At 46.0% G+C, this 72089-nt stretch overlaps 2 protein-coding genes across 7 annotated transcripts; one reads left to right on the forward strand and one right to left on the reverse strand.

Moving 5' to 3' along the window:
* Positions 1 to 5298: 5298 nt before the first annotated feature.
* Positions 5299 to 54300, reverse strand: LOC140069355 (T-lymphocyte surface antigen Ly-9-like). 4 transcript variants are annotated; one of them, XM_072114956.1, is made up of 5 exons: positions 54267 to 54300; positions 51203 to 51294; positions 18940 to 19095; positions 8668 to 8844; positions 5299 to 7715 (listed from the first exon to the last, which is right to left on the reverse strand). In XM_072114956.1, the coding sequence occupies exons 3-5, from the start codon at positions 19046 to 19048 to the stop codon at positions 7615 to 7617; spliced, it is 387 nt and encodes a 128-aa protein (XP_071971057.1). In that variant the 5' UTR covers positions 19049 to 19095; positions 51203 to 51294; positions 54267 to 54300; the 3' UTR covers positions 5299 to 7614. The 4 variants fall into 4 exon arrangements, with proteins under 4 accessions (XP_071971057.1, XP_071971055.1, XP_071971054.1 ...); XM_072114954.1 differs by having other exon boundaries at positions 8521 to 8844; XM_072114953.1 differs by having other exon boundaries at positions 8509 to 8844.
* LOC140069354 (uncharacterized) lies at positions 11995 to 43637 on the forward strand. 3 transcript variants are annotated; one of them, XM_072114950.1, is made up of 7 exons: positions 13640 to 16629; positions 19330 to 19647; positions 19825 to 20091; positions 22829 to 22936; positions 26490 to 26617; positions 26687 to 26831; positions 43375 to 43637. In XM_072114950.1, coding segments are annotated over exons 1-7 (1281 nt in total). In that variant the 5' UTR covers positions 13640 to 16316; the 3' UTR covers positions 43377 to 43637. The 3 variants fall into 3 exon arrangements, with proteins under 3 accessions (XP_071971053.1, XP_071971052.1, XP_071971051.1); XM_072114952.1 differs by lacking the exons at positions 13640 to 16629; positions 19330 to 19647 and adding an exon at positions 11995 to 12201; XM_072114951.1 differs by lacking the exon at positions 22829 to 22936 and having other exon boundaries at positions 13638 to 16629.
* Positions 54301 to 72089: the final 17789 nt, after the last annotated feature.

The following is a 72089-nucleotide window of genomic DNA, read 5'->3' on the forward strand; positions in this document are numbered from 1 at the left end:
TTGCTGCTAGAAATGAGCTCTTCTGCACAGGGGCTCAGTGCTTTCTTCTCAGATAACGCCACCTTCGGGCTGGAGTGTTTTTGCGCCAGTTTTTGCGCCTAAATGCAAAAGTCGCACGTGATGAATATCATTAGGCGCAGCAAAACATCTGGAATTGAACGATAGATGAGGGAAAGGTGGTTATTTTAGCTGCGCGGCTAATTTGACGTTTAATCGCAAAAATGGCGCAAAAACGGTGCGCCTAAACAAAAAGGCGCAAAAACAACAGAAAAAACAAGTGATAAATGTGGCCCAATGAGTTTGGTTCTAGTGCTGTTTCTATGTAGTTATCTGGGTTCTGTACTATATAATATGTTTGGTTCCAGTGCTGTTTCTATGTACGCTAGTTATCTTGGTCGTGTATCTATATAATAAGCTTGGTTCCAGTGCTGTATCTAGGTCATTAGATTACTTCGCTAACTACTTCTATCATAGTAAGGATTGTTTTTTGTCTTTGCAACGTTCTCGGGTAGAACCTTGTAAATCAGAACACAAGCAAATCATTTGTTCCGCCTCCGTGTAATCGGATCCGCCAGCCAAGGCAGCGAGGGGGTTAACTCCTTCCTCTCCATTATCTCCTTTCCGTATCAGCAGCGGGGGGGGGGGGAATAATCTCAGACGAGGGGCCATAGAGGCGGCAGAAGCGTGAGCGATGGCAGTCATCCCTGACGGATTGCCCTGCGATATAATGGAGGCGACGGGCTCATTAGGTATTGATGCGGGCGCCACGCGTTTATTCCGCGGATATTAATTGAAGGCATTAGTTAATGCTTATTTATTAGGGCATTATCATGCGGGATCAGTACACCGGGGCCGCGCTAATTCCTCCACTAACCGTCATTTGTGTCACATCTCAAAGAGCCCTCGTTAAACGTACGCTGCCTGCAGAACGCTTTAATCTCCTGTCATTAGGAGACGCCAATTTGGTGGCGCCCTGGGACTGGGGGATGGGGGGGGGCTGTGAGACTGACACGAGCCCCCGGGCCCCCACCACCCGTTGCTTTTCATCATATTTACCTAGGACGACTCGGATGTTGCCGGTCTAAATATAGAAGGTGAGAAATTCGTAGTTACCGTGTTTTCTACCGTTTGACCTTTGACCTCTCAATCCCTTTAATTACCAGGAGAACATGCCGCGCAATTACCATCCATCCCGGGAGCCTTGTAATGTCTTCTTTAATCCTCACGCATCACTACACCCCCTCCAATACGGAGATCTGGGAGGATTTGGATAAATTTTGATGCAATTTCCATTATTTTTCCCAATTTTTAATTTAAAGCTAATTTAAATGAGAAATGTTTAAAGGGCTTCTCCCGAAATTAGGAAAAACATGGCTGCTTTATGTAAAAAAAAACAGCCTAGAGGTGGTGGTTGGTATTGCAGCTCAGCGCTGCTCACAAGGATGCAATACCGGACACAACCTATGGGAGGGGGTGGCGCTGTTATGGAAGGAAAAAGCCAAAGATGTAACTAGAAGGTCTTGGGTGCTGGTGGAAAATGGGTCTGCCCCACCCCCACTCTACATACAGTGCAGAAAGCTAAGAGCGCAGCAGTGTGAGGATACAATCCTGCAATGTAAATGCATTTTTTTCACAGTCCTGCTGCTACTGACAACATATATAAAGGTAGGGCCGGCACGGTGGCTGAGTGAGCAGCACTTCTGCCTTGCAGCGCTGGGGTCCTGGGTTCTATTCCCACCCAGGTCAACATCTGCAAAGAGTTTGTATGTTCTCTCTCCGTGTTTGCATGGGTTTCCTCCGGGTCTTCCGGTTTCCTCCCACACTCCAAAACATTTGACATGCTTTGTGCAGCGCTGCGTAATCTGTTTGCATTATATAAATAAAGAATTATTATTAAAGGTATCCACTCTAATAAAACTCTCAGGAAAACTGGAACTTCAAGGCTCAGCCAGTCCAAATGAAAGCAGTAATCCTGAGATGTGGATCAGCACCATGAATGTGACCCATATTTACATATTTCCCTGACTCACTGGGAAGAGGGGTGATGGACCCAGACAGCAGGGTCATGGGTCCTGTCAGAGGGATTATGGGTACTAAAAACGGGGTGATCGGTCCTGACAGCAGGATGAGGGGTCCTGACAGTGTGGTGTTGGGTCCTGACAATGTGGTGTTGGGTCCTTACAGGGGGATGACGTGTCATTGATGGAATCTGATAGCAGGATGATCGGTCCTTAAAGTAGGATGATTGGTTCTGGAAGTGGGGAGATGGGACCTGACAGCAGGGATGATGTGTCCTGACAGGGTGGCTATAGGTCCTGACTGCAGGATGATGGGTTGTGACAGGTGGCTATAGATCCTGTGGGTCCTTACTGTGGGATGATGTGTCCTGACAGGGTGGCTATAGGTCCTGACTGCAGGATGATGGGTTGTGACAGGTGGCTATAGATCCTGTGGGTCCTTACTGTGGGATGATGTGTCCTGACTGGGTGGCTATGGGTCCTGTGGGTCCTGACAGCAGATGATAGGTCCTGACAGCAGATGATGGGTCGTGACAGGGTGGCTATGGGTCCTGACTGCAGGATGATGGGTCGTGACAGGGTGGCTATGGGTCCTGACTGCAGGATGATGGGTCGTGACAGGGTGGCTATAGGTCCTGCAGGTCCTTACTGTGGGATGATGTGTCCTGACTGAGTGGCTATGGGCCCTGTGGGTCATCACAGCAGATGAGAGGTCCTGACAGCAGATGATGGGTCCTGACTGCAGGATGATGGGTCGTGACAGGGTGTCTATGGGTCCTGACTGCAGGATGATGGGTCGTGACAGGATGGCTATGGGTCCTGACTGCAGGATGATGGGTAGTGACAGGGTGGCTATGGGTCCTGACTGCAGGATGATGGGTCATGACAGGGTGGCTATGGGTCCTGACTGCAGGATGATGGGTCGTGACAGGGTGGCTATGGGTCCTGACTGCAGGATGATGGGTCGTGACAGGGTGGCTATGGGTCCTGTGGGTCCGGACAGCGGATGATGGGTCTTGAAAGCAGATGATGGGGTGACAGCCTCCATCCATCAGGTCCTTGTCCTGGTGACTGCTCCCTCCTGGCTCCATCCTTCCTGTGGATCCTGCCACTTTCCAGGATGGATGCGTTCTGGGCGGCTGGCAGCAGCGGGGGCGGTGGGGCGGAGGACGGATGTCTCCAGCACTTCCATTCCTGGCGTGTCACTGGATATTGAGAGGTTCCCTGATACATAACCCGGGGGAGGGGAGAGGCGGCTATTAGGAGCGGCTTGGTCACCCATGCATCTGGCAGACACGAGGCGGCATCCATTATATATGAATGGGAGATGAGCCGCAGCATCTACCGCAGGCGCCATTCACAGCAGATGAATGAAATGCGAGCGGTGCAGTAAAGACTGACACATACACATAAATAAATGCCCCCCTCATGTGTCTCAGCCCGAGAACTTACTGTATGGTTGTAGGATAGGTTCTTAAAGTAAACTTGTCACCATGTTTTACCCCACTAAACTACCAGCCCCCTCAGGTCAGGGATGAGATGTCCTAAAATTCCTTCTTTTATGTGGAATCTCAATCTGTTTACCTATAAAATATATAGGTAATTAAATATAAATATTCTCGCCCAAAGTCAGGCAAATATGACTCTTCTCACCTCATTTTCAAATGCGATTAAAGATAAGGATCAGAAATACAGGCAGCTAAAGACTGGAAGTGCAGGCTGCAGCTCAAGATTCAGTTCATTGCCTATTTTTAGTTGTGTTTATCTCTAGTTCTGTAGCTCAAAGACAAAGAAAGATGAGATTCTTATCTTTAAGATGACACCAGCAGCATGTTTAGGTGCTATAAAACAGAAGATATAGGCATCTGAACTGATTCTATTCCTCTAACCACTAAACTTGACTCATCTCACGTGGAAATGAGGTGAGAAGAGTCACATTTTGCCTGACTTTGAAGTAGAATTTTTTTTTATAGGTAAATGGGTGAGATTTCACATAAAAGAGGGAATTGAGACTGAATATTTTATACCCCATCTGAGGTGACCTAGTGGGGTAATACCCGGTTCCCTTTAAAGCCATCAAGACGCGTTAGTTTCCTCATCCTGAACGATATATCCTTGCAGACAGCGTCTAGGTATAAGGAAGGGATGTAATTCCATCCCATTACCAGGGAGCTCCGAGGAGCAATAACGCAGGAATTGAGATTTTAATGATATAAATCCCGGCACTCTTTTACTGTATGTGGGATTGAATATTTCCTGGCGGATAATAAATCCCCCACTAATCTATCTGCTGTTTTTAGACTCTGTTCACATTGATCATTTTCATGCTGCCACCTGCTGGAGCGTTTAGATATTGCAGCCTGTGATTTACAGAAATCTATTGAAGTACTTTGTCTCCCTCTGGTGGATATAAAGAGACCTGCATCCTTGTTACCAGCAGACCCTCTATATGTGAGTGAGGACCTTATAGATCAGGCAGTCCATGCTTTTTCTATACCAGGCGAGGGTTTATTATCAGGATCCCTGTTCTTTTACAGAAGAAAAAGTATAAATGACACCTTTTTTGATCTTTGGCTGATAAGGGGTTAATGACAACATCCTTGGCGGTACAATCCCTGGTAGTGAAAGACTTAAAGGGGTTGTCCATGATTAGATGATGAATGTTGTCTTTCACATGTGTCCGTGGATTGTGTCTGTACTGTAACATAGCTCCATTCACATTAATGATAATGAGCTGCAATACCATACAAAACCATGGACGAGTGTGGCGCTATTTCTGGAACATTGCCAACATGTTTCCCCATTAATATTGTATACTGGGGGCCCGGTGGTTATTCTCCTTGTGATCATACAGATTAGTGCAGATTAGAGGAGGTAGCGACAGTCGTGGATTATAATATAGGTGACTTGGGTGGCTGCCCAAGGTCCAGGACTTCTAGGGGGCCCAAGACCACCTGAGCTAATCACTAAGTTTGATTTTGCCCTATAATAAAGAGAAGGACCTCCAGACATGAAATCCTCAAGTCCTCAACACATAAGTATACAAGAGTACTTAGGACAGGCACCGCAAAGTCAATGGGGGAGATTTATCAGATGTGCCTGAGAGCAAAACTGTTCCAGTTACCCATGGAAACCAATCAGAGCTCAGCTTTCATTTTCCCACAGATGTTTATAAAATGAAAGCTAATCTCTGATTGGTTGTCATGGTCAACTAGAACAGTTTTGCTCTCAGACACTTCTGATAAATCTCCCCCATTGACTTTGTGCTGCCTGTCCTAACCCCTGCCTGGATTACCTTCATGTACAATCTCTGTCTGCCCTGACCTCAGCTTGCCTTCTGACCACTTCTCTGCTTGTGACCTTGGTTTCACACTTCAAGATGTCTTGACCTAAGCGGTAGCAACCTGGTGTCTTCCCTGAAATGAAGCCCAAATCCCTGTAATGGGGTTAAAGAGTGAATATCAGGGAGAGATCTTTTTTGCTCAGACGTCTTCTTGAGAGAAGCAATCCCCGAAGTGTAGAAGATGAAAGCGAGGAGCCTAACAGCTTCTTAAAGGTTCACAATGGGGGTCATTTACTAAGGGCCCGATTCGCGTTTTCGTCTGGTGGACGTCGGAGGAACTACCTTAGTGAATCGCCGGAAGACCCGAATCCACCGCAGAGAACGCGCCGCTGGATCGCGAATGGACCGGGTAAGTAAATCTGCCCCATTGTCTATGGTTGGGTAGATCCCTACACCAGAGTCACCAACATTATCATCCAAGCCATTCCTTAGAACAATCGAAAAAACCGCAACAGGAGCGCACGGCATCTTGTAGTCTCCCCTGGATAAGGTATGGGGTACAGTACGTTGGGTTAGTTCTTCCGATCCTCTAGGAGGGCAGGCAGGGTGTGTAGGCAGGTTCGTCAGCCCTCGCCCCTGAGTCTTTGCTGAGCCGGCTAACTATCCCGGCCTATGATGGATTCCAATGGAGTCCAGCGCGAGGCGTCCCATTTATCAAACAGTCATCGCTCCCCAGACGCAGGTTACAGCAGAGAAATGACTCTCATTGGACTCCCGGTGGACACAGAGGATGATGTATGGGCGCAGGAGGGCGGCGGGGGATGTGATGGGGGTCATTATCTGGGCTCAGGCCGGAGACCCTTCTATTATATAATAATCTGTAATCATGTGATGCATGGAGAACACTCGGAGGAGCTGTGAATCTTTACATCTTGTATGACGTTATTTTATGGCTTCCTGATCGGTCAGGATGGATCGTTTCCATGTGTTTAACCATCTCCGTGATTTCCAGCCGCGTCTCCATCTCACCTGCGCAATGTCATGTGGATAGGTGGCAGTTCCTGCAGGTTGGAGCGCCCCTTTAAGGACTCTTTCACACTAGAGTCAGTGATTTTCACGGATGCCTCACTGAGCCATTGGGGGTCATTTACTAAGGGCCCAATTCGCGTTTTCCCGACGTGTTACCCGAATATTTCCGATTTGCGCCGATTTTCCCTGAATTGCCCCGGGAGTTTGGCACACGCGATCGGATTTTGGCGCATCGGCGCCAGCATGCACGCGACGGAAATCGGGGGGCGTGTCCGAACGAAAACCCGACAGATTCGGAAAAATTTAAAAAACAAAAAGTGTCGCGGAGCTTGCACTTACCTTCACCAGGAATAGGCCGGTGTACTTGAGTGCATTTCAGCGGACTTCAGCGCGTTATGGTGGGTCACATAAGTTGGCATTATGTAGGTGATTGTACTGTATTGGAGGTAATATTACACTCTCTGGGTGGGCAACAAGAAGGGGGTTTGATACATATTCGAGTGTCACAGATAGAGACCATTATACAATGTGAGCCCCACTATGGCGCATTATATAGTACAGACAATATTAAAGGCCCAGATTGTGTTGTCCATAGCAACCAATCAGAGTTCAGCTTCCAGACTTTAAACTGCTCTGGAGAAATGAAAGCTGAGCTCTGATTGGACAATCAAGATAACGTTACTAAATTGTGATTGGTTGCTCTAACAGTCAAGCATCTTCTTCTGGATCATAAGGCCTATTATTTTTTTGATGAATGATCGAATGCAAATTTATTTAAATTAATAAGTTTCAGCTAAAATGTTGGCAGGAGGTGTCACAGGCTCTGCCATAGTACACCCTATAGCTGGGCCCCTGCAGTCAGGCGAAGATCTGCACAACCCCCGAGCTGTCCAGGAACAATCCTGGATTTTGTGGTCTGTCCGCAGCAGCAGGAGAAATCACAATTTTAACGCTTCATGTGTCTTGTGGGTGAGATAATGCTGAATACAATGGTGAAGCAGAAAGCCGTCAGCTCCACGCTCCACCATTCAGCCTGAGACCAGCAGACATGATGTGATGATGTCATCTCGCCTGCCGCCCTCAGAGCCGCACGTATTCGCAGCAGCAGGGAATAGCGGTGAACCACAACGTGTGCCTGCAGGTATCTCTGCCTAGGACGGGTTGTGCTAGTATATCATGTGACCCAACTAACTAATAAAGCGCGTGATCCATGCTGGTGCCTCACAGCCGATCCGTCATGAGATTTCTGTCCATTACGCGTCGAGCTATGGCGACTCTTCATTTTTATGACGTCATTGTTTTAAAGAAGATGGTAAAGGTCCCCAAACTCACGACCAGCAGGACGTTATACCATAACCACTGGACTCCCGGTGCATAGTTATTTTCTGTAAAAAAAAAAAAATAAAATAAATTTTAAAATTTATGTGATTTTTATTTTTACATTTTCAAATTTTGGAATCAAAATAAATAAAATAAGAAATATTCTCCTCCCCAATTCCCTATCCCTCCCCAATCAAGCTTGGCACACAATAAATAACCAGTCTGTCAATCACTGACTAGAGTGAAGACCCGCCTCCACCTATGATTGGCTGGGAATAGGAAGTCATAACAGAAATAACGGAATCGGGAAGCCTCTAAATGGAAGCTGTGGGAGACAAGGAATTTTTTTCTTTAATTTTTTTTTTAACCCTTTGTTATCAGACTGGTGGGGGTCACCTATTAGTTGTCCGAAGCAGCACTGGTGCACCCCATTCTATTTCACAGGCCCTGACATTCCCACCTTTATGATATCCTCTTAGTATTTTAATCCCAGAACAACCCTTAAAGGACATCTTCCACCAGGGTGAAGGATTGTACACCCAGCACACTGACATACTGGTGTGCACCACCGCTGACGGTATTCTTATTCCCTGGTTTTTACAAAAAACAAAGGCTTTTAAAATTATGCAAATTAGTCTCATGGGCTCCTGGTTCTATAGATATTAATGAGTGCCTTAGGCTCATTTGCATAATTTTTAAAGCTAAAAAAAAAGGTGCATCAAAAACTTAAAGAAGAGCAGATCCTGCCAGAGGGGACACACACCGGTATGTCAGTGTGCTTGGTTTACAATCCTTCATCCTGGTGGTAGAGGTCCTTTAATGGTTCACATTTTGTTGTCCTTCTGATTTGGTCCTCACCCTCCTCCTTACTGCAGACTTGTAGGGTGAAGCTCCTATACATGGCTGTCGCATTGGTGAATATCTGCGCCTCATACATCCCATTGTCCTGTTCATTCACATTACTCAGTTTTAGGGAAAAGCTGGGCTGATGGGAATCGAGCCGGTCCTGGAATCTACCATTGATGACCTTCACCCCGTCTTCTTTAGCAATGGCCACCGTGGCCTTCTTCCCTGTTCCTGTGTAAGACCAGAATATGCTGTAGATCTCAATATTTTTCGGGATGTTGACTTGGAACAAGATGGAACCACCGCATATTGTCGACAGCGTTTGTTTGGTAATGTCTGCGACGACGCCTGATGTAAGAGAAAAATGACAAGGAGAGAGGTGTCATCTGTCAGAGAAAAACTTCCAAAAATTTCCAAAATGTAATTTCCAATTGGTACTTTGATGGCAATACCATGGACATTAAGCAAAAATCACAGGGGCCTTTTCCGGCCACTCAGAAATAATGGTTTAAACATAGAACCACTGGTAGTGCAACGCCATACAACGCCAGATTCATCATTTTGCAATTTTTTTTAAAAATACTGCACAAAATACTGCAAAAAAGCAGTCATAGACCTATCACAAGGAGCTTGCCTAATGATAGATCTCCCCCACCAACTTCAATGTCCTCCTCCTACACATGGCTCCCCAAATGGAGGGAACGGACCCAATGTTCTGAACCTTTAACGTAAAATGTATTATTCCTGAGGCAAAGCAGGCTGTGATTGGCTGGACCCTGGAACTTTCCAGAGCTGAAAAAAAGTCTATAAATATAGGCTAAGTTCTGGGGTTATTATGAGGTTATTCTCTCTAATTTTTATGAGAGCTGACACTACTGATATTGTGCTGCTAATGCAGCAGAGCCAAATCAAGCTGCTACGGCTGCTACGGCAGTTCTCCTAATAAAGGAACTGTGACGTTTTCATCATCTCTGTTTTCTGGATAACCTTCTACCATCCCAGGCCTCCAACATACCATCTGCTGAGACCTGTCACCTACACAGAGAGTGCCTCAGGGGGAACCTTAATGTCAAATGGCCTCCCCATCGTCTTGCTTGAACTTGCGAGCCCCCAGTCAGGGCTCATGTACGATGTTGATTGGGTTGGACAAAATTCAGGTTAGTTGAAATATGTCTAAATACCAGAATAAATTTCGCTTAGAGAACCCAGACTTTGGCACAACCTGAACCCGAATACAAACTAGTAAAGGCTGAAACCAAAAAGCCAACCTCTGCGTCATTCTGCAATGCAGAGACTCACAAGGAGGGCAGCGGTGAGGGCTTGGGGGAGAAAGATCTGATGAGTGATGATGATGTCCTAGACCTAACATGGCCCAAAGGCAATGATGGTTTGGAGGAAGAGGCAGTGGTCATAAAGCCCTAGGTAGCCAATAGAAGGGTGCAAAGGCGCATCGGGCAGCCCGTAGCCACGATGTGGACTGCTACCACCCACTGTGCCCAGGGATAAGTACACAAAGGCCAGCCTAGAGAATCTCCTTGGAGGGGCTTTTTTTTTCTAGCAATTTTCACGAGACAAAACTTGTAAAATGCATGCTGTGCACCAGTCCCTGAAATGGGCAACAATATCAGCACTACATGTATGACCAGCCCCAGGAAACAAAACATTAGCTGCAGTGGATGACACCCCAAAAAAACATGGAAACATATTAGGCCACCTGCAAAGGGAAGATGTTCCACCATCACCACCACCAATCCTTCCCACTGCATCCCAAGGAAGGGATCAACTTTCTATGCCCCCAAACAATGGAGAAAAAGTGTTGTGCCCATCTCACCAACGAGCCCAGACATGGACAGTCTTTGAAAACAGGACAGGTTTAAAAATGTTATAACAGTGGCTGTCATTATGTCACAATATGTCATTCCCAGCTACCACTACTTTTCTGGACAGGCTTCACCCCACTATCAACAGGTTGTGGAGAAAATAAGGTGTGCACTATGCAATGCCATTAGTTGCACGGTACACATCACAACTGATACATGGATGGTGTTGGAACTGCAAACTATACTGAGACTGCACATTTAAGATATTGCTGGATAATGCTGGAATTGCAAACACTACTGAGGCTGTGCTTTTAAGATATTTTTGGATGATGCTGGAACTGCAAACTATACTGAGACTGTGCCTGTAAGATATTGCTGGGTGATGCTGGAACTGCAAACAGTACTGAGACTGTGCCTGTAAGATATTGCTGGGTGATGCTGGAACTGCAAACAGTACTGAGACTGTGCCTGTAAGATATTGCTGGGTGATGCTGGAACTGCAAACAGTACTGAGACTGTGCCTGTAAGATATTGCTGGATAATGCTGGAATTGCAAACACTACTGAGGCTGTGCTTTTAAGATATTTTTGGATGATGCTGGAACTGCAAACTATACTGAGACTGTGCCTGTAAGATATTGCTGGATGATGCTGGAACTGCAAACTGTACTGAGACTGTGCCTGTAAGATATTTCTGGGTGATGCTGGAACTGCAAACTGTACTGAGACTGTGCCTGTAAGATATTGCTGGGTGATGCTGGAACTGCAAACAGTACTGAGACTGTGCCTGTAAGATATTGCTGGATGATGCTGGAACTGCAAACTGTACTGAGACTGTGGCTGTAAGATATTGCTGGATAATGCTGGAATTGCAAACAGTACTGAGGCTGTGCTTTTAAGATATTTTTGGATGATGCTGGAACTGCAAACAGTACTGAGACTGTGCCTGTAAGATATTGCTGGATGATGCTGGAACTGCAAACTGTACTGAGACTGTGCCTGTAAGATATTGCTGGATGATGCAGGAACTGCAAACTGTACTGAGACTGTGCCTGTAAGATATTGCTGGATGATGCTGGAAATGCTGATGTCCTCAAAGGGGCAATTATTTCCCTGAAAAGGGAAATCATTGGTTTTTAAGAAGTCCCTGTCTGTCTGACTGATCCAGTGATGAGCAGCATGTGATGAGTCACATGTCCCGTCTGGCCAACCACAACCATGACCACAGAGGACATGCCTGTTTTTGCTAAGCAGGTGCAAGCTGGTTGATTGGCTGCTCAGTAGACAACTAACCGGCTTGCCACGTTTTCCCTGAACATGAATAGAGATGGGTACAGACGCAAATTTGACAGGTCAGACTTACTCATCACTCGTCTTAAAGGAAGGACCTGAGGGACGAAGTAATGAGTCCTACATAAATGTGATTTATTGACCAAAAGTAGAAGTATGATATCAACACTGGTTGGTAAAATGACCATAAATGACCCAAGGTCCACCTCAGGCTCTGACCCCCATTCACTTCTATGTTTCTCCTGTCATGAAGTGCCTTCTCTTCTGAGGAACCTCTACTCTGGTACCACCAGGCCAGATGCACCTACACAGAGGGTGGAGAAGATGTGGTTTTCACCACAGAAACAGGAAGTACATGATACTGTAAGTTGTCTTATGGTGAGGAGCAGCAGTAGAGTCCATGTCTATGTATTTCCCGGAGCCTCCTGACTGACTTATTGGAGGAAGCCTTCATCTACATTGTGTGGTGAGAAGCTTCAACACGGGAACAATATGTGATTTTCCTGAATCCGACTTCAAAGAGTCGTCACAATTGGTTCTCCACATGTTATTTCCTATTAGTCCTGATGAGGAAAACACAAGCACAGATTTTGCCGGTAGGTGACGCGGACCATGCCAGAGCAGAGACCCTCAAAGAGGAAACCAGGCCTCGTGAGGGACCTGAGGGACCTGGGTTACGGAAAATACCCAATACAGTTTCTGTGTAAAAAATTTTTTACCATTGACCAGGAACCAATGGGCATTCATCTTTCATATAGGTTGTGTTGTGATTGGTTGAAATGACAAAAAAAAAAAAGGCCTGAAAGTTTTAATGGTGTTTGTGGAGAATCTAGAGAAGTTGTGGGCAGAGGGTTAGAGGAAATCGTGTCATGTCCCCGGAGGTTACGAGGAGGCGTCACGCATGAACTGATGAGATACAAATCTGCATCGTATGTAGTTTCATGTTCATCTTCACTTGTTATAAACACCTTGCACACAGGATGTTACCAGAGTTAAAGGGGTTTTTCTGAGTCGGGGGCCATTTTTAGACTTATCTCAGAATATGTTGCCTATTTTAGACTGGTGAAGGACCAACCCAAAGAGCTCACACTGATCAGTAGACGTTCTGTCATATACAGTGGCCATATCAAGGTACTGCACATATTTCACTAAAAGGGATTGTCCAGGATTAGATAAACATGGCCACTGTTATTTGGAATATAGCACCACCTCTGTTCACAGGTCACGTCTGGTCCTGCAGATCAGCTCCAGTAAAGTACATACCTTCTCTCAAGTGTAAATGTTCTTTATGTTGTCATGTCCCTTTTGAGGGAACCTGTCAGCAGGTTTTACCCCACTAGACTATTAGACCCCTCAGGTCAGGTATGAAATGTCCTTTGTAGACTTCCCTATTTTATGTGAAATCTCACATAGATGGGAGTACAGGTCCATCAACTGGGTGCAGACCCGGCTCGCCCTATGCTCTTCTATGGGACCCCCAGGTGTGCCAAAAGTGGTGGACCCCCATCAATACTATAGATACTACATCACATGTCCAAGACAAGAACACCCCTTTAAAAGGGATATCCAGCCTTATGTAAATAACCTCTATTGGTTACATATCTATCTATCTATCTATCTATATATATATCATTGCAATTCCTTGCCGGAGCTCTGCTTGCTCTCAAATTTTAATCTTTAAAATGACACCAGCAGCATGTTTCTAGGTACTACAGAATTGGTAATAGGGGCTTCTGAATGACGCTACTTTTGCAACCACTTGACTCATTTCATGTAAATGGGATGAGAAGAGTCATATTTACCTGACTTTAGGGGGGAATTTACTACATTGTTGTATGAAAGTGATACATTACTAAAAACAGATTCTACATGACATGTCCAAGATAAGAACACCCCTTTAAAAGGGATATCCAGCCATATGTAAATAACCTCTATTGGTTACATATACGTATATATAGCATTTCAATTCCTTGCCAGAGCTCTGCTTGCTGCCAGGCTATAGAACCTGTAGACCTGAAAGATGAGATTCTTATCTTTAATATGACACCAGTATCATGTTTCTAGGTACTATAACCAGAGCTCTGCTTGCTGTCAGCCTATAGAGCCTGTAGACCTAAAAGATGAGATTCTTATCTTTAATATGACACCAGTATCATGTTTCTAGGTACTATAGCCAGAGCTCTGCTTGCTGTCAGCCTATAGAGCCTGTAGACCTGAAAGATGAGATTCTTATCTTTAATATGACACCAGTATCATGTTTCTAGATGCTATAGAGCTGGTGATCCTGGGTCTTCTGAATGACACTACTCCTGCAACCACTAAACTTGACTCATTTTGTGTAAGAAGAGTCATATTTACCTGACTTTAGGTGGAATTTACTAGTTTGTAAGATTTTCATACAATAAACAAGACAATATGATTCCCGTACCTATCCCATCCTAGTGTATAGGCAGCACCTACCCCATAGAGGTATCAGGAAGAGTCGGAGCAGCTCCATCCTCCGGCTTCTCTGCACAATCCTCTGGAAGACCGAAGCCTCCGGGAAAGAAATATTCCGACTTCTTCGTGTAATAAAAAGCAGGAAAGCGCCAGGACTTCCTGCATGGCCGGGGGCCAGAGGCCGCTCTCCAGGGTCACCTCTCACCAGCCCACTGAATGCGTCCAGTCATGTGATCGATACAAATCTCTCATCGATAAGAGGAACGTTGTGACCTGCGATGGACCTTCTACAGAACCTCAGCACATATGTGGGAAGAAGGTTCCAGAATCGGTAGAATCTCAGAGAGTAATGTGATCACCAACTCTGTGATCATTAATATGTATCCTGCAAATCCTAATCTTATGTATAGAAACAATTTTTATAATTCAGGATTGTAGCTGGACTTAGATCACCAGGAGGCGAGTCCAAAATGCATTGCTTATAGTTCTCTGCATTGAATTGCTCCACAGCTCAAACCTTTTGAGTGACCAAGAGCTTTCTACAGCTTTTACTCATAGCAGAGGTGAGCGGCTGTGAGTGCAGAGAGAACAGCAGTGTGAGGACACCACCAGAAGGGCGGATAAGACTGCAATGACTGCCTATAGCCCCTACGAGTCCGGAATCACTCCCTGGAATCACTCCAGGAATATCAATGCATATTGCATAGGGAAAGTAGTGCCTAACACTGTCTAAAGGGAGAACACAACAGTGTGAGAAATCACCCCCCAATGAACCAAGTCCAGCTACATTCCTGGAATCTAAATTTATATTTCACACAGAAAGGTATGATTACAGAGATTTCCAATGGCCAATACCCAGCACTGTGTACAAAGAGAACACAGCGCAGTAGTGAGAGGTGACATTCCAGTGTACCATATACAGCTACAATCCTGGAATATTAACTCATATTGCATATGGAAAGGTGTAATTACAGACACCAGGGACAATGCCTAACACTGTCTACAGAGTTAACATAGCAGTGTGAGAAAACGCCTCCAGTAAACCAGGCCCAGGTACAATTCTGAAATATCAATGTATATTTCATATGGAAAGTCGTGATTACAAGGATCTCCTGGGATAATACCTAATACTGTCTCATAATCACCACTGCTGAAAGTTTCCCTTCCCCGGGACACTGTCTATAGAGATAACACAGCTGTGTGAGAAAACACTTCCAGTGCACCAGGTCCAGCTACAATCCTGGAATATAAATTTATATTTCACACAGAAAGGTAGAATTGCAGAAATTTCCAAGGGACAATACCCAGCACTTTGTACAAGGAGAACACAGCGCAGCAGTAAGAGGTGACATCTCAGTGTACCAAATCCAGCTACAATCCTGGAATATTAACTCATATTGCATATGGAAAGGTGTAATTACAGACACCAGGAACAATGCCTAACACTGTCTACAGAGATAACATAGCAGTGTGAGAAAACGCCTCCAGTAAACCAGGTCCAGGTACAATTCTGAAATATCAATGTATATTTCATATGGAAAGTCGTGATTACAAGGATCTCCTGGGATAATACCTAATACTGTCTCATAATCACCACTGCTGAAAGTTTCCCTTCCCCGGGACACTGTCTATAGAGATAACACAGCTGTGTGAGAAAACACTTCCAGTGCACCAGGTCCAGCTACAATCCTGGAATATAAATTTATATTTCACACAGAAAGGTAGAATTACAGAGATTTCCAAGGGACAATACCCGGCACTGTCTACAAAGAGAACACAGCGCAGCAGTGAGAGGTGACATTCCAGTGTACCAAATCCAGCTACAATCCTGGAATATTAACTCATATTGCATATGGAAAGGTGTAATTACAGACACCAGGGACAATACCTAACACTGTCTACAGAGATAACATAGCAGTGTGAGAAAACACCTCCAGTGCACCAGGTCCAGCTACAATTCTGAAATATCAATTCATATTTCATATGGATTACAGAGATCTCCTGGGATAATACCTAATACTGTCTCATAATCACTGCTGAAAGTTTCCCTTTCCCTTCCCCGGGACACTGTCTATAGAGATAACACCGCTGTGTGAGAAAACGCTTCCAGTGCACCAGGTCCAGCTACAATCCTGGAATATAAATGTATATTTCACACAGAAAGTTATGATTACAGGGATCTCCTGGGGATCACCAGCTGCAACCCCTGAAGTATACACAGGTGAAACTCCTGGACTTCAGAGTGCCCCCTAGGGGTAATATTTTCTATATTATGGGAATTATTAAGCTCTGCTCCCTGGAAGCCTCACATCTAGATTATGTGACTGGTAAGAACAGACCTACAAATCGCTGCTGGAGACACTATCTACCAGAAAGACAGATGGTGACATCCTCACGCCCTCTTTTTTTTTTGTATATCCCCTTTACGTGGTATTTGATGCATATTTTTAGTTGTTTTTTTCCGTTCCTGTACTTTCTGCTGATCTCTTTGAGACATAACCTCTATAGACGTGCGAGGAGGAGCTGCCGCAGAGACATGTCTGCACCCTGGCCCCTGCTCTTCTTCGTGGCATTTGGCCATTTCGGTGAGTGTTTTTACATTTTTATTTATTTAAATTTTTTTTTTACAGTGTTTTTGGATCTTAGTGAATGTCGTCAACCTTGTTACGGTGATCATCTGTGTATATATATTTTTTTTTTGCTTTTTTTGGCACAATTATTCCGATCTTGTTTTTTGCCGGACATGTTGTACTTTGTATCTATGTCACTTAGGATTGTGTGAATTCTACTATTTAGAAGAATGTCCTGAGAATTGTCAAAATTCTATCTGTAGAAACATAAAAAAAACCTAAAGAAAATCTACTACATTACTACATTACTCATAGATCCAGGCACCGGGACTGTGGTATGTTCTCCTGCCTTCTAAAATCAACTTTGATAATTATGCTAATGAGCATGAAGTGCTCCTGGGGGTGTTTACTGAGCCCCTCTGTTTTCTAATCTCAGTTTATGATCTAGGAACTTCTACTCTTCATGTGGCAATTCAACGGATTAGTGGCCTTGGTGGTCGCCTGAACAATGGACATGTTGTCATCAGTACTTGTCTGGGGGAGGAGCCCTAAAAATGGCCCCCCTTAGCGTCCTATGGGATTTTTTTGCTTTTTCTTTAACTCCTCCTCCATCTTTAGGATGTTACCAAGCCAATTTCAGATGAAGTGTTTGTCTAGGGGGTGGCACATAGACAGAAAGACCCCCAAAACCTTGCATACACTAAACATGTCTACAAACTGTCTCCAACTTCTCTATAGACTCCACCCAAAGACCCCCCGTAAATCCTTTCAATATGTAGAGAAAGATAATGGGGGTCATTTACTAAGGGCCCGAATCGCGTTTTTACGGCGGGTTACCCAAATTTTTTCCCGGGTTTTTGGGGCACGCAATCGGATTTTGGCGCATCGGCACCGGCATGCACTCAACGGAAATCAGGGGGCGTGGCCAAACGAAAACTCGACAGATTCGCAAAAAACGCCGCATTTAAAAAAAAAAAGTGTTGCTGGACACGCGCTTACCTGCACCCAGCAATGGATCATGAACTCCGGCGGACCTTGGCGAACTTCAGCGCAGCAGCGACATCTAGTGGACGGCGGAGGAACTACCTTAGTGAATCACCGGAAGACCCGAATCCACCACAGAGAACGCGCCGCTGGATTGCGAATGGACCGGGTAAGTAAATCTGCCCCAATATTACATAACTGCTTCTCCTGGTACTTCTGGATCCTTTCTGTACTGAGGATGTCTAGGCCATATGTAATGTCCTGGTGTTGGGCACTAAATCTGGTCCATAAAGTTCTTTCCCAAGCGGTCTACTGGGACTGATCACCCCATTAGATTTCATAACTTGGGTAATTCAGCTAATGAGGCCCAGGATCCCTGTAATTACATATTTCTTCCCCCCGGCTAGGATGCATGGCACCACGCTAACACCTAGTGGTGATAATAGAGCATTATTTGTGCAATACTATTTGTAGTAAAGGGTTAAATGTTATTTAAACTATATTTATACAATTGTAACATTGTAACATTTCAGAGGCTAAGCAGGCAGCTGATTGGCTGGAAGTTCTATATCAAAGAAATTATAAAATGAGGTTTTGTCTGGAGCTCCGTGTCATTGTCTTATGACATATGTCTTTGATTGTCCTGCTGCTGTTGATGCAGCAGAGCCATCCTGGCTTATCAGAGATACTTATCAGTGTCATTGTCTTATGACTTATGTTTCTGATTGTCGTGCTGCTGATGCAGCAGAGCCAACCTGGCTCATTGGAGATTTTTGTCAGTGAAGCTGATCACTGGCCCACACTGAAGTTCCTTCAAAGCCACAAATGTTACCGCTACAGCCAGCCAATCTACAGCCCTGCTCATAGCCAGCCTGTTACCGGCTGCTGTTGGGTGTCTGCTAACAATGGAACTGTGAGTACAAAGATGTCTGTTCTACTCTGTGCGTCCCTGGCCTGCCGCTACCACCATGGGCCTCCCTAACATCTGTCGGGGACTAGTCACCTATACCAGAGTGCCCCATGGAAAACCTTCATAGCTACGTGACCTCCCTCTCTTCTTGATTCTCCTCCTATCCGAGGACCAGGAGTTCCAAGACACCTGTGAACCAATGGCCAAATAACCAACCGCTCCAAATCCTAGTCTCCTATGGCTCCTGCATGTTGATGTTCCTGATGGATATTTTACATGTGACCTAACATACAGGACTCCAACATATATGGGGTAACCCCTATAGATGTCATATCCTTATCATATTACCCTTACACCTGGAATAATTTCTTTCCTGTGGGGTGAAGGTTGATCTGGACAAGTTGTTAAGAATGTGTCTTATTTTGGGTTACCTGGAGAAAGATGGAAACCAGCGTCCTCCTGGTCTGCTCCTTGGTGTGACATGGCACTGCTTGGCCCCACTGTCCTCCCCTCTTCGTTCTCACATCTTCTACCTTCCATATATTGCTGAAATCTCAAGTACTGGTGGATAGCGGACAAGTCAAGACCTAGAGGAGAAGGAAGAAACATGGAATGCACTGTATCACTCCAAGTGGTGGAGTCTACATTAGTATGGCCTCAAGACATAAGTTTGCTTGGGTCCTCAAAATGTCAAGTCCACCCCAGATTGGCTGAATGGGCCTCCCTACCATTTTCATGGTAACATGTGACCTCTGCAGCCAATCACAGTCCCAGGAGCAGATGCCAATAATTTTTTTTTCTACATTTTTCCATGTACATAGGTGAATGCAAACTCTGTGATGTCATCAGACTGAACGGAGCCCTCGGAAAACCTTGGGTTCTTTATCGATTACCAAAGGAAGAAAAATATGAGAGGGTCCACCTCAAATACACCGAGGACAACACAAGAAAGAGATTGCTGGAGTACAATCTTCTCACCCACACACGGCATGATAATTCTGACGGTAGATATCACTTCAACGAGTTGGACTCCTCGGTGGTGATCCAAAGGTTACAGAAGGACGATGAGAGGGACTTGGAGCTTACAGCCGAAAATGGAAATGGAGAACATCTTTGTAGGATCCAGCTCCGAGCCTATGGTGAGATTTCTGACCTTCAGGTCAAACTTTATTGCACCTATTTGTTGGTCAAGGTTACCAAAAAAAATTTGACTTATCTGCACCAAATCTTGCTAAGCTCCAACCCAAGTCGTAAAAATTCCCACTAAGATATTTGTTTCTCCACATTAATCTTTTGTTATATCTTCACCGGAACAGAGGAGATCTCAAATCTGACGGTCAGTGTCACCGAGGACGCCCAGAACAACACCTGCAGGGTCACCATGAGGTGCCTGGTGCAGACCGGGGAGAACGTGACCTTCAGCTGGATGAAAGATGGCGAGGACCTGAGTCACCACAGCAGCACATTGCAGATCAGCATCTCCAGCTACAACGCCAACAGCACCTATAGGTGCACAGCTAGGAATCCTATCAGCCAGGAATCAAGCGAGCATACGCTCTTCTCCGCCTGCAGCCAACCCCAAGGTAAGACCTTCACAGCAGCACAGAGTGTTTAAAGGCAATCGGTCAGCACTGCAGTTATGATCATGCTGTACTAGGTATTGAAATGTAGACTGGGGGCCTTGTCCTCACACTGCTGTGCCCTTAGCTCTGTGCATCTATACCCCTCTGTTCTTATGACTTGTTCTATTCCATGAGAAGCCTGCTACTGCTTTCACTTACAGCTCAATGCACAGAGCACAGCAGTGTGAGGACACGTTCCCATAAAATTATGATTTCTTTAGTTATATTCACATATATATATATATATATATATATATATATATATATATATATATATATTCAAATATAATCCAACATCAAAATAACTCAACATCTCCCAACCATTGGTGGATTAAGCCTGCCATGGGCCCTGGGGTGTATGAATATTAGGGCCCCTACAAGTCTGGAATCATCTCCTTCATCTGGTACTAGAATCAGCTTCTTGAGGAATGGAGGATGTGTCCCTTCTGCTGCTTTTTAATCTGCGGTTTCAGGACTTTTCAGGGAACCTTCAATGGTCCTGAAATGGCCCTTGTGTACATGTGTATTGAGAGCAGGAACAGATGTACAAAGATTTTATGGCTGAAGGTCCTTCTCAGTATAACCTTATTTTGGGTGGTTTGGGTGGCCTAGAAGGCTTAGGCCCCAGGCTACCTCAAAAAACACTCCCAACATCTTCATGAAAGAGAAACTGAAACCTAATATCTCTAGGTTTTACTGCATCACCCTTCTACAGGGTGTGGTCCTCTCATCATTATGAGATGATGGGGCAAATTTACTTACCTCGCCCATTCGCGATCCAGCGGCGCGTTCTCTGCTCTGGATTCGGGTCCGGCCGGGATTTAAGAAGGTAGTTCCTCCGCCGTCCACCAGGTGGCGCTGCTGCGCTGAAAGTCATCTCATCGCGCCGGAATGCACCACCTCGGACCAGGTGAAGGTAAGCGCTCCCCAAGCGACACTTTTTCGGTTTTTAAATGCGGCGGTTTTTCCGAATACGTCGGGTTTTCGTTCGGCCACGCCCCCCGATTTCTGTCGCGCGCATGCGGCGCCGATGCGCCACAATCCGATCGCGTGCGCCACAATCCCGGGGCAATTCAGGTACAATCGGCGCAAATCGGAAATATTCGGGTAACACGTCGGGAAAACGCGAACCGGGCCCTTAGTAAATGACCCCCGATATGTTCTTGCTCAAACCCAACCCTTGCCTCAAAGCATTTGTCTACCAAAAGTCTGCCGGTCCATCAGGGTTAAAGTCCAACCTCTGCTCCCAAAAATGACCCTGTAAGTAACCCTCAAGCTGGAATACCAACACGTAGCTACACATTTTCTTTTCCAAACCCATAAAAGGTTTGAGTCTGAACATTAAAGGCCATTGATGGCTTGAACATGAGATTTTGCTGATCGGTATAACACTTGTGTCACAGCCCTGACCATGACATCTTCAGAAGGACCTAATTCTAGGATAGACAACATCACAACATCTCAGCATCATGCCAATATTTCAGTGTTGTGTATTCTGGTCCGCACCCTCTCCCTGGTCATCTACACTTTCACTTTCCTGCCATATTGTGCTCTTCGTAGTCCACCTCTTACCCCTTCACCACCCGGGTGGCACTCGTCTTCATACTCATGACATGCTAGCAGTCCTTCACAAAGTCTTGTCCTCTCGCCTGGTGATCATATCTGTGTAGGTTTTTTCTGCTTACTATTTCTGGGAATATATGGAAACATTCACCTACATATCTACGGGCAGGACCTCCTCTGAGGCACGTTCTTCACGTTGTCTTCCTGATTTTTGGTTGCACACTTGGGATTTCTTGCTGAGATCTGGGATCTGAACCATCTTTTGTCAGACAAGTCCACTTGAGACTTGAAAACAAAGGGCAACTACTCCGAAACGTCTCCCGCGTTGATCATCTCCATTTCCATGTTGGGTCGGAAGCTCCCATTCACTTCCGATCCTCAACAGTACAAAGGTCCTTAGAGGTTCTATGTCCTTAATTTGTATCATTTGTATTTTTAAACTCCCCTTCCAAGTTCTTAAAGTCATCATATATCATAAGAGCTAAATATAAGAAACTTATTTTCCCATTTTTATTGTATATTTCATGACCTTTTATCATATTCTTGGGGAAGGTCACACTTATCCATGTGTTAATCTCTACTTAAAGAGACAGTAACCTTTGGGAGATGAGTGACATTGAGGTATAAATAGGACAGTGGGGCAGATTTACTTACCCGGTCCATTCGCGATCCAGCGGTGCGTTCTCTGGTGGATTCGGGTCTTCCGGTGATTCACTAAGGTAGTTCCTCCGCCGTCCACCAGGTGGCGCTGCTGCACTGAAGTTCCCCGAAGCCCTCTGGAATGCCCTGAAATTCACCGGCCTATACCTGGTGAAGGTAAGTGCAAGTTTCGCAACACATTTTTTATTAAAATGCGGCGGTTTTTCCAAATCCGTCGGGTTTTCGTTCGGCCACGCCCCCCGATTTCCGTTGCGTGCATGCCGACACCGATGCGCCACAATCCGATTGCGTGCGCCAAAATCCCGGGACAATACAGGGAAAATCGGCGCAAATCGGAAATATTCGGTTAACACGCCTGGAAAACGCGAATCGGGCCCTTAGTAAATGACCCCCAATATGTCACCAGATAGATGTTCTATGATGTATGTACAGGATTTTTTGGCTTATTGTACTGTTTTTTTTAATTTTTTCGTAGATAAAAGTCTTCTCGATGTCATTCTTGTTGCGGTACTTCCACCCATCTTACTCATTGTCGTAATCATTATGGTGCTAATTGTGCTAAAGAGAAAACATTGCCCTAAGGGTAAGGGGGAAACTTCTTTACATTTCTTCTACGGATCACTTGATCGAGGGGTGGGTAAATGGTACAGTCCATTCAGTGACAAAATTAGGGATCGGGAGAGAACATCTTCAGGATTCCTCATTCAAACAGACCACCGGTCCATCGTTACAATATAATAACAAGGCTTTCCTAGCGGATACAGTTATACCCATCTCAGGTGGGGCAATAAAAGAGCCAAAAGGGCAGTTTCATACCTTCACTTCCTGGTTCTTAAGAGTCAGAACCTTAGAGAATGGTCACATGACTACTAACGGTGGTGCTGATTGGCTTTGAAGGAGGAAATGGGGAGGGGCAGATATTATATCCGTTTGTATAGTGTTTTGATCATAAATTTAGCTGGGGCTCCTCTTATATTTAGGTCTTTTTATAGTTTAGTCTATGTTCAGAAATAATATTATTAGTAAAATTGGTAAATTTGGCCCATAAATCAGCTCCACAATGGGGGGGTGACCATACACATCATTACATCATGTGTCCTTTAAGCTTCTATGTACATCACTTGTAACATACCTCCCAACCGTCCCGCTTTCAGCGTGACAGTCCCATTTTATGGGCTCTGTCACGCTGCCACGGAAAGGGGAGAGAATGTCCCGGGCCCCGCCCACTTTTTCCGCTTTGTCCCGCCTCCTCCAGCCCCCGTAGTTTAGAGCTGCAGAGCAGCCAAGGCATGGGGGCTGGTAGGAGGCGGGACCAGCCCCTGCTCCCTCCTCACATGATGTCTGCACCAATCATGTGAGGAGCGAGCTCCGCCCCCGGCTGGCCACGCCCCCTCCGCGCATCCAGGGGAGAAGATGGAATGACAGAAGGTAAGAGACTGAGGGGACAGGGGGGGCACAGGGAGAGGAGCCAGGAGGAGGATGGAGGCTACAGAAAGGACAGGGGGGCTGGGGCACAGGAGGAGGACAGGGGGGTGCTGAAGGCTACAGGGGGGGCTGAAGGCTACTGGAGGAGGAAAGGGGGGCTGGGGCACAGTAAGAGGACAGGGGGGTGCTGGAGGCTACGGGGGGGGGGGAGGGGGGGTTGGAGGCTACAGGAGGAGGAAAGGGGGACCTGGGGCACAGGAAGAGGACAGGGGGGTGCTGGAGGCTACAGGGGGGGGCTGGAGGCTACTGGAGGAGGACAGGGGGTGCTGGAAGCTACAGGAGGACGCGGGGGGGGGGGGGGCTGGAGGCTACAGGAGGACAGGGGGGGCTGGAGGCTACAGGAGCAGGACAGGGGGGGGGCTGGAGGCTACAGGAGCAGGACAGGGGGGGGCTGGAGGCTACAGGAGCAGGACAGGGGGGGCTGGAGGCTACAGGAGGACAGGAGGAGGGTGCTGGTGGGCAGGAGGAGGCTCGTGGGGGACAGGAGGAGGCTGCTGGGGAACAAGAGGAGGCTGCTGCGGTACAGGAGGAGGCTGCTGGGGGACAGGAGGAGGAGGCTGGGGACAGGGGGCTACAGGAGGAGGCTGGAGGACAGGGGGCTACAGGAGGAGGCTGGAGGACAGGGGGCTACAGGAGGAGGCTGGAGGACAGGAGGCTACCGGAGGACAGGGGGGGCTGGAGGCTACAGGAGGACAGGGAGGGCTGGGGCACAGGAGCAGGACAGGGGGGGGCTGGAAGCTACAGGAGGAGGCTGTTGGTGGGCAGGAGGAGGCTGCTGGTGGGCAGGAGGAGGCTGCTGGTGGGCAGGAGGAGGCTGCTGGGGACAGGAGGAGGATGCTGGAGGACAGGAGGAGGCTGGGGACAGGAGGAGGATGCTGGAGGACAGGTGGAGGCTGAGGACAGGAGAATGCTTGAGTAGGCTGGGGGACAGAAGGAGGCTAAAGGGCAGGAGGAGGAGGCTGAGGGACAGGTGGAGGCTGCTGCGGGACAGGAGGAGGAGGCTGGGGGACAGGAGGAGGATGCCGGAGGACAGGAGGAGGATGCCGGAGGACAGGAGGAGGATGCCGGAGGACAGGAGGAGGATGCCGGAGGACAGGAGGAGGATGCCGGAGGACAGGAGGAGGATGCTGGAGGACAGGTGGAGGCTGAGGACAGGAGAATGCTTGAGTAGGCTGGGGGACAGAAGGAGGCTAAAGGGCAGGAGGAGGAGGCTGAGGGACAGGTGGAGGCTGCTGCGGGACAGGAGGAGGAGGCTGGGGGACAGGAGGAGGAGGCTGGGGGACAGGAGGAGGATGCCGGAGGACAGGAGGAGGATGCCGGAGGACAGGAGGAGGATGCCGGAGGACAGGAGGAGGATGCTGGAGGACAGGTGGAGGCTGAGGACAGGAGAATGCTTGAGTAGGCTGGGGGACAGAAGGAGCCTAAAGGGCAGGAGGAGGAGGCTGAGGGACAGGTGGAGGCTGCTGCGGGACAGGAGGAGGAGGCTGGGGGACAGGAGGAGGAGGCTGGGGGACAGGAGGAGGAGGCTAGGGGACAGGAGGAGGAGGCTAAAGGACAGGAGGGGCTGGAGGCTACAGGAGGACAGGGGGGGGCTGGAGGCTACAGGAGGACAGGGAGGGCTGGGGCACAGGAGCAGGACAGGGGGGGCTGGAAGCTACAGGAGGACAAAAGGAGGCTGCTGGTGGGCAGGAGGAGGCTGCAGGGGGACAAGAGGAGGCTGCTGGTGGGCAGGAGGAGGCTGCAGGGGGACAAGAGGAGGCTGCTGGTGGGCAGGAGGAGGCTGCAGGGGGACAGGAGGAGGCTGCAGGGGGACAGGAGGAGGCTGCAGGGGGACAGGAGGAGGCTGCTGGAGGACAGGAGGAGGAGGCTGGGGACAGGAGGAGGATGCTGGAGGACAGGTGGAGGCTGAGGACAGGAGGATGCTTGAGTAGGCTGGCGGACAGAAGGAGGCTAAAGGGCAGGAGGAGGAGGCTGGGGGACAGGTGGAGGCTGCTGCGGGACAGGAGGAGGAGGCTGGGGGACAGGAGGAGGAGGCTGGGGGACAGAAGGATGCTTGAGGGGGAGGTCAGAGGACAGGAGGATTCTAGAGGGGACTGTGGGACTGGAGGACAGGTGGAGGATGCTGAAGGAGGAGGCTGGAGGACAGGAGGCTACAGGAGGAGGCTGGAGGACAGGGGGCTTGAGGGGGAGGACAGGAGGATGCTTGAGGGGGAGGTCGGAGGACAGGAGGATTCTAGAGGGGACTTTGGGACTGTAGGACAGGTGGAGGATGCTGAAGGAGGAGGCTGGAGGACAGGAGGCTACAGGAGGAGGCTGGAGGACAGGAGGCTACAGGAGGAGGCTGGAGGCCAGGAGGCTACAGGACGAGGCTGGAGGACTGGAGGCTACAGGAGGAGGCTGGAGGACAGGAGGCTACAGGATTGCTTTATGGGATATTATACGGGTCCATGGGGTTGGGGGGGTGGCCAAAGAAACGGGCACTTTACTATGTGGGGACCGTCAAGGTTGATATTATACTATGCTTGTGGGTGGGTGGGACAATGGGCGTGGTTTAGAAAAAGGGGGAGGGGCTTTTGTCCCTCTTTCTCTTGTCCAAAAGTTGGGAGGTATGCTTGTAATGTGCCTTTGCTTTTTTTTTCTATTCTTGATAGATATGTGCTCAAAAGGAGACAACAATTCCCCAAATAACCCCCCAAGTAGACCCCCACCCCGCCAACCAGTATCGGAGCAGAGACAAGACAACATCCATACTGTATATTCTGAAGTCAAGAAACCCAAGGTATACACTACAGGGAAAGGTATTTACTTTATTACAGATTTATTATATTATATTATGTTTTTTATACAGGCCAGCACCAGGGGACAGCCCCCCGGGGCGGAGAGAAGCGGACAGCAGAGAATTCCAGCTTCCACATTTTCTTCGGTGTATGAGCTGGCCGGTCCCTGCAGAGATCATCCCTATGTACAGGACCTGAATGAGGAGACCCGTGTGTGTAAGTGCAACATCCCCCACCGCGGCTCAGCCTTTTCTTGGGGCCTGGAGGCAGCCGGGGTGTCTGGCGGTTGCGGGCTAGGCGCGCTAGTGTCACGGTGCTTGGTATGGGGACCGGAGGGCTGTCCTACAGCCTGGCAGGTCTCCAACAGGTGGTGTGTGCAAGAAATTATATAGATGGAGAGGCTGTGGTACTGGTTCTTCCTGGGGCAACTCCTGAGTCCCTGGGTGATGGATGGGGAAGCCCGTGGGGGTAACAGCCGTATCCAGGGATCAGAAGGAGGCAACGTTGTGCAAATCAACTTACAGTTCTTTATTCAACAGCAGGCAATGGTCAAATGATAACAGCAGGTTTAGCAAGCTGGAAGAGTCATGGAGAGCCGGTCCACAGGAACTTTACATGCAGCCTGGGAGTAGTTTCAGGCTGGGCTGGTACAGATGGTACAGAACTGAGTCCGGGTGGTGGATCTCAGCTCTGGGGCTTAAGTCTCCTGACTAGCCCTTGGTGCTAGGCAGTGGCCTGAGGCTCCTGTGGTTCCTGTTATTAGGACAATGGCTGATGCAACACTGAAATATACTGCTTGCTGTGCTCCAAGATGGAGTCTCTCACTTTCCTCACTGCTCTCTGCAGACTAAGGCTACATTCACACGACCGTATGGGGGGCGTATATACGGCCGACGTATATACGGCCGATATACGTCCCCCATAGACGGCAATGGGTGCACGGCGCCCTACGGGAGCGGACTGGTGGAATGAATGACTACCCCCTTCTTAGCATCTATATCTCAAACCGGCACTTTACAAAACAGCATTCAATCAACCCGTAGTAAACCCAAATAACGTCGACATTGAGGCTCATGTTGGGTGGTGGAAAACCGGTCACAGCATTTATTAACAATTATTGTTTAACAATCTCAAACATTATTGGAAAACATTAGGCACTTTTGGTGAAAGAAATCTCCATCCAACGGTAAAACGGCTCGGGACTGCACGATGCCCATCTGGACTCCCAGATGGCAAGTCGGCCAGACGAGCAAAGTACACATCTCAAATCTCCATTTTCCGCCTGCTGTGACTGCAGAACTAAAGAAACACAAATATACAAAACAGTAAAATTTAAAACAACCAATAAATTAGGGAGGGAGGGACTGCTTCCTTGAGTGCCGCAATCAAGAGAGGAAGAGGGAGGAGACTTGCTCCCCTTATATACAGGAAACAAGAGGGGAGGAGGAAAGTGCTCTGCAGCAAACCTCCTCCCCTTAAAGTGCACTTATAACTATTAACCCTTACGCCTCCACAACTTCCTCCACCAGTCCAGGTGAACCCTACATAACCTGTCGGGCGTACATCGCAGTACGGTGCAACACACGTACGGCACCGTACCGCTCCGTACCCGGAAAAAATAGGACATGTCCTATCTTTTCCTGTAATACGGCTGCGCTCACCTCCTCTCCCCGCGCGCTGCTGTTGCCCGCTATGGTACGGTACGGTACGGCGGGCAACGGCAGTGTGAATGTAGTCTAAGACCATGAGGTCTGGTTCTCTCAGAAGACGAAGACTTAAGACCTAAGACTATGTGCTCCTGCCCAGTTAACTCTTGCCTTACCAGGCAGTGGCTACAGCTGCAATCACTAAGTTTACCTAGCAGAAGCTTCTGGATGAGTTGCGCAGGTTCACCAGATAGAACCTGACAAGGAGAGAGCACTATCCGCAACAACCACCTTGCCTATGCATTGGCAGGGGTGTTGCATGAGTAAATCACTTGCGGCATGATATGGTGGTGGGAGCGATGACTTCCCAATATGTGATGTCCCCTTGATGGAATATGAGCCTGTTTTGATCAGATGGGGTCCGTGAGGGGCCCACTGTCCGCGTCCCCAATACTAACTCCTTGCATCCTATAAAAGCCTTGGCACCTGCTGCTAACTAAAGCTTGTGATTAGCACCTCCCTTATTTCATCGGAGGGTGCTGATCAGCTTCCATGACAGCTAGGAGCCCCTAAGGTGTTACCATTCGTCAGACTCTGTTACATTCTACAAGAGGCAGACTGTAATAGAGAAGTGGTATAGGCACAATGTAGCAGTATGACAGTATATGGTATAACAGATCAGACCCCCTTAGGTTAAAGTACCCTAGGGGCCTGAAATAATAATTTGGAAAATAAATGAAATAAAAGGAAGTTAGAAAGCTCTGCAGCCCAAAATATTAAATCTATCAAAATACAAGAAGCATTATGCCCCACTGTGAACACGTTAACGAAAAATAATTTACGAACTGACACCTTTACACCATTTCGCCTCCCATAAGAATTTTGAAAGTGTTCAAAAGGTCTTACATGTGTCAAAATGAAATCAACGAAAACTTCCCCTCACCCCCGGCTTCCCGCAAAGTGCAAGCTGTAAAAGCAAAACTCTGATCATAGCCGCGTATAGTCCGAGAGGGGGGGGGGGGGGAGTCCTGGGAAGACCCCCATTAATAATGTGTAACTACGGCTGAGAAGGTGTCAGGTCCCTCCACATTACTGACCTACAGATACAGCGGGAACATATTCCCCTGCACAGTCCTAAACCCACAGAGCGGCTTCAAAGCCTCAAGTCAGGAAATAAGACATCACCCACATCCTCCAAAACATGTTATTACCACAATACAACCTGCGTAACACAGCGCGGGGGAGACTGGTGCGAGGACCACGACCTGAGCCACTGTCTCCTGCCGGGGGGAGAGGTCACTGGGCACAGAACAAGAAGAATATTTGCTTTGAATGTGAGTCAACTACATAAGACACAAGTATCACTAATATATGCTGAGCTCTACTACTGTGACATCACTGTGTGTATTATCCCTGTACTGTGACATCACTGTGTGTATTATCCCTGTACTGTGACATCACTGTGTGTATTATCCCTGTACTGTGACATCACTGTGTGTATTATCCCTGTACTGTGACATCACTGTGTGTATTATCTCTGTACTGTGACATCACTGTGTGTATTATCCCTGTATTGTGACATCACTGTGTGTATTATCCCTGTACTGTGACATCACTGTGTGTATTATCCCTGTACTGTGACATCACTGTGTGTATTATCCCTGTACTGTGACATCACTGTGTGTATTATCCCTGTACTGTGACATCACTGTGTGTATTATCCCTGTACTGTGACATCACTGTGTGTATTATCCCTGTACTGTGACATCACTGTGTGTATTATCCCTGTACTGTGACATCACTGTGTGTATTATCTCTGTACTGTGACATCACTGTGTGTATTATCCCTGTATTGTGACATCACTGTGTGTATTATCCCTGTACTGTGACATCACTGTGTGTATTATCTCTGTACTGTGACATCACTGTGTGTATTATCCCTGTTCTGTGACATCACTGTGTGTATTATCCCTGTACTGTGACATCGCTGTGTGTATTATCCCTGTACTGTGACATCGCTGTGTGTATTATCCCTGTACTGTGACATCACTGTGTGTATTATCCCTGTACTGTGACATCACTGTGTGTATTATCCCTGTACTGTGACATCGCTGTGTGTATTATCCCTGTACTGTGACATCACTGTGTGTATTATCCCTGTACTGTGACATGACTGTGTATATTATCCCTGTACTGTGACATCACTGTGTGTATTATCCCTGGACTGTGACATCACTGTGTGTATTATCCCTGTACTGTGACATCACTGTGTATTATCTCTGTACTGTGACATCACTGTGTGTATTATCCCTGCACTCTGACATCACTGTGTGTATTATCCCTGTACTGTGACATCACTGTGTGTATTATCCCTATACTGTGACATCACTGTGTGTATTATCTCTGTACTGTGACATCACTGTGTGTATTATCCCTGTACTGTGACATGACTGTGTATATTATCCCTGTACTGTGACATCACTGTGTGTATTATCCCTGTACTGTGACATCACTGTGTGTATTATCTCTGTACTGTGACATCACTGTGTGTATTATCCCTGTACTGTGACATGACTGTGTGTATTATCTCTGTACTGTGACATCACTGTGTGTATTATCCCTGTACTGTGACATCACTGTGTGTATTATCCCTGTACTGTGACATCACTGTGTGTATTATCCCTGTACTGTGACATCACTGTGTGTATTATCCCTGTACTGTGACATCACTGTGTGTATTATCCCTGTACTGTGACATCACTGTGTGTATTATCCCTGTACTGTGACATGTACTGTTAAAGCGAGAAAGATAAAGCGTTTAAGGTGCTAAAACGTGAAGGTAGCGATGAGGCATTACAGGATTATAGAGAGAAAAATAAATCCTGTAAAAAGCAGATAAAGGCCGCAAAAATAGAGACTGAGAGTAATATTGCTAGGGAGAGGAAAAATAATCCCAAATTATTTTTCAAGTATATAAATGATAAGAAACTAAAAACAGAGAGTGTGGGTCCCCTTAGAAATAACATGGGGGTCATGGTGGAAGGAGATGAGGAAAGGGCCAGTCTACTGAATGTCGCCTTCTCAACTGTCTTTACCCAGGAAAATCCCCTGGTGGAAGACACAATGAGAAATAATGTAAATTCTTTTTATAATGTCAACAGTTTAACCCAGGAAGAGGTACGGCGCCGCCTCGCAACCACTAAGATAGATAAATCACCGGGGCCAGATGGCATACACCCCCGGGTTCTGCATGAACTATGTACCGTGATAGACAGACTGTTATTTTTAATATTTGAAGATTCACTGAGGACTGGTTATGTTCCACAGGACTGGCGCATAGCAAATGTGGTACCAATATACAAAAAAGGATCAAATAGCGATCCTGGAAACTACAGACCCGTGAGTCTAACTGCTGTGGTTGGGAAAATATTTGAGGGGTTTATTAGAGATGCTATCCTGGAGTATCTCACTGTGCACAACCTTATAACCCAGCGTCAGCATGGGTTTATGAGAGATCGGTCCTGTCAGACTAATCTGATTGGTTTCTACGAGGAGGCAAGTTCAAGACTGGATCTGGGGGACGCTGTGGATGTTGTATATCTGGACTTCTCAAAGGCATTTGACACCGTGCCACATAAAAGGTTGGTATATAAAATGAGACTGCTGGGAATAGGAGAAAATCTGTGTATTTGGGTAAGTAATTGGCTTAGTGATAGAAAACAGAGGGTGGTCATTAATGGCACATTCTCAGATTGGGTTGATGTTACCAGTGGAGTGCCACAGGGGTCAGTATTGGGGCCACTTCTTTTTAATATTTTTATTAATGACCTTGTAGTGGGTTTACACAGTCAAGTTTCAATATTTGCAGATGATACTAAGCTGTGTAAAGTAATAAATACTGAGGTCGATAGTTTAGCATTACAGAGGGATTTGTGGAAGCTTGAGGGATGGGCAGAGAAATGGTTGATGAGGTTTAATGTAGATAAATGTAAAGTTATGCACTTGGGCCATGGAAACAAAAAGTATAATTATGTTCTAAACGGTCAATTACTTAGTAAAACTGAAGCTGAAAAGGACTTGGGCGTATTGGTGGATGGTAAACTTAATTTTAGTGACCAGAGCCAGGCGGCTGCTGCTAAAGCAAATAAAATTATGGGATGTATCAAGAGAGGAATAGATTCTCATGATAAAGACATAGTTCTGCCCTTATACAAATCCCTGGTCAGACCACACATGGAATATTGTGTACAGTTTTGGGCACCAGTGTATAAAAAGGATATAATAGAGCTGGAACGGGTGCAGAGGAGAGCAACCAGGATTATTAGGGGAATGGGGGGATTACACTGACAGATTACAAAATTTGGGATTATTCCGTTTAGAAAAAAGACGACTGAGGGGAGACTTCATTACAATGTACAAATACCTGAACGGACAGTACAAGGATCTCTCCAAAGATCTTTTTATACCTAGGCCTGTGACCAGGACAAGGGGGCATCCTCTACGCCTAGAGGAGAGGCGATTCTACCATCAACATAGACAGGGGGCATCCTCTACACCTAGAGGAGAGGAGGTTCTACCATCACCATAGACAGGGGGCATCCTCTACACCTAGAGGAGAGGAGGTTCTACCATCACCATAGACAGGGGGCATCCTCTACACCTAGAGGAGAGGAGGTTCTACCATCACCATAGACAGGGAACATCCTCTACACCTAGAGGAGAAGAGATTCTAGCATCACCATAGACAGGGGCATCCTCTACACCTAGAGGAGAGGTGGTTCTACCATCACCATAGACAGGGGACATCCTCTACACCTAGAGGAGAGGAGGTTCTACCATCACCATAGACAGGGGGCATCCTCTACACCTAGAGGAGAGGAGGTTCTACCATCACCATAGACAGGGGACATCCTCTACACCTAGAGGAGAGGAGGTTCTACCATCACCATAGACAGGGGGCATCCCCTACACCTAGAGGAGAGGAGGTTCTACCATCACCATAGACAGCGGGCATCCTCTACACCTAGAGGAGAGGGGGTTCTACCATCACCATAGACAGGGGGTATCCTCTACACCTAGAGGAGAGGAGGTTCTACCATCACCATAGACAGGGGGCATCCTCTACACCTAGAGGAGAGGTGGTTCTATCATCACCATAGACAGGGGGTATCCTCTACACCTAGAGGAGAGGAGATTCTACCATCACCATAGACAGGGGGCATCCTCTACACCTAGAGGACAGGAGGTTCTACCATCACCATAGACAGGGGGCATCCTCTACACCTAGAGGAGAGGAGGTTCTACCATCACCATAGACAGGAGGCATCCTCTACACCTAGAGGAGAGGAAGTTCTACAATCACCATAGACAGGAGGCATCCTCTACACCTAGAGGACAGGAGGTTCTACCATCACCATAGACAGGGGGCATCCTCTACACCTAGAGGAGAGGAGGTTCTACCATCACCATAGACAGGAGGCATCCTCTACACCTAGAGGAGAGGAAGTTCTACAATCACCATAGACAGGGGGCATCCTCTACAACTAGAGGAGAGGAGTTTCTACCATCACCATAGACAGGGGACATCCTCTACACCAAGAGGAGAGGAGGTTCTACCATCACCATAGACAGGGGACATCCTCTACACCTAGAGGAGAGGAGGTTCTACCATCACCATAGACAGAGGCATCCTCTACACCTAGAGGAGAGGAGGTTCTACCATCACCATAGACAGAGGCATCCTCTACACCTAGAGGAGAGGAGGTCCTACCATCACCATAGACAGGAGGCATCCTCTACACCTAGAGGAGAGGAGGTTCTACCATCACCATAGACAGGGGGCATCCTCTACACCTAGAGGAGAGGAGGTTCTACCATCACCATAGACAGGGGGCATCATCTACACCTAGAAGAGAGGGGGTTCTACCATCACCATAGACAGGGGGCATCCTCTACACCTAGAGGAGAGGAGGTTCTACCATCACCATAGACAGGGGGCATCCTCTACACCTAGAGGAGAGGAGGTTCTACCATCACCATAGACAGGGAACATCCTCTACACCTAGAGGAGAAGAGATTCTAGCATCACCATAGACAGGGGCATCCTCTACACCTAGAGGAGAGGTGGTTCTACCATCACCATAGACAGGGGACATCCTCTACACCTAGAGGAGAGGAGGTTCTACCATCACCATAGACAGGGGGCATCCTCTACACCTAGAGGAGAGGAGGTTCTACCATCACCATAGACAGGGAACATCCTCTACACCTAGAGGAGAAGAGATTCTAGCATCACCATAGACAGGGGCATCCTCTACACCTAGAGGAGAGGTGGTTCTACCATCACCATAGACAGGGGACATCCTCTACACCTAGAGGAGAGGAGGTTCTACCATCACCATAGACAGGGGGCATCCTCTACACCTAGAGGAGAGGAGGTTCTACCATCACCATAGACAGGGGACATCCTCTACACCTAGAGGAGAGGAGGTTCTACCATCACCATAGACAGGGGGCATCCCCTACACCTAGAGGAGAGGAGGTTCTACCATCACCATAGACAGCGGGCATCCTCTACACCTAGAGGAGAGGGGGTTCTACCATCACCATAGACAGGGGGTATCCTCTACACCTAGAGGAGAGGAGGTTCTACCATCACCATAGACAGGGGGCATCCTCTACACCTAGAGGAGAGGAGGTTCTACCATCACCATAGACAGGAGGCATCCTCTACACCTAGAGGAGAGGAGGTCCTACCATCACCATAGACAGGAGGCATCCTCTACACCTAGAGGAGAGGAGGTTCTACCATCACCATAGACAGGGGGCATCCTCTACACCTAGAGGAGAGGAGGTTCTACCATCACCATAGACAGGGGGCATCCTCTACACCTAGAAGAGAGGGGGTTCTACCATCACCATAGACAGGGGGCATCCTCTACACCTAGAGGAGAGGAGGTTCTACCATCACCATAGACAGGGAGCATCCTCTACACCTAGAGGAGAGGAGGTTCTACCATCACCATAGACATGGGGCATCCTCTACACCTAGAGGAGAGGAGGTTCTACCATCACCATAGACAGGAGGCATCCTCTACACCTAGAGGAGAGGAGGTTCTACCATCACCATAGACCAGGGGCATCCTCTACACCTAGAGGAGAGGTGGTTCTACCATCACCATAGACAGGGGGCATCCTCTACACCTAGAGGAGAGAAGGTTCTACCATCACCATAGACAGGGGGCATCCTCTACACCTAGAGGAGAGAAGGTTCTACCATCACCATAGACAGGGGGCATCCTCTACACCTAGAGGAGAGAAGGTTCTACCATTACCATAGACAGGGGACATCCTCTACACCTAGAGGAGGGGTGGTTCTACCATCACCATAGACAGGGGGCATCCTCTACACCTAGAGGAGAGGAGGTTCTACCATCACCATAGACAGGGGGCATCCTCTACACCTAGAGGAGAGGAGGTTCTACCATCACCATAGACAGGGGGCATCCTCTACACCTAGAGGAGAGGAGGTTCTACCATCACCATAGACAGGGGGCATCCTCTACACCTAGAGGAGAGGAGGTTCTACCATCACCATAGACAGGAGGCATCCTCTACACCTAGAGGAGAGGAGGTTCTACCATCACCATAGACCAGGGGCATCCTCTACACCTAGAGGAGAGGTGGTTCTACCATCACCATAGACAGGGGGCATCCTCTACACCTAGAGGAGAGAAGGTTCTACCATCACCATAGACAGGGGGCATCCTCTACACCTAGAGGAGAGAAGGTTCTACCATCACCATAGACAGGGGGCATCCTCTACACCTAGAGGAGAGAAGGTTCTACCATTACCATAGACAGGGGACATCCTCTACACCTAGAGGAGGGGTGGTTCTACCATCACCATAGACAGGGGGCATCCTCTACACCTAGAGGAGAGGAGGTTCTACCATCACCATAGACAGGGGGCATCCTCTACACCTAGAGGAGAGGAGGTTCTACCATCACCATAGACAGGGGGCATCCTCTACACCTAGAGGAGAGGAGGTTCTACCATCACCATAGACAGGGGGCATCCTCTACACCTAGAGGAGAGGAGGTTCTACCATCACCATAGACAGGGGGCATCCTCTACACCTAGAAGAGAGGGGGTTCTACTATCACCATAGACAGGGAGCATCCTCTACACCTAGAGGAGAGGAGGTTCTACCATCACCATAGACAGGGAGCATCCTCTACACCTAGAGGAGAGGAGGTTCTACCATCACCATAGACCAGGGGCATCCTCTACACCTAGAGGAGAGGGGGTTCTACCATCACCATAGACAGGGGGCATCCTCTATGCCTAGAGGAGAGGTGGTTCTACCATCACCATAGACAGGGGGCATCCCCTACACCTAGAGGAGAGGAGGTTCTACCATCACCATAGACAGGGGGCATCCTCTACACCTAGAGGAGAGGAGGTTCTACCATCACCATAGACAGGGAGCATCCTCTACACCTAGAGGAGAGGAGGTTCTACCATCACCATAGACAGGGAGCATCCTCTACACCTAGAGGAGAGGAGGTTCTACCATCACCATAGACCAGGGGCATCCTCTACACCTAGAGGAGAGGTGGTTCTACCATCACCATAGACAGGGGGCATCCTCTACACCTAGAGGAGAGAAGGTTCTACCATCACCATAGACAGGGGGCATCCTCTACACCTAGAGGAGTGAAGGTTCTACCATCACCATAGACAGGGGGCATCCTCTACACCTAGAGGAGAGAAGGTTCTACCATTACCATAGACAGGGGACATCCTCTACACCTAGAGGAGAGGAGGTTCTACCATCACCATAGACAGGGGGCATCCTCTACACCTAGAGGAGAGGAGGTTCTACCACCACCATAGACAGGGGGCATCCTCTACACCTAGAAGAGAGGGGGTTCTACTATCACCATAGACAGGGAGCATCCTCTACACCTAGAGGAGAGGAGGTTCTACCATCGCCATAGACAGGGAGCATCCTCTACACCTAGAGGAGAGGAGGTTCTACCATCACCATAGACAGGGGGCATCCTCTACACCTAGAGGAGAGGAGATTCTACCATCACCATAGACAGGGGCATCCTCTACACCTAGAGGAGAGGAGGTTCTACCATCACCATAGACAGGGGGCATCCTCTACACCTAGAGGAGAGGAGGTTCTACCATCACCATAGACCAGGGGCATCCTCTACACCTAGAGGAGAGGTGGTTCTACCATCACCATAGACAGGGGGCATCCTCTACACCTAGAGGAGAGAAGGTTCTACCATCACCATAGACAGGGGGCATCCTCTACACCTAGAGGAGTGAAGGTTCTACCATCACCATAGACAGGGGGCATCCTCTACACCTAGAGGAGAGAAGGTTCTACCATTACCATAGACAGGGGACATCCTCTACACCTAGAGGAGAGGAGGTTCTACCATCACCATAGACAGGGGGCATCCTCTACACCTAGAGGAGAGGAGGTTCTACCATCACCATAGACAGGGGGCATCCTCTACACCTAGAAGAGAGGGGGTTCTACTATCACCATAGACAGGGAGCATCCTCTACACCTAGAGGAGAGGAGGTTCTACCATCACCATAGACAGGGGGCATCCTCTACACCTAGAGGAGAGGAGGTTCTACCATCGCCATAGACAGGGAGCATCCTCTACACCTAGAGGAGAGGAGGTTCTACCATCACCATAGACAGGGGGCATCCTCTACACCTAGAGGAGAGGAGATTCTACCATCACCATAGACAGGGGCATCCTCTACACCTAGAGGAGAGGAGGTTCTACCATCACCATAGACAGGGGGCATCCTCTACACCTAGATGAGAGGAGGTTCTACCATCGCCATAGACAGGGAGCATCCTCTACACCTAGAGGAGAGGAGGTTCTACCATCACCATAGACAGGGGGCATCCTCTACACCTAGAGGAGAGGAGATTCTACCATCACCATAGACAGGGGCATCCTCTACACCTAGAGGAGAGGAGGTTCTACCATCACCATAGACAGGGGGCATCCTCTACACCTAGAGGAGAGGAGGTTCTACCATCACCATAGACAAAGGTTCTTTACTGTACGAGCAGTGAGACTATGGAACTCTCTGCCGCAGGAGGTTGTTATGGCGGACTCTATGTACATGCTCAAGAGAGGCCTGGATAACTTTCTGGAGAGAAAAAATATCACGGGTTATTGGGATAAAACATTTATTTAATTATTGAAGGTTGGACTTGATGGACTTGCGTCTCCTTCAAGCCTTATATACTATGATACTATGATACTATGACTGTGTATATTATCCCTGTATTGTGACATCACTGTGTGTATTATCCCTGTACTGTGACATCACTGTGTGTATTATCCCTGTACTGTGACATCACTGTGTGTATTATCCCTGTACTGTGATATGACTGTGTATATTATCCCTGTACTGTGACATCACTGTGTATATTATCCCTGTACTGTGACATCACTGTGTGTATTATCCCTGTCCTGTGACATCACTGTGTATATTATCCATGTACTGTGACATCACTGTGTGTATTATCTCTGTACTGTGACATCACTGTGTACATTATCCCTGTACTGTGACATCACTGTGTGTATTATCCCTGTACTGTGACATCACTGTGTGTATTATCCCTGTACTGTGACATCACTGTGTATATTATCCCTGTACTGTGACATCACTGTGTGTAATATTTCTGTACTGTGACATCACTGTGTATATTTTCCCTGTACTGTGACATCTCTGTGTATATTATCCCTGTACTGTGAAATCACTGTGTGTATTATCTCTGTACTGTGACATCACTGTGTGTATATCCTTGTACTGTGACATCACTATGTGTATTATCCCTGTACTGTGATATTACTGTGTATATTATCCCTGTATTGTGACATCACTGTGTGTATTATCCCTGTACTGTGATATGACTGTGTATATTATCCCTGTACTGTGACATCACTGTGTATATTATCCCTGTACTGTGACATCACTGTGTGTATTATCTCTGTACTGTGACATCACTGTGTATATTATCCCTGTTCTGTGACATCACTGTGTGTATTATCCCTGTACTGTGACATCACTGTGTATATTATCCCTGTACTGTGACATCACTGTGTGTATTATCTCTGTACTGTGACATCACTGTGTATATTATCCCTGTACTGTGACATCACTGTGTGTATTATCCCTGTACTGTGACATCACTGTGTATATTATCCCTGTACTGTGACATCACTGTGTGTATTATCTCTGTACTGTGACATCACTGTGTATATTATCCCTGTACTGTGACATCACTGTGTGTATTATCTCTGTACTGTGACATCACTGTGTGTATTATCCCTGTACTGTGACATCACTGTGTGTATTATCCCTGTACTGTGACATCACTGTGTGTATTATCCCTGTACTGTGACATCACTGTGTGTATTATCCCTGTACTGTGACATCACTGTGTGTATTATCCCTGTACTGTGACATCACTGTGTGTATTATCCCTGTACTGTGACATGACTGTGTATATTATCCCTGTACTGTGACATAACTGGGTGTATTATCCCTGTACTGTGACATGACTGTGTATATTATCCCTGTACTGTGACATCACTGTGTGTATTATCCCTGTACTGTGACATCACTGTGTGTATTATCCCTGTACTGTGACATCACTGTGTATATTATCCCTGTACTGTGACATCACTGGGTGTATTATCCCTGTACTGTGACATCACTGTGTGTATTATCCCTGTACTGTGACATCACTGTGTCTATTATCCCTGTACTGTAACATCACTGTGTGTATTATCTCTGTACTGTGACATCACTGTGTGTATTATCCCTGTACTGTGACATCACTGTGTGTATTATCCCTGTACTGTGACATCACTGTGTGTATTATCTCTGTACTGTGACATCACTGTGTGTATTATCCTGTACTGTGACATCACTGTGTGTATTATCCGTGTACTTTGACATCACTGTGTGTATTATCCTGTACTGTGACATCACTGTGTGTATTATCTCTGTACTGTGACATCACTGTGTGTATTATCCCTGTACTGTGACATCACTGTGTGTATTATCCTGTACTGTGACATCACTGTGTACATTATCCCTGTACTGTGACATCACTGTGTACATTATCCCTGTACTGTAACATCACTGTGTGTATTATCCTGTACTGTGACATCACTGTGTACATTATCCCTGTACTGTGACATCACTGTGTACATTATCCCTGTACTGTGACATCACTGTGTACATTATCCCTGTACTGTAACATCACTGTGTGTATTATCCTGTACTGTGACATCACTGTGTACATTATCCCTGTACTGTGACATCACTGTGTGTATTATCCCTGTACTGTGACATCACTGTGTGTATTATCCCTGTACTGTGACATCACTGTGTATATTATCCCTGTACTGTGACATCACTGTGTGTAATATTTCTGTACTGTGACATCACTGTGTATATTTTCCCTGTACTGTGACATCTCTGTGTATATTATCCCTGTACTGTGACATCACTGTGTGTATTATCCCTGTACTGTGACATCACTGTGTGTATTATCCTGTACTGTGACATCACTGTGTACATTATTCCTGTACTGTGACATCCCTGTGTGTATTATCCCTGTACTGTGACATCACTGTGTGTATTATCTCTGTACTGTGACATCACTGTGTGTATTATCCCTGTACTGTGACATCACTGTGTGTATTATCCCTGTACTGTGACATCACTGTGTGTATTATCCCTATACTGTGACATCACTGTGTGTATTATCCCTGTACTGTGACATCACTGTGTGTATTATCTCTGTACTGTGACATCACTGTGTATTGTCCCTGTACTGTGACATCACTGTGTGTATTATCCCTGTACTGTGACATCACTTTGTGTAATATCTCTGTACTGTGACATCACTGTGTGTATTATCCCTGTACTGTGACATCACTGTGTGTATTATCTCTGTACTGTGACATCACTGTGTGTATTATCCCTATACTGGGACATCACTGTGTGTATTATCCCTGTACTGTGATATCATTGTGTGTATTATCTCTGTACTGTGACATCACTGTGTGTATTATCTATGTACTGTGACATCTCTGTGTGTATTATCCCTGTACTGTGACATCACTGTGTGTATTATCCCTGTACTGTGACATCACTGTGTGCATTATCCCTGTACTTTGACATCACTGTGTATATTATCCATGTACTGTGACATCACTGTGTGTATTATCTCTGTACTGTGGCATCTCTGTGTGTATTATCCCTGTACTGTGACATCACTGTGTGTATTATCCCTGTACTGTGACATCACTGTGTGTATTATCCCTGTACTGTGACATCACTGTGTGTATTATCCTGTACTGTGACATCACTGTGTGTATTATCCCTGTACTGTGACATCACTGTATGTATTATCTCTGTACTGTGACATCGCTGTGTGTATTATCCTGTACTGTGACATCACTGTGTGTATTATCTCTGTACTGTGACATCACTGTGTGTATTATCCTGTACTGTGACATCACTGTGTGTATTATCCCTGCACTGTGACATCACTGTGTGTATTATCTCTGTACTGTGACATCGCTGTGTGTATTATCCTGTACTGTGACATCACTGTGTGTATTATCTCTGTACTGTGACATCACTGTGTGTATTATCCTGTACTGTGACATCACTGTGTGTATTATCCCTGCACTGTGACATTACTGTGTGTATTATCTCTGTGCTGTGACATTACTGTGTGTATTATCTCTGTACTGTGACATTGCTGTGTGTATTATCCTGTACTGTGACATCACTGTGTGTATTATCCCTCTACTGTGACATCACTGTGTATATTATCCCTGTACTGTGCCATCACTGTGTGCATTATCCCTTTACTGTGACATCACTGTGTGTATTATGCCTGTACTGTGACATCACTTTGTGTATTATCCCTGTACTGTGACATCACTGTGTGTATTATCCCTGTACTGTGACATCTCTGTGTGTATTATCCCTGTACTGTGACATCACTGTGTATTATCCCTGTACTGTGACATCACTGTGTATATTATCCCTGTACTGTGACATCACTGTGTATTATCCCTGTACTGTGACATCACTGTGTGTATTATCCCTGTACTGTGACATCACTGTGTGTATTATCCCTGGACTGTGACATCACTGTGTGTATTATCCTGTACTGTGACATCACTGTGTGTATTACACCTGTACTGTGACATCACTGTGTGTATTACCCATGTACTGTGACATCACTATGTATTATCCCTGTACTGTGACATCGCTGTGTGTATTATCCTTGTACTGTGACATCACTGTGTGTGTTATCCCTGTACTGTGACATCACTGTGTGTATTATTCCTGTACTGTGACATCACTGTGTGTATTATCCCCTGTACTGTGACATCACTGTGTGTATTATCCTCTGTACTGTGACATCACTGTGTGTATTATCCCCTGTACTGTGACATCACTGTGTGTATTATCCCTGTACTGTGACATCACTGTGTATTATCCCTGTACTGTGACATCACTGTGTGTATTATCTCTGCACTGTGACATCACTGTGTGTATTATCTCTGTACTGTGACATCACTGTGTGTATTATCCCTGTACTGTGACATCACTGTGTGTATTATCCCTGTACTGTGACATCACTGTGTGTATTATCCCTGTACTGTGACATCACTGTGTGTATTATGCCTGTACTGTGACATCACTGTGTGTATTATCCCTGTACTGTGACATCACTGTGTGTATTATCTCTGTACTGTGACATCACTGTGTGTAGTATCCCTGTACTGTGACATCACTGTGTGTATTATCTCTGTACTGTGACATCACTGTGTGTATTATCTCTGTACTGAGACATCACTGTGTGTATTATCCCTGTACTGTGACATCACTGTGTGTATCATCCCTGTACTGTGACATCACTGTGTGTATTATCCTTGTACTGTGACATCACTGTGTGTATTATCCCTGTACTGTGACATCACTGTGTGTATTATCCTTGTAAGCATTTGCTTTTATTTTCTAGAAGAATATTCCTAAAGAGAACCCGACATCAAATGATCCAACACTTTCCTTATAAAGTTTAAAACAGAGATTAAAGGACTCTACAAACACCACCACTAAAAATCTACAAATATGGACGTGATGTTTCATGTGGTGGTTCAAAGTCAACGTAAGCAGTGAAGAATTACCCAAACTGCTCATCATTTACTATTTTGTGTTTGTTTTTTTTGGATGTTATGGATTGTTTAAAAAGAGTTTTATGTGTTTACTGTAATTTATTATAAAAACAGAAAAAAAAAAAAAAAAATATTTTTATATCTATTATTATGTTGTCAAAATGGAAGGTTTGGGCTCCGCAGAATAACGGAGCGTAGCTCACTGCCAGCCGGAGAGAGAGAGAGAAGAGTCACAAACACCAGACATGAGTCAGAAAAGCTAATTTGCATATTCGAAAAAAACATCTGTAATTAAGGACCAGGGCTGGACTGGCGGCTAATTTTAGGAGATATGGGGAGGATTTGTAATTCTTTATCAACAGGCATTGTTACTCAGGGTGTTCAAAATCTGGTTACAGGTCCTCTTTAAGTCCAAAGACTTAAAGAAAAACATTTCAGAACATTAAAAAACTTTATGTCTAGTATTGAAAACAAAATTAGAACATAAACAATGAAGCTAATTAGTGAGATTTATTTTTCATAAATTTTTTCATAAAATTTAAATTAACGATAACAAGGTTCCCAGAATTATACCATGAAAAATACTTCTCATCCAGCAAAATACAAGCTCGGCGTGATGATGTTTTTCATCTCTTCTTTTAAAAACAATAAATAAATAAATAAAAAAGTGATACTAATATAATGGGGGTCATTTACTAAGGGCCCAAATCGCGTTTTTCCGACGGGTCATCCGAAAATTTCCGTTTTGCGCCGATTTTCCCTGAATTGCCCCGGGATTTGGCGCACGCGATTGGATTGTGGCGCATCGGCGCCGGCATGCACGCAACGGAAATCGGGAGGCGTGATCAAACGATAACCCGACGGATTCGGAAAAACCACCGCATTTAAAAATGCGGGACACGCGCTTATCTTCACCAGGTATAGGATGGTGCATTCCGGCGGACCTCGGGGAACTTCAGCGCAGCAGTGACACCTGGTGGACGTCGGAGGAACTGCCTTAGTGAAGACCTGAATCCACCGCAGAGAACGCGCCGCTGGATCGCGAATGGACCGGGTAAGTAAATCTGCCCCACATCCTGCATAAACCAAGCCGTGGTCCAGCAACATTGGGGGACATTTAGCATTGGGTTTTTTGTCTATGTTAGTTGTTGTTTTGGGGCAGTAATTTTACACCAGTCCCTACTCCGGTCCATGTTGTGACTTTTCATGCGAGTGTCCCAAACAACCCACACAGCAAAAAAACACTGCCTGAAGATTTATCAAGGGCCAAATGTCTTCTTTGAGACATTTTTTGGAGCATTGAAATATTTGCGCTTTTTGGTGACATTTTGAAATGTCCGCCTGACATTTGTTTTTCGTCAGTAAGACACATTTATCTACTATTCCAGATGTGCTAAATGTCGCAAATGACATTTATCATTCCAAATTGTCTCAAATCTGCAACATTTTTTGGTGCAAAAAGCTCCAGATGAAGCCAGACTTAAGGAAAACGTAGAAAATGGAAAGAAGTGACTTGAGACATTTGTGCGACATTTTTGAGACATTTGTAATAAATGTCTCAAAAAGAGATCTGAAAAAAAAAACATTTAACACAAGGAATAAGAGAGATTGATAAATTACCAAAGAAGCCGACAGAAAAAAGACAAAACAAGGCAAAACAAAGAGAGATAAAATATATGAACCCCACAGAACTGTCGTAAGGAGACGCCTGATGATAAATCTCCCCCATTGATTTTTGTTCTCACTCCAAAAGTAATCAAGATTTATTAACTAGGCCAAAATTGTATTAATAAAAAGTACATTACATTCTGGGGGGAAAAAAGTCCACGTACATAAACCTAAAAAAAACAAAAAACATTATGGGGCACATTTACTTACCCGGCCCATTCGCGATCCAGCGGCGCGTTCTCTGCACAGGATTCGGGTCCGGCTGGGATTTAAGATGGTAGTTCCTCCGCCGTCCACCAGGTGGCGCTGCAGCGCCGAAAATAATCTTAACGCCCCGGAATGCACCATCCCATAGAAGGTGAAGGTGAGCGCTCCCCAAGCGACACATTTTCGGTTTTTAAATGCGGCGGTTTTTCCGAATACGTCGGGTTTTCGTTCGGCCACGCCCCCCCGATTTCCGTCGCGCGCATGCCGGCCCCGATGCGCCACAATCCGATCGCGTGCGCCAAAAACCCGGGGCAATTCATGTACAAGCGGCGCAAATCGGAAATATTCGGGTAACACGTCGGGAAAACGCGAATCGGGCCCTTAGTAAATGACCCCCTATGGCTCTAAGTACATAGCAAATAAAAAAAAAAATTAATTAAAAAAAATTGCTAATATTGTACTTACAATAATACAAGTAATAACAAAATAATAAAATATTTAAAAGATGGGAGGGCTGTGTAGCAATTTAAAGGGAACCTGTCACCAAATTTTTCACAAATACAATTAGTGACAGGTTCCTATAGAGCCCTAATAACTGAATGAGTCCCTCATTGTTGTTTCCCGCACATCCCTATAAAATCAACTTTGTTATCTTACCTACCTGGCATCCAGTTAGATCCGGCAACGAGTCAGAGGGGGCGTGTCCTGCCATACTCACTCACTTCTACTTCTCCCCATGCCCTATGCCTCCTTCTCATCATTCAGCACAATCACGTGACCAGGGTGATCTAAGGTGCTTTACCCACTGACATTTTCAAAATCTCCCCATGTGTATATCTGATCACATGAAATGCCAGCAGCCTCCATGGAGGATGGGGAGGACTAGAAGTCAATGGAGGCTGCTATGATTTCATGTGATCAGATGCAGACATACAGACAGAGATATCCACAGATAAATGAATGGTCATATTTGCAGTAACCTGAACGATATTATTTTGGAGAGCCTGATGAACTTTAGAGAACCTAAGGATGCAAATCAACCCTCTTTTGAACCCAAAAGTAAAAAATATACCCACACCTCTAGTACTACCTGATGGAAGGTAAGTCATAAATACTGATGAGCAGAACCAAACTGTAAAGTTTGAATAATAAATTTGGCTGATTCGGCCCCCACAGACCTAGAGACTGAACATGCACTGTTGTTTGGGATCCAGTTCCAGGTTTGGGGAAAAGCACCAAGCTGCTTGCAGACCATGTCCTCCGTAGGCATGTGCAACACCCCTGCCAATGCAGAGGCAAGGTGATTGTTGTAAATAGCGCCCTCTCATTGTCAGGATCTATCTAGTGCGCCTGCACAACTCACCCAAAAATTACTGCCCTGGTAAACTTAGTAATTGTAGCTTAAAGCCACTGACCAGCAAAGCAAGAGTTAACATTGTGAAATGTTGTTATCCAATGATATCCTTTGTACTATTGAAAATCAAGCTGGAAGCTGGTTGGAGAGTGCTACCACCCGACTAGGGGAATATAAAAAACCCTGGTGGGTGGGAGCAAACAGTCAGTCAGGTCAGACTCAGAGAGTCAGTTTAAGTAAGAAGAGTAGAGTGCAGCACCTGTCTGTGCTGCAGAAGCCAGTGTCAGGAAGCAGAGGAGGTCTCAGGCCATCTGCCTGAAACCCTAGGGCAGTCAGGAGACTAAGCCCCAGAGCAGAGGTCCACTGTCTAGACTCAGCTCCATCTACCAGCCCTGCCTGAAGATATTACCAGGCTGTGAGCAACCCTGTGGACCAGCTATCTCCCACCAGCTTTCCAACCTGCTGAACCTGCTGCGGATGTTTGGCCGTTGCCTGCCGTTTGAAGTTGAATAAAGAACTGTAAGTTGAATTGCACAACGTTGCCTCCGTCTGATCCCTGGATACGGCTGTCACCACCACGGGCTCCCCATCCATTACCCAGGGACTCCTACTATACAAACACTTGCCCCAGGGAGAACCAGTACATCAGCCTCTCCCTCCATATTTCTTGCACACACCACCTGCTGGAGACCTGCCAGGCTGTAGGACAACCCTCCGGTCCCCATACCAAACAGCGTGACATCGGCATGCCGATCAGCTCCGCCGGAGTTCTCATTCTTATTCCTGGTGCATGTAAGTGCAATGTCTTGCGAAGCAATTTGAATGTTAAATGAAATTGATTCAGTCCGAATCAGTCGGATCGTCTGGTGGCCCTCCTCCCCCCCATTTCTGTCGCATTGCTGCTCCAAAATCTGATTGCATGCGACACAATTGGGCGCACGTATAGTACATGTATAGAAATATTTACACATTGTTTGTTGATGTTGTTGGATATATGATTCATCAATAATCATGTTAGCTACAATGTAGTATTTGGGCGTGACAAAAGGCAAACAAGGATATATAGAGTAATTTAGGAATTTTTGTCTGTCCCTTCCTCTCTTATTTTTATGGATCTGTTCTATAGCACAGGTTTCAAAACTGGATGTATTACCCTGGTGGACCTCCACAAAATGTTTAACAGCTCCGGAAATATTCATTATCAGAAAACTCTCTTTTTTGCTGTTTGTAATATCCCTTAGTTGTTCTATCAATCTGTCTTTAAATCTCTGTATATTGCAGCCCATGTATGTCTTGTGGCCTCCAGGCCCCAAGAAAAGGCTAGGCCCCAGTGGGGGATGTTGCAAGTGGCGTCATGAACAGGATATAGGGGGACATTAATCATAGTCTGTTAGACTGTTTTGAGCGGTTTTTTTTTGCGCAAAAATTTGGCACATCTCGTTAATTTCTGCACAATTTTCTGGCAGACGGCAAAGTCCTGCACTTAGTGGTTTTGAGTCCCTGCGCCTTATCTGACATAGTGAGTGCCTCCTATACAGATGTTTGCACGGGATCTATCACAAAAGTGCGCCTAAAAAGGCGCAGAAATGCATCTACGCTGAGCAGGTGCACTTCCAAAAAAAATCACTTTTCATTACTAAAAACATACATTTTAGGTTCCCAAATGAAAAATTCCCTCTATGCAACATGGAAAATACTTCGGGGCAGTTTTATAATGTAAAATTTCTCCAGTAACGACTTCATCATTGTCTATGGGATCATCTCTGTGAGTGATTATTGTCTTATTGTACAGAGCTGAGAATATTATCAGACGCTATTTACTGTAAATTATAATAAAAAAGGCAAAGACTCATTTCTGCAAGAATTTTTTTTTTTCCATCTCTGTAACTTTTAGTCCCTGCAGTTACATCACAATGATTGTTTTTGTGCAGAGATGACGCCCTGAACGTTCTGTCACATTTTCTCAGTCTCCTTTCATTATTGCTCACAAATGAGATCTAACAATTTGAGACAAATTTGGCGCTAATTTAGGCGCGAATGAATCGGACCTGAGACAATTCCAAAGTGCATTTACTAAGGCAGAACTAGATCCATCATAGATCAGGAGCCAAAAAGAAGAGCAAACCAGGCGCAAAAATAGGCGAACCTGAGACCCACTATGATTAATGTCCCCCATAGACTTCTGTGCCTTATGCTGGCACTATAAACTGTCCTTTATTGAAAAACTACTGTAATAATAATAATAATAATCTTTATTTATATAGCGCCATCAAATTCCGTAGCGCTTTACTGTGCTGCCGAAAACTGTTGCCATCTGCGTTTAGGCCCAAATGATTGGGGTTAATTCCTGTAAAGAACTGTGTCACCTCTGCTACATCTGCTGCTGCAGCGCTGAAGGGGTTAATTGCTGCAAAGATTATGCACCGAAAATCCCATCCCTCCGAAACTCACTGGTGGGAACCCATAGGCTGCACGCGCTAAGCTCCGCCCCTGCGCAAAAGACACAAATCCTGCCTCTTAGCTCTGTGGTGCAGGAGAAAATTCAGCCAACCACAGCTCCTTGCGGGAAGGACTTAAGCTCCGCCCTCTGGCGCAAAGTACCTCCAAGGAAGAAGACCAGCGCTGCAGCCGTCCAGTAAAGAAGAGGGTTAATCAGCCATTTTGGATTTCTCCACGTGCTGTTTCCTGTCCTGCCAATGAGGAACCAAGTGTCCCATGGTCAGCCCCCGATGTGTGAAAGGAGGGGACTCACATTACACCCACCCCCCATGTGTGAGAGGAGGTGACCCTACCAACCTGCTGCTTCCAACAACATACATCGACCTCCAGAGAGAGAGAGAGCAAAGAGCGCAGCAGTGTGAGGGGAACACTTCCAGCTACAATCCTGGAATATAAATCTAAATTCCACAGTTCTGCTGCTACTTATAACACACATATAAGGGCTTATTTACTAAGGTCCTGCGGCAGCATTTTCTTTTTCCGACTTTTCGGGGATTGTGTCGCATGTGATCGGATTGTGTCACAATCGCACTTGCTTTCACACGACAAAAATCGGGGGGTGGGCCGTTGGACAATCCGACGGTTTTGGAAAACGTGCGGGATTTAACATTTAAAATTGTGTCACAAGACAATGCACTTACATGCACCAGGAAGAAGAAGGTGAACTCCAGCGGACCTGAGCGGGGAAGCAACACATGCAGGATATCGGGCACAGGATCTTAGTGACTCCCCGCACAGCACATTATACACGGACAATGCACTTACATGCACCAGGAAGAAGTAGGTGAACTCTGGCGGACCTGAGCGGGGAAGCAACACATGCAGGATATCGGGCGCACGATCTTAGTGAATCGCGGAAGACTTCATCCTCGTCGAACATTCCGGATTGGGGGTCGCGCAGGGACCAGGTAAGTAAATGTGCCCCATAGTGTGCATATATAGGGGCACATTACTTACGCGATCCCGGACCGTCTGACGGTCTGACAAAGATGAAGTCCGGCGTGATTAACCAAGATCGTGCGCCCGATATCCTGCATGTGTCGCTTCCCCACTCAGGTCCGCCGGAGTTCACCTTCTTCCTGGTGCATGTAAGTGCTTGTCTTGCGACACAATTTAAATGTTAAAGCCCGCGCTCAGTCCCAATCCGTCGGATCGTCCAATGACCAGCCCCAGATTTGTGTCGAATAAAATACGTGCCGCCAAAATACGATCACGTGCGCCAAAATCCCCTTTAAAATGCTGCGCAAAATGGTAATCGTCAGAATATCTGATGTTTGTGTGGTCCGCACTCCCTTAGTAAATAAGCCCCATAGTGTGCATATATTGCACATCTCTCCAATAGACTAGTGGGCTTCTTATTCTTTGCTCCTGTAATTTACTTACCCGGTCCCGTCGCGATCCCGCTGTGCGTTGTCCGATGAGGATTCGGGTCTTCCGCGATTCACCAAGATTGTGCGTCCAATTTCCTGCACGTGTCCCTTCCCCGCTGAGGTCCACTGGAGTTCACCTTCTTCTTCCCGGTGCATGTAAGTGTGTGGGTTGCGACACAATTTCGTTTTTTAAATTCCGTGGTTTGTCCGAATCAGTCGGGTTGTCCGGCGTCCACACCCCCCGATTTGTGTCGCATGCAAGGCGGTTTGATCCAATCGCGTGCGCCAAAAACCCGGGGCAATTCATGGCAAAAAGGAAATATTCAGGAAACCCGACAGAATTGCGCTCTGCGGACCCTTAGTGAATGTGCCCCTCTATGTGCATAAAATAATTTGACAAAATAGTTGTAATAACTATAAATTACCACAAGGTGGAGACAGAAAACCTCCATCAAGACTCAGGATTCAGCACAGTTTCTCCTTATTGTGTGGATCAGACTGACTGATGCCCTTGTCCCTGGTGGCAGTGCCCGCTATCCACACACAACCCCTGCCACAGCAGATTTCCTAACTTACCTAGGGAGACATAGCAGAGGCCGCCATTTATGTATGTCACCAGGTTTTACCCCTTCTACCAGCCTTCTCAGGTAGCGGATGAAATGTCCTTTCTAGAATAGAGAAATCTCACATGTTTACCCCAACTTCCAAAGTTACATGCATAGGAGTAGAGAAGAGTTATTTTTTAAAGCTGCAGAAAGAGTGTCATCTTACATTCCCCCATCTTGGGCTCTATAGCACCTAGAAACATGCTGCTGGTGTCATATTAAAGATAGGAATTTCATCTTCCAGATTGTACCAGAACGGAGACAGACATTGTGGGATTGTGGCTTCCATGCAACACAAATTGGGGGGGGTTGCCTTTAGAGGATCCGACTGATTCGGATTTAACTTTGAACTTGTGTCGCAAGACAATGCACTTACGGAAGATGATGGTGAACTCCTGGGACCTGAGTGGGGAAGCGACAAATGCAGGATATCGGGAGCATCTTAGTGAATCGTGGCACAGGGCATTAAAAACGGACAATGAACTTTTGTGAACTCTGTGGGACCTGGTAAGTAAATGTGCCCCAGTGTGTGAGGGACCCAGTGATTGGGTCAGACATAGGACAAGGAGTAGATTACTGTATTCTTGTTCCTTTGTGTAAAACAATTCTTCTAGCTAAATGTATCTAAACTCTGATATATTTCAATGTGCCCCCTCTGATAGGAGTGAGGTCTGTGGAGACCCCTGACTGATATATACAGATAATACAGGATGAGGGGGAAACATAAGGGGCAGCACAGCAGGGGGGGGGGGGGGGGAGACACAGGCACAACCAGGGATAAGATAAGAGGATGATGAGAGCAGCAGCTGGAGATAACACAGGAGGATCACACACTGCTACAGCCTGCGCTATACTGACCTGTATGTATGCACTGGGGAAAGGATAAACTGTACTGTGACATCACTATGTGTATTATCCCTGTACTGTGACATCACTGTGTGTATTATTCCTGTACTGTGACATCACTGTGTGTATTATCCCTGTACTGTGACATCACTGTGTGTATTATTCCTGTACTGTGACATCACTGTGTGTATTATCCCTGTACTGTGACATCACTGTGTGTATTATCCCTGTACTGTGACATCACTGCGTGTATTATCTCTGTAATGTGACATCGCTGTGTGTATTATCTCTGTACTGTGACATCATTGTTTGTATTATTTCTGTACTGTGACATCACTGTGTGTATTATCCCTGTACTGTGACATCACTGTGTGTATTATCCCTGTGCTGTGACATCACTGTGTGTATTATCCCTGTACTGTGACATCACTGTGTGTGTGTTATCCCTGTACTGTGACATCACTGTGTGTGTGTTATCCCTGTACTGTGACATCACTGTGTGTATTATCCTGTACTGTGACATCACTGTGTGTATTATCCCTGTACTGTGACATCACTGTGTGTATTATCCCTGTACTGTGACATCACTGTGTGTATTATCCCTGTACTGTGACATCACTGTGTATATTATCCCTGCACTGTGACATCACTGTGTGTATTATCCCTGTACTGTGACATCACTGTGTGTATTATCCCTGTACTGTGACATCACTGTGTGTATTATCCCTGTACTGTGACATCACTGTGTATATTATCCCTGCACTGTGACATCACTGTGTGTATTTTACCTGTACTGTGACATCATTGTTTGTATTATTTCTGTACTGTGACATCACTGTGTGTATTATCCCTGTACTGTGACATCACTGTGTGTATTATCCCTGTGCTGTGACATCACTGTGTGTATTATCCCTGTACTGTGACATCACTGTGTGTATTATCCCTGTGCTGTGACATCACTGTGTGTATTATCCCTGTACTGTGACATCACTGTGTGTATTATCCCTGTACTGTGACATCACTGTGTGTATTATCCCTGTACTGTGACATCACTTATTGTATTATCCCTGTACTGTGACATCACTGTGTGTGTGTTATCCCTGTACTGTGACATCACTGTGTGTGTGTTATCCCTGTACTGTGACATCACTGTGTGTGTGTTATCCCTGTACTGTGACATCACTGTGTGTGTGTTATCCCTGTACTGTGACATCACTGTGTGTGTGTGTTATCCCTGTACTGTGACATCACTGTGTGTATTATCCCTGTACTGTGACATCACTGTGTGTATTATCCCTGTACTGTGACATCACTGTGTGTATTATCCCTGTACTGTGACATCACTGTGTGTATTATCCCTGTGCTGTGACATCACTGTGTGTATTATCCCTGTACTGTGACATCACTGTGTGTATTATCCCTGTACTGTGACATCACTTATTGTATTATCCCTGTACTGTGACATCACTGTGTGTGTGTTATCCCTGTACTGTGACATCACTGTGTGTGTGTTATCCCTGTACTGTGACATCACTGTGTGTGTGTTATCCCTGTACTGTGACATCACTGTGTGTGTGTTATCCCTGTACTGTGACATCACTGTGTGTGTGTGTTATCCCTGTACTGTGACATCACTGTGTGTATTATCCCTGTACTGTGACATCACTGTGTGTATTATCCCTGTACTGTGACATCACTGTGTGTATTATATATGTACTGTGACATCACCGTGTGTATTATCCCTGTACTGTGACATCACTGTGTGTATTATCCCTGTACTGTGACATCACTGTGTGTATTATCCCTGTACTGTGACATCACTGTGTGTATTATCCCTGTACTGTGACATCACTGTGTGTATTATCCCTGTACTGTGACATCACTGTGTGTATTATCCCTGTACTGTGACATAACTGTGTGTATTATCCCTGCACCATACCTCCCAACCGTCCCGCTTTCGGCGGGACTGTCACGCTTTTTAACCCCAGTCCCGCCGCCCCGGGAGGATAAGGGAATGTCACGCTATTCCCCGCATTGTCCCGGGCCAGGAGACTGAGTCCCGTCTCCTGGTCCCGGGACCAGGGTCCGACTTGCCTGGCTGAGAGTAACCGCGGTGACCGCGGTAACCGCGAGGGGGGGCGGGGGGTTCGGGGGGGCAGGGCACACCTGCTGGCTGCAGCACACACTACCTCTGGGGATCATCATCACAGCAGTGAATGTGGTCAAGGACCTTCGATGAGGTCATGACCATGTGACGCCTATGTGGGAGGAGCTACTGAAGACCCCGGTAGAGGTTGCTGCCATGCATGCCGAGGTATGTATGAGAAGTTATACAGAAGCAGTGCAAGGTGAGACAGGTATATAATGTGTGGGGGGGCAGTGTGACAGGTATATAATGTGTGGGGGGGCAGTGTGACAGGTATATAATGTGTGGGGGGCAGTGTGACAGGTATATAATGTGTGGGGGGGCAGTGTGACAGGTATATAATGTGTGGGGGGCAGTGTGACAGGTATATAATGTGTGGGGGGGCAGTGTGACAGGTATATAATGTGTGGGGGGGCAGTGTGACAGGTATATAATGTGTGGGGGGCAGTGTGACAGGTATATAATGTGTGGGGGGGCAGTGTGACAGGTATATAATGTGTGGGGGGGCAGTGTGACAGGTATATAATGTGTGGGGGGGGCAGTGTGACAGGTATATAATGTGTGGGGGGGCAGTGTGACAGGTATATAATGTGTGGGGGGGCAGTGTGACAGGTATATAATGTGTGGGGGGGCAGTGTGACAGGTATATAATGTGTGGGGGGGGCAGTGTGACAGGTATATAATGTGTGGGGGGCAGTGTGACAGGTATATAATGTGTGGGGGGGCAGTGTGACAGGTATATAATGTGTGGGGGGGCAGTGTGACAGGTATATAATGTGTGGGGGGCAGTGTGACAGGTATATAATGTGTGGGGGGGCAGTGTGACAGGTATATAATGTGTGGGGGGGGCAGTGTGACAGGTATATAATGTGTGGGGGGCAGTGTGACAGGTATATAATGTGTGGGGGGGGCAGTGTGACAGGTATATAATGTGTGGGGGGCAGTGTGACAGGTATATAATGTGTGGGGGGGGCAGTGTGACAGGTATATAATGTGTGGGGGGGGCAGTGTGACAGGTATATAATGTGTGGGGGGGCAGTGTGACAGGTATATAATGTGTGGGAGGGCAGTGTGACAGGTATATAATGTGTGGGGGGGCAGTGTGACAGGTATATAATGTGTGGGGGGGCAGTGTGACAGGTATATAATGTGTGGGGGGCAGTGTGACAGGTATATAATGTGTGGGGGGCAGTGTGACAGGTATATAATGTGTGGGGGGCAGTGTGACAGGTATATAATGTGTGGGGGGCAGTGTGACAGGTATATAATGTGTGGGGGGCAGTGTGACAGGTATATAATGTGTGGGGGGGCAGTGTGACAGGTATATAATGTGTGGGGGGCAGTGTGACAGGTATATAATGTGTGGGGGGGCAGTGTGACAGGTATATAATGTGTGGGGGGGGCAGTGTGACAGGTATATAATGTGTGGGGGGCAGTGTGACAGGTATATAATGTGTGGGGGGGGCAGTGTGACAGGTATATAATGTGTGGGGGGCAGTGTGACAGGTATATAATGTGTGGGGGGCAGTGTGACAGGTATATAATGTGTGGGGGGGCAGTGTGACAGGTATATAATGTGTGGGGGGGCAGTGTGACAGGTATATAATGTGTGGGGGGGCAGTGTGACAGGTATATAATGTGTGGGGGGGCAGTGTGACAGGTATATAATGTGTGGGGGGGCAGTGTGACAGGTATATAATGTGTGGGGGGCAGTGTGACAGGTATATAATGTGTGGGGGGGCAGTGTGACAGGTATATAATGTGTGGGGGGGCAGTGTGACAGGTATATAATGTGTGGGGGGCAGTGTGACAGGTATATAATGTGTGGGGGGGCAGTGTGACAGGTATATAATGTGTGGGGGGGCAGTGTGACAGGTATATAATGTGTGGGGGGGCAGTGTGACAGGTATATAATGTGTGGGGGGGCAGTGTGACAGGTATATAATGTGTGGGGGGGCAGTGTGACAGGTATATAATGTGTGGGGGGGCAGTGTGACAGGTATATAATGTGTGGGGGGGGCAGTGTGACAGGTATATAATGTGTGGGGGGCAGTGTGACAGGTATATAATGTGTGGGGGGGGCAGTGTGACAGGTATATAATGTGTGGGGGGCAGTGTGACAGGTATATAATGTGTGGGGGGCAGTGTGACAGGTATATAATGTGTGGGGGGGCAGTGTGACAGGTATATAATGTGTGGGGGGCAGTGTGACAGGTATATAATGTGTGGGGGGCAGTGTGACAGGTATATAATGTGTGGGGGGCAGTGTGACAGGTATATAATGTGTGGGGGGGCAGTGTGACAGGTATATAATGTGTGGGGGGCAGTGTGACAGGTATATAATGTGTGGGGGGCAGTGTGACAGGTATATAATGTGTGGGGGGGGCAGTGTGACAGGTATATAATGTGTGGGGGGCAGTGTGACAGGTATATAATGTGTGGGGGGCAGTGTGACAGGTATATAATGTGTGGGGGGGCAGTGTGACAGGTATATAATGTGTGGGGGGGCAGTGTGACAGGTATATAATGTGTGGGGGGGCAGTGTGACAGGTATATAATGTGTGGGGGGGCAGTGTGACAGGTATATAATGTGTGGGGGGGCAGTGTGACAGGTATATAATGTGTGGGGGGGGCAGTGTGACAGGTATATAATGTGTGGGGGGCAGTGTGACAGGTATATAATGTGTGGGGGGCAGTGTGACAGGTATATAATGTGTGGGGGGCAGTGTGACAGGTATATAATGTGTGGGGGGGCAGTGTGACAGGTATATAATGTGTGGGGGGGCAGTGTGACAGGTATATAATGTGTGGGGGGGCAGTGTGACAGGTATATAATGTGTGGGGGGGGCAGTGTGACAGGTATATAATGTGTGGGGGGCAGTGTGACAGGTATATAATGTGTGGGGGGCAGTGTGACAGGTATATAATGTGTGGGGGGGGCAGTGTGACAGGTATATAATGTGTGGGGGGGCAGTGTGACAGGTATATAATGTGTGGGGGGGCAGTGTGACAGGTATATAATGTGTATATATGTGATCTAGTGAAAGGGGGTTGCTTTAAAATTTTTCTTTTTTTTTCAATTTTTTTAAAAAAATGTTCCCATTATTTTAGACTCTGTAATATAATATACTGGAATACTAGTGTATAGCAATATTACTGCTGATCTCTAATAGCCTCTCATCTGCTATTAGAGATCATTACACATGGCAGGCCTACTAGTCTCAATGGGACTTTAGGCTACCATGACAGCCGATCACCAAGAGGAGGAGTTTGGGAAATCAGGAGGCTGCTGGAGGAGGAGGCTGGGGACAGGAGGAGGAGGAGGCTGGGGACAGGAGGAGGAGGAGGCTGGGGACAGGAGGAGGCTGGAGCAGGCTGGGGAGCAGAAGGAGGAGGCTGGAGGACAGCAGGAAGATAGAGGATGGAGGGGCTGGGGGACAGGAGGATGCTCGAGGCGGCTGGGGGACAGGAGGAGGCTGGAGGACAGGAGGAGTATGCTGGAGGAGGAGGCTGGAGGACAGGAGGAGTATGCTGGAGGAGGAGGCTGGAGGACAGGAGGAGTATGCTGGAGGAGGAGGCTGGAGGACAGGAGGAGTATGCTGGAGGAGGAGGCTGGAGGACAGGAGGAGTATGCTGGAGGAGGAGGCTGGGGGACAGGAGTATGCTGGAGGAGGAGGCTGGGGGACAGGAGGAGGCTGGAGGACAGGAGGAGTATGCTGGAGGAGGAGGCTGGAGGACAGGAGGAGTATGCTGGAGGGGGAGGCTGGGGGACAGGAGTATGCTGGAGGAGGCGGCTGGGGGGCAGGAGGAGGCTGGAGGACAGGAGGAGTATGCTGGAGGAGGAGGCTGGAGGACAGGAGGAGTATGCTGGAGGAGGAGGCTGGGGGACAGGAGTATGCTGGAGGAGGAGGCTGGGGGACAGGAGGAGGAGGCTGGGGGACAGGAGGAGGAGGCTGGGAAATCAGGAGCAGGCTGGAGCAGAAGGAGGAGGCTGGAGCAGAAGGAGGACAGCAGGAAGATAGAGGATGGAGGGGCTGGGGGACAGGAGGAGACTGTGGGACACGTGGAGGAGGCTGGAGGACAGGGGGGCTACAGGAGGAGGCTGGAGGACAGGGGGGCTACAGGAGGAGGCTGGAGGGCAGGGGGGCTACAGGAGGAGGCTGGAGGACAGGGGGGCTACAGGAGGAGGCAGGGGGGCTACAGGAAGAGGCTGGAGGACAGGAGGAGGCTGGAGGACAGGAGGAGGCGACAGGAGGAGGCTGGAGGACAGGAGGAGGCTACAAGAGGAGGCTGGAGGACAGGAGGAGGCTACAAGAGGAGGCTGGAGGACAGGAGAAGGCTGGAGGACAAGGGGATACAGGAGGAGGCTGGAGGACAAGGGGATACAGGAGGAGGCTGGAGGACAAGGGGATACAGGAGGAGGCTGGAGGACAAGGGGATACAGGAGGAGGCTGGAGGACAGGGGGATACAGGAGGAGGCTAGAGGACAGGGGGATACAGGAGGAGGCTGGAGGACAGGGGGATACAGGAGGAGGCTGGAGGACAGGAGGCTACAGGAGGAGGACAGGGGGCTGGAGGCTACAGGAGGAGACTGGAGGACAGTCTATATGTTTTACATGTTACAGAGTTGCATTAGGGGATATTATATTGGTCCACGGGAAGGGGGGCAAATTAAGGGGCGTTGTAGCATTTGGGGACCATCAAGTTCGATATTATACTATGCTTGAGGGTTGGACAATGGGCGTGGCTTAGAAAAAGGGGGAGGAGCTTTGTGTCCCTCTTTCTCTTCTCCAAAAGTTGGGAGGTATGCCTGCACTGTGACATCACTGTGTGTATTATCCCTGTACTGTGACATCACTGTGTGTATTATCCCTGCACTGTGACATCACTGTGTATATTATCCCTGTACTGTGCCATCACTGTGTGTATCATCCCTGTACTGTGACATCACTGTGTGTATTATCCCTGTACTGTGACATCACTGTGTGTATTATCCCTGTACTGTGACATAACTGTGTGTATTATCCCTGCACTGTGACATCACTGTGTGTATTATCCCTGTACTGTAACATCACTGTGTGTATTATGCCTGTGCTGTGACATCACTGTGTGTATTATCCCTGTACTGTGACATAACTGTGTGTATTATCCCTGTACTGTGACATCACTGTGTGTATTATCCCTGTACTGTGACATCACTGTGTGTATTATCCCTGTACTGTGACATAACTGTGTGTATTATCCCTGTACTGTGACATCACTGTGTGTATTATCCCTGTACTGTGACATCACTGTGTGTATTAACCCTGTACTGTGACATCACTGTGTGTTTTATCCCTGTACTGTGACATCACTGTGTGTATTATCCCTGTACTGTGACATCACTGTGTGTATTAACCCTGTACTGTGACATCACTGTGTGTTTTATCCCTGTACTGTGACATCACTGTGTGTATTATCCCTGTGCTGTGACATCACTGTGTGTATCATCCCTGTACTGTGACATCACTGTGTGTATCATCTCTGTACTGTGACATCACTGTGTGTATTATCCTGTACTGTGACATCACTGTGTGTATTATTCCTGTACTGTGACATCACTATGTGTATTATCCCTGTTCTGTGACATCACTGTGTGTATTATCCCTGTACTGTGACATCACTGTGTGTATCATCCCTGTACTGTGACATCACTGTGTGTATCATCTCTGTACTGTGACATCACTGTGTGTATTATCCTGTACTGTGACATCACTGTGTGTATTATCCCTATACTGTGACATCACTATGTGTATTATCCCTGTTCTGTGACATCACTGTGTGTATTATCGATGTACTGTGACATCAGTGTGCGTATTATCCCTGTACTGTGACATCACTGTGCGTATTATCTCTGTACTGTGACATCACTGTGTGTATTATCCCTGTACTGTGACATCACTGTGTGTATTATCCCTGTACTGTGACATAACTGTGTGTATTATCCCTGTACTGTGACATAACTGCGTGTATTATCCCTGTACTGTGACATAACTGTGTGTATTATCCCTGCACTGTGACATCACTGCGTGTATTATCTCTGTACTGTGACATCACTGTGTGTATTATCCCTGTACTGTGACATCGCTGTGTGTATTATCCCTGTACTGTGACATCACTGTGTGTATTATCTCTGTACTGTGACATCACTGTATGTATTATCCCTGTACTGTGACATCACTGTGTGTATTATCCCTGTACTGTGACATCGCTGTGTGTATTATCCCTGTACTGTGACATCGCTGTGTGTATTATCCCTGTACTGTGACATCGCTGTGTGTATTATCCCTGTACTGTGACATCGCTGTGTGTATTATCCCTGTACTGTGACATCGCTGTGTGTATTATCCCTGTACTGTGACATCGCTGTGTGTATTATCCCTGTACTGTGACATCGCTGTGTGTATTATCCCTGTACTGTGACATCACTGTGTGTATTATCTCTTAACTGTGACATCGCTGTGTGTAATATCCCTGTACTGTGACATCACTGTGTGTATTATCCCTGTACTGTGACATCACTGTGTGTATTATCCCTGTACTGTGACATCACTGTGTGTATTATCTCTGTACTGTGACATCACTGTGTGTATTATCCCTGTACTGTGACATCACTGTGTGTATTATCTCTGTACTGTGACATCGCTGTGTGTATTATCCCTGTACTGTGACATCACTGTGTGTATTATCTCTGTACTGTGACATCGCTGTGTGTAATATCCCTGTACTGTGACATCACTGTGTGTATTATCCCTGTACTGTGACATCACTGTGTGTATTATCCCTGTACTGTGATATCACTGTGTGTATTATCCTTGTACTGTGACATCACTGTATGTATTATCCCTGTACTGTGACATCACTGTGTGTATTATCCCTGTACTGTGACATCACTGTGTGTATTATCCCTGTACTGTGATATCACTGTGTGTATTATCCTTGTACTGTGACATCACTGTGTGTATTATCCCTGTACTGTGACATCACTGTGTGTATTATCCCTGTACTGTGACATCGCTGTGTGTATTATCCCTGTACTGTGATATCACTGTGTGTATTATCCTTGTACTGTGACATCGCTGTGTGTATTATCCCTGTACTGTGACATCACTGTGTGTATTATCTCTTAACTGTGACATCGCTGTGTGTAATATCCCTGTACTGTGACATCACTGTGTGTATTATCCCTGTACTGTGACATCACTGTGTGTATTATTCCTGTACTGTGACATCACTGTGTGTATTATCTCTGTACTGTGACATCACTGTGTGTATTATCCCTGTACTGTGACATCACTGTGTGTATTATCCCTGCACTGTGACATCACTGTGTGTATTATCCCTGTACTGTGACATCACTGTGTATATTATCCCTGTACTGTGACATCACTGTGTGTAATATTTCTGTACTGTGACATCACTGTGTATATTTTCCCTGTACTGTGACATCTCTGTGTATATTATCCCTGTACTGTGAAATCACTGTGTGTATTATCTCTGTACTGTGACATCACTGTGTGTATATCCTTGTACTGTGACATCACTATGTGTATTATCCCTGTACTGTGATATTACTGTGTGTATTATCTCTGTACTGTGACATCACTGTGTGTATTATCCCTGTATTGTGACATCACTGTGTGTATTATCCCTGTACTGTGATATGACTGTGTATATTATCCCTGTACTGTGACATCACTGTGTATATTATCCCTGTACTGTGACATCACTGTGTGTATTATCTCTGTACTGTGACATCACTGTGTATATTATCCCTGTTCTGTGACATCACTGTGTGTATTATCCCTGTACTGTGACATCACTGTGTATATTATCCCTGTACTGTGACATCACTGTGTGTATTATCTCTGTACTGTGACATCACTGTGTATATTATCCCTGTACTGTGACATCACTGTGTGTATTATCCCTGTACTGTGACATCACTGTGTATATTATCCCTGTACTGTGACATCACTGTGTGTATTATCTCTGTACTGTGACATCACTGTGTATATTATCCCTGTACTGTGACATCACTGTGTGTATTATCTCTGTACTGTGACATCACTGTGTGTATTATCCCTGTACTGTGACATCACTGTGTGTATTATCCCTGTACTGTGACATCACTGTGTGTATTATCCCTGTACTGTGACATCACTGTGTGTATTATCCCTGTACTGTGACATCACTGTGTGTATTATCCCTGTACTGTGACATCACTGTGTGTATTATCCCTGTACTGTGACATGACTGTGTATATTATCCCTGTACTGTGACATAACTGGGTGTATTATCCCTGTACTGTGACATGACTGTGTATATTATCCCTGTACTGTGACATCACTGTGTGTATTATCCCTGTACTGTGACATCACTGTGTGTATTATCCCTGTACTGTGACATCACTGTGTATATTATCCCTGTACTGTGACATCACTGGGTGTATTATCCCTGTACTGTGACATCACTGTGTGTATTATCCCTGTACTGTGACATCACTGTGTCTATTATCCCTGTACTGTAACATCACTGTGTGTATTATCTCTGTACTGTGACATCACTGTGTGTATTATCCCTGTACTGTGACATCACTGTGTGTATTATCCCTGTACTGTGACATCACTGTGTGTATTATCTCTGTACTGTGACATCACTGTGTGTATTATCCTGTACTGTGACATCACTGTGTGTATTATCCGTGTACTTTGACATCACTGTGTGTATTATCCTGTACTGTGACATCACTGTGTGTATTATCTCTGTACTGTGACATCACTGTGTGTATTATCCCTGTACTGTGACATCACTGTGTGTATTATCCTGTACTGTGACATCACGGTGTACATTATCCCTGTACTGTGACATCACTGTGTACATTATCCCTGTACTGTAACATCACTGTGTGTATTATCCTGTACTGTGACATCACTGTGTACATTATCCCTGTACTGTGACATCACTGTGTACATTATCCCTGTACTGTGACATCACTGTGTACATTATCCCTGTACTGTAACATCACTGTGTGTATTATCCTGTACTGTGACATCACTGTGTACATTATCCCTGTACTGTGACATCACTGTGTGTATTATCCCTGTACTGTGACATCACTGTGTGTATTATCCCTGTACTGTGACATCACTGTGTATATTATCCCTGTACTGTGACATCACTGTGTGTAATATTTCTGTACTGTGACATCACTGTGTATATTTTCCCTGTACTGTGACATCTCTGTGTATATTATCCCTGTACTGTGACATCACTGTGTGTATTATCCCTGTACTGTGACATCACTGTGTGTATTATCCTGTACTGTGACATCACTGTGTACATTATTCCTGTACTGTGACATCCCTGTGTGTATTATCCCTGTACTGTGACATCACTGTGTGTATTATCTCTGTACTGTGACATCACTGTGTGTATTATCCCTGTACTGTGACATCACTGTGTGTATTATCCCTGTACTGTGACATCACTGTGTGTATTATCCCTATACTGTGACATCACTGTGTGTATTATCCCTGTACTGTGACATCACTGTGTGTATTATCTCTGTACTGTGACATCACTGTGTATTGTCCCTGTACTGTGACATCACTGTGTGTATTATCCCTGTACTGTGACATCACTTTGTGTAATATCTCTGTACTGTGACATCACTGTGTGTATTATCCCTGTACTGTGACATCACTGTGTGTATTATCTCTGTACTGTGACATCACTGTGTGTATTATCCCTATACTGGGACATCACTGTGTGTATTATCCCTGTACTGTGATATCATTGTGTGTATTATCTCTGTACTGTGACATCACTGTGTGTATTATCTATGTACTGTGACATCTCTGTGTGTATTATCCCTGTACTGTGACATCACTGTGTGTATTATCCCTGTACTGTGACATCACTGTGTGCATTATCCCTGTACTTTGACATCACTGTGTATATTATCCATGTACTGTGACATCACTGTGTGTATTATCTCTGTACTGTGGCATCTCTGTGTGTATTATCCCTGTACTGTGACATCACTGTGTGTATTATCCCTGTACTGTGACATCACTGTGTGTATTATCCCTGTACTGTGACATCACTGTGTGTATTATCCTGTACTGTGACATCACTGTGTGTATTATCCCTGTACTGTGACATCACTGTATGTATTATCTCTGTACTGTGACATCGCTGTGTGTATTATCCTGTACTGTGACATCACTGTGTGTATTATCTCTGTACTGTGACATCACTGTGTGTATTATCCTGTACTGTGACATCACTGTGTGTATTATCCCTGCACTGTGACATCACTGTGTGTATTATCTCTGTACTGTGACATCGCTGTGTGTATTATCCTGTACTGTGACATCACTGTGTGTATTATCTCTGTACTGTGACATCACTGTGTGTATTATCCTGTACTGTGACATCACTGTGTGTATTATCCCTGCACTGTGACATTACTGTGTGTATTATCTCTGTGCTGTGACATTACTGTGTGTATTATCTCTGTACTGTGACATTGCTGTGTGTATTATCCTGTACTGTGACATCACTGTGTGTATTATCCCTCTACTGTGACATCACTGTGTATATTATCCCTGTACTGTGCCATCACTGTGTGCATTATCCCTTTACTGTGACATCACTGTGTGTATTATGCCTGTACTGTGACATCACTTTGTGTATTATCCCTGTACTGTGACATCACTGTGTGTATTATCCCTGTACTGTGACATCTCTGTGTGTATTATCCCTGTACTGTGACATCACTGTGTATTATCCCTGTACTGTGACATCACTGTGTATATTATCCCTGTACTGTGACATCACTGTGTATTATCCCTGTACTGTGACATCACTGTGTGTATTATCCCTGTACTGTGACATCACTGTGTGTATTATCCCTGGACTGTGACATCACTGTGTGTATTATCCTGTACTGTGACATCACTGTGTGTATTACACCTGTACTGTGACATCACTGTGTGTATTACCCATGTACTGTGACATCACTATGTATTATCCCTGTACTGTGACATCGCTGTGTGTATTATCCTTGTACTGTGACATCACTGTGTGTGTTATCCCTGTACTGTGACATCACTGTGTGTATTATTCCTGTACTGTGACATCACTGTGTGTATTATCCCCTGTACTGTGACATCACTGTGTGTATTATCCTCTGTACTGTGACATCACTGTGTGTATTATCCCCTGTACTGTGACATCACTGTGTGTATTATCCCTGTACTGTGACATCACTGTGTATTATCCCTGTACTGTGACATCACTGTGTGTATTATCTCTGCACTGTGACATCACTGTGTGTATTATCTCTGTACTGTGACATCACTGTGTGTATTATCCCTGTACTGTGACATCACTGTGTGTATTATCCCTGTACTGTGACATCACTGTGTGTATTATCCCTGTACTGTGACATCACTGTGTGTATTATGCCTGTACTGTGACATCACTGTGTGTATTATCCCTGTACTGTGACATCACTGTGTGTATTATCTCTGTACTGTGACATCACTGTGTGTAGTATCCCTGTACTGTGACATCACTGTGTGTATTATCTCTGTACTGTGACATCACTGTGTGTATTATCTCTGTACTGAGACATCACTGTGTGTATTATCCCTGTACTGTGACATCACTGTGTGTATCATCCCTGTACTGTGACATCACTGTGTGTATTATCCTTGTACTGTGACATCACTGTGTGTATTATCCCTGTACTGTGACATCACTGTGTGTATTATTCCTATACTGTGACATCACTGTGTGTATCATCCCTGTACTGTGACATCACTGTGTGTATTATCCTTGTACTGTGACATCACTGTGTGTATTATCCCTGTACTGTGACATCACTGTGTGTATTATCCTTGTAAGCATTTGCTTTTATTTTCTAGAAGAATATTCCTAAAGAGAACCCGACATCAAATGATCCAACACTTTCCTTATAAAGTTTAAAACAGAGATTAAAGGACTCTACAAACACCACCACTAAAAATCTACAAATATGGACGTGATGTTTCATGTGGTGGTTCAAAGTCAACGTAAGCAGTGAAGAATTACCCAAACTGCTCATCATTTACTATTTTGTGTTTGTTTTTTTTGGATGTTATGGATTGTTTAAAAAGAGTTTTATGTGTTTACTGTAATTTATTATAAAAACAGAAAAAAAAAAAAAAAATATTTTTATATCTATTATTATGTTGTCAAAATGGAAGGTTTGGGCTCCGCAGAATAACGGAGCGTAGCTCACTGCCAGCCGGAGAGAGAGAGAGAAGAGTCACAAACACCAGACATGAGTCAGAAAAGCTAATTTGCATATTCGAAAAAAACATCTGTAATTAAGGACCAGGGCTGGACTGGCGGCTAATTTTAGGAGATATGGGGAGGATTTGTAATTCTTTATCAACAGGCATTGTTACTCAGGGTGCTCAAAATCTGGTTACAGGTCCTCTTTAAGTCCAAAGACTTAAAGAAAAACATTTCAGAACATTAAAAAACTTTATGTCTAGTATTGAAAACAAAATTAGAACATAAACAATGAAGCTAATTAGTGAGATTTATTTTTCATAAATTTTTTCATAAAATTTAAATTAACGATAACAAGGTTCCCAGAATTATACCATGAAAAATACTTCTCATCCAGCAAAATACAAGCTCGGCGTGATGATGTTTTTCATCTCTTCTTTTAAAAACAATAAATAAATAAATAAAAAAGTGATACTAATATAATGGGGGTCATTTACTAAGGGCCCAAATCGCGTTTTTCCGACGGGTCATCCGAAAATTTCCGTTTTGCGCCGATTTTCCCTGAATTGCCCCGGGATTTGGCGCACGCGATTGGATTGTGGCGCATCGGCGCCGGCATGCACGCAACGGAAATCGGGAGGCGTGATCAAACGATAACCCGACGGATTCGGAAAAACCACCGCATTTAAAAATGCGGGACACGCGCTTATCTTCACCAGGTATAGGATGGTGCATTCCGGCGGACCTCGGGGAACTTCAGCGCAGCAGTGACACCTGGTGGACGTCGGAGGAACTGCCTTAGTGAAGACCTGAATCCACCGCAGAGAACGCGCCGCTGGATCGCGAATGGACCGGGTAAGTAAATCTGCCCCACATCCTGCATAAACCAAGCCGTGGTCCAGCAACATTGGGGGACATTTAGCATTGGGTTTTTTGTCTATGTTAGTTGTTGTTTTGGGGCAGTAATTTTACACCAGTCCCTACTCCGGTCCATGTTGTGACTTTTCATGCGAGTGTCCCAAACAACCCACACAGCAAAAAAACACTGCCTGAAGATTTATCAAGGGCCAAATGTCTTCTTTGAGACATTTTTTGGAGCATTGAAATATTTGCGCTTTTTGGTGACATTTTGAAATGTCCGCCTGACATTTGTTTTTCGTCAGTAAGACACATTTATCTACTATTCCAGATGTGCTAAATGTCGCAAATGACATTTATCATTCCAAATTGTCTCAAATCTGCAACATTTTTTGGTGCAAAAAGCTCCAGATGAAGCCAGACTTAAGGAAAACGTAGAAAATGGAAAGAAGTGACTTGAGACATTTGTGCGACATTTTTGAGACATTTGTAATAAATGTCTCAAAAAGAGATCTGAAAAAAAAAACATTTAACACAAGGAATAAGAGAGATTGATAAATTACCAAAGAAGCCGACAGAAAAAAGACAAAACAAGGCAAAACAAAGAGAGATAAAATATATGAACCCCACAGAACTGTCGTAAGGAGACGCCTGATGATAAATCTCCCCCATTGATTTTTGTTCTCACTCCAAAAGTAATCAAGATTTATTAACTAGGCCAAAATTGTATTAATAAAAAGTACATTACATTCTGGGGGGAAAAAAGTCCACGTACATAAACCTAAAAAAAACAAAAAACATTATGGGGCACATTTACTTACCCGGCCCATTCGCGATCCAGCGGCGCGTTCTCTGCACAGGATTCGGGTCCGGCTGGGATTTAAGATGGTAGTTCCTCCGCCGTCCACCAGGTGGCGCTGCAGCGCCGAAAATAATCTTAACGCCCCGGAATGCACCATCCCATAGAAGGTGAAGGTGAGCGCTCCCCAAGCGACACATTTTCGGTTTTTAAATGCGGCGGTTTTTCCGAATACGTCGGGTTTTCGTTCGGCCACGCCCCCCCGATTTCCGTCGCGCGCATGCCGGCCCCGATGCGCCACAATCCGATCGCGTGCGCCAAAAACCCGGGGCAATTCATGTACAAGCGGCGCAAATCGGAAATATTCGGGTAACACGTCGGGAAAACGCGAATCGGGCCCTTAGTAAATGACCCCCTATGGCTCTAAGTACATAGCAAATAAAAAAAAAAATTAATTAAAAAAAATTGCTAATATTGTACTTACAATAATACAAGTAATAACAAAATAATAAAATATTTAAAAGATGGGAGGGCTGTGTAGCAATTTAAAGGGAACCTGTCACCAAATTTTTCACAAATACAATTAGTGACAGGTTCCTATAGAGCCCTAATAACTGAATGAGTCCCTCATTGTTGTTTCCCGCACATCCCTATAAAATCAACTTTGTTATCTTACCTACCTGGCATCCAGTTAGATCCGGCAACGAGTCAGAGGGGGCGTGTCCTGCCATACTCACTCACTTCTACTTCTCCCCATGCCCTATGCCTCCTTCTCATCATTCAGCACAATCACGTGACCAGGGTGATCTAAGGTGCTTTACCCACTGACATTTTCAAAATCTCCCCATGTGTATATCTGATCACATGAAATGCCAGCAGCCTCCATGGAGGATGGGGAGGACTAGAAGTCAATGGAGGCTGCTATGATTTCATGTGATCAGATGCAGACATACAGACAGAGATATCCACAGATAAATGAATGGTCATATTTGCAGTAACCTGAACGATATTATTTTGGAGAGCCTGATGAACTTTAGAGAACCTAAGGATGCAAATCAACCCTCTTTTGAACCCAAAAGTAAAAAATATACCCACACCTCTAGTACTACCTGATGGAAGGTAAGTCATAAATACTGATGAGCAGAACCAAACTGTAAAGTTTGAATAATAAATTTGGCTGATTCGGCCCCCACAGACCTAGAGACTGAACATGCACTGTTGTTTGGGATCCAGTTCCAGGTTTGGGGAAAAGCACCAAGCTGCTTGCAGACCATGTCCTCCGTAGGCATGTGCAACACCCCTGCCAATGCAGAGGCAAGGTGATTGTTGTAAATAGCGCCCTCTCATTGTCAGGATCTATCTAGTGCGCCTGCACAACTCACCCAAAAATTACTGCCCTGGTAAACTTAGTAATTGTAGCTTAAAGCCACTGACCAGCAAAGCAAGAGTTAACATTGTGAAATGTTGTTATCCAATGATATCCTTTGTACTATTGAAAATCAAGCTGGAAGCTGGTTGGAGAGTGCTACCACCCGACTAGGGGAATATAAAAAACCCTGGTGGGTGGGAGCAAACAGTCAGTCAGGTCAGACTCAGAGAGTCAGTTTAAGTAAGAAGAGTAGAGTGCAGCACCTGTCTGTGCTGCAGAAGCCAGTGTCAGGAAGCAGAGGAGGTCTCAGGCCATCTGCCTGAAACCCTAGGGCAGTCAGGAGACTAAGCCCCAGAGCAGAGGTCCACTGTCTAGACTCAGCTCCATCTACCAGCCCTGCCTGAAGATATTACCAGGCTGTGAGCAACCCTGTGGACCAGCTATCTCCCACCAGCTTTCCAACCTGCTGAACCTGCTGCGGATGTTTGGCCGTTGCCTGCCGTTTGAAGTTGAATAAAGAACTGTAAGTTGAATTGCACAACGTTGCCTCCGTCTGATCCCTGGATACGGCTGTCACCACCACGGGCTCCCCATCCATTACCCAGGGACTCCTACTATACAAACACTTGCCCCAGGGAGAACCAGTACATCAGCCTCTCCCTCCATATTTCTTGCACACACCACCTGCTGGAGACCTGCCAGGCTGTAGGACAACCCTCCGGTCCCCATACCAAACAGCGTGACATCGGCATGCCGATCAGCTCCGCCGGAGTTCTCATTCTTATTCCTGGTGCATGTAAGTGCAATGTCTTGCGAAGCAATTTGAATGTTAAATGAAATTGATTCAGTCCGAATCAGTCGGATCGTCTGGTGGCCCTCCTCCCCCCCATTTCTGTCGCATTGCTGCTCCAAAATCTGATTGCATGCGACACAATTGGGCGCACGTATAGTACATGTATAGAAATATTTACACATTGTTTGTTGATGTTGTTGGATATATGATTCATCAATAATCATGTTAGCTACAATGTAGTATTTGGGCGTGACAAAAGGCAAACAAGGATATATAGAGTAATTTAGGAATTTTTGTCTGTCCCTTCCTCTCTTATTTTTATGGATCTGTTCTATAGCACAGGTTTCAAAACTGGATGTATTACCCTGGTGGACCTCCACAAAATGTTTAACAGCTCCGGAAATATTCATTATCAGAAAACTCTCTTTTTTGCTGTTTGTAATATCCCTTAGTTGTTCTATCAATCTGTCTTTAAATCTCTGTATATTGCAGCCCATGTATGTCTTGTGGCCTCCAGGCCCCAAGAAAAGGCTAGGCCCCAGTGGGGGATGTTGCAAGTGGCGTCATGAACAGGATATAGGGGGACATTAATCATAGTCTGTTAGACTGTTTTGAGCGGTTTTTTTTTGCGCAAAAATTTGGCACATCTCGTTAATTTCTGCACAATTTTCTGGCAGACGGCAAAGTCCTGCACTTAGTGGTTTTGAGTCCCTGCGCCTTATCTGACATAGTGAGTGCCTCCTATACAGATGTTTGCACGGGATCTATCACAAAAGTGCGCCTAAAAAGGCGCAGAAATGCATCTACGCTGAGCAGGTGCACTTCCAAAAAAAATCACTTTTCATTACTAAAAACATACATTTTAGGTTCCCAAATGAAAAATTCCCTCTATGCAACATGGAAAATACTTCGGGGCAGTTTTATAATGTAAAATTTCTCCAGTAACGACTTCATCATTGTCTATGGGATCATCTCTGTGAGTGATTATTGTCTTATTGTACAGAGCTGAGAATATTATCAGACGCTATTTACTGTAAATTATAATAAAAAAGGCAAAGACTCATTTCTGCAAGAATTTTTTTTTTTCCATCTCTGTAACTTTTAGTCCCTGCAGTTACATCACAATGATTGTTTTTGTGCAGAGATGACGCCCTGAACGTTCTGTCACATTTTCTCAGTCTCCTTTCATTATTGCTCACAAATGAGATCTAACAATTTGAGACAAATTTGGCGCTAATTTAGGCGCGAATGAATCGGACCTGAGACAATTCCAAAGTGCATTTACTAAGGCAGAACTAGATCCATCATAGATCAGGAGCCAAAAAGAAGAGCAAACCAGGCGCAAAAATAGGCGAACCTGAGACCCACTATGATTAATGTCCCCCATAGACTTCTGTGCCTTATGCTGGCACTATAAACTGTCCTTTATTGAAAAACTACTGTAATAATAATAATAATAATCTTTATTTATATAGCGCCATCAAATTCCGTAGCGCTTTACTGTGCTGCCGAAAACTGTTGCCATCTGCGTTTAGGCCCAAATGATTGGGGTTAATTCCTGTAAAGAACTGTGTCACCTCTGCTACATCTGCTGCTGCAGCGCTGAAGGGGTTAATTGCTGCAAAGATTATGCACCGAAAATCCCATCCCTCCGAAACTCACTGGTGGGAACCCATAGGCTGCACGCGCTAAGCTCCGCCCCTGCGCAAAAGACACAAAT

The sequence above is a fragment of the Engystomops pustulosus genome, chromosome 7 (genome assembly GCF_040894005.1).
Source record: "Engystomops pustulosus chromosome 7, aEngPut4.maternal, whole genome shotgun sequence".
In the NCBI taxonomy this organism is placed as follows: domain Eukaryota; kingdom Metazoa; phylum Chordata; class Amphibia; order Anura; family Leptodactylidae; genus Engystomops; species Engystomops pustulosus.

Bases quoted from the DNA above. Each gene is read 5' to 3' on its own strand.
- LOC140069354 (XM_072114950.1), top strand. From the start codon at position 16,317: ATGGGAATTATTAAGCTCTGCTCCCTGGAAGCCTCACATCTAGATTAT. The intron at 16,630-19,329 runs GTGAGTGTTTTT...CCATGTACATAG, and splicing joins CGTGGCATTTGGCCATTTCG to GTGAATGCAAACTCTGTGAT. The intron at 22,937-26,489 runs GTAAGGGGGAAA...TATTCTTGATAG, and splicing joins GAGAAAACATTGCCCTAAGG to ATATGTGCTCAAAAGGAGAC.
- LOC140069355 (XM_072114953.1), bottom strand. From the start codon at position 19,048: ATGGAAGGTAGAAGATGTGAGAACGAAGAGGGGAGGACAGTGGGGCCA. The intron at 8,845-18,939 runs GTAACCCAAAAT...CTCTTACATCAG, and splicing joins TGGTTTCCATCTTTCTCCAG to GCGTCGTCGCAGACATTACC. The intron at 7,716-8,508 runs GTGAGGACCAAA...TTTTTTTTACAG, and splicing joins AGTCTGCAGTAAGGAGGAGG to AAAATAACTATGCACCGGGA.